The 60,948-nt window shown below is 32.2% G+C and overlaps 2 protein-coding genes across 2 annotated transcripts; one reads left to right on the top strand and one right to left on the bottom strand.

Moving 5' to 3' along the window:
* Positions 1-997: 997 nt before the first annotated feature.
* LOC139494431 (uncharacterized) lies at positions 998-26,090 on the bottom strand. Its single transcript, XM_071282594.1, has 11 exons — positions 25,997-26,090; positions 21,394-21,510; positions 18,373-18,486; positions 14,395-14,508; positions 13,056-13,189; positions 12,103-12,247; positions 10,717-10,850; positions 8,283-8,415; positions 2,259-2,377; positions 1,744-1,906; positions 998-1,064 (listed from the first exon to the last, which is right to left on the bottom strand). The coding sequence occupies exons 1-11, from the start codon at positions 26,088-26,090 to the stop codon at positions 1,048-1,050; spliced, it is 1,284 nt and encodes a 427-aa protein (XP_071138695.1). The 3' UTR covers positions 998-1,047.
* A 10,739-nt stretch (positions 26,091-36,829) lies between these two features.
* LOC139494911 (uncharacterized) lies at positions 36,830-40,961 on the top strand. The gene is made up of 4 exons (XM_071283046.1): positions 36,830-36,935; positions 37,816-38,013; positions 38,672-38,811; positions 40,377-40,961. Exons 1-4 carry the CDS (start codon positions 36,881-36,883, stop codon positions 40,953-40,955), a joined length of 972 nt encoding a protein of 323 aa, XP_071139147.1. The 5' UTR covers positions 36,830-36,880; the 3' UTR covers positions 40,956-40,961.
* The last annotated feature ends 19,987 nt before the right edge of the window (positions 40,962-60,948 follow it).

The raw sequence follows: 60,948 nt of genomic DNA, 5'->3' as shown, positions 1-60,948 counted from the left end.
CATTACTTAAATAAGGCTATTAAAATATAAGCCTGGTACCTTTGATAACTATTAATAAAAAACACTTTTAAAGGCTCATAAATTAATATATTTAATGTCATCTGAGGGTAGTTTTATAATTAAAAAAAAATAAGTTTATTATTGTGTACTTTATATAAAGAGAGAACATTTAAATCTCTGTAAAATATAGATATAGTGTAATCACCGGTAGTTTGTCTGTCTGTATAATATTGTAAAACTATATATAAATATTATTTCTGTAGAAATTGTTCTGCTCAGAAAGACTTGATTTTGTTTAATTGTTGATAAATTAATGTGTCAATAAATCAATATGTGATCACTTGTTTGAAATTTAACTTAATTGCAATGCTTAAATTATTGGGCGTCATAATTGACAATAAAATGTATTTATATTGTAATTATATTTGTATTTGTCCATGCTCACCATCCGTCTAGAGAATTTGCACATCGTCATATTGTAAGTTATTCAACATTAACTTTATTTTTTACACAGATACAACAGCAATAAAGTCATTGAACACCGATTATTTTTGTTATACGTTAATACAGCTTGTTTTTTTAAACTTTAGAAGGCATAATTGCAAAGAGTAAAATAGTAAATTACCAAACTGAAAGGACAGTTCAAAAGCTCACACAAATCAAACGGATGGCAAACAATTGTCATATGCCTGATTTGTAACAGGTATTTCTTTATGTAGAAAATGGTTGATAAAACTTTGAGTAATAGCTGCACTTGTATGACAGTCGCATAAAATGCCATTATATTGAAAACAAACACAAATAAAAGGTACAAATGTCCAAAAAAGGGCTGCACCAGTCAACATTGCGTTATACTCGTTATCACTATAAAACAAGACAAATATGTCAGAAAAGAAGGCAAAAGGCATATACACGAAGCACATCAGCTTAAACGAAAGACGAGAATACAGTATTTAACTGATATGATAAAAAAACTCTTATTGTAGATACATTTATTGCGAATTTGTTTTTTCCATGGTGTATGTAATCAGTGGAAGGTATCTCCTGTTAACCAACCGGATTAGCTGTAAAAAATACTTTAATATTAGATGATCATAATCGAGTTTATTTACTGATTATAACAACATACAAATCGTTCTTAAGGTGGTACCTAACACTTTAACTAAAATTAATTTGGCTCGTTTAATTTTCTTAAAATTTTGACAAAGTATTTACTTTGACCCTTTTACAAAAATATAAAAATTTCAAAAAATTTGAACCAACCGTTTTATCAGAAAAATTACACTGGTTATATAGCAGTTTGACAAACTCTTATTTTGATCATTGAGAAGCTTAATATACCCTTAACAACACAACGTAAATAAAACGTTTAGCTGATTTTACAGAGTTATCTCCCTGTAGTGTTAGGTACCACCTTAAACCTTAAGAATATTTTTTTCTTAAATGTTTAGTTTCTTAAAAATCGCACTAATGTTTGATACAGTTTTGACATTGCGGCATTTTACAACTTGATTTATTATGCTCTAATTTGGGATTTGAATTATGTAAATAATTCGTTGTACTTATTTGACTTATTTTGTAATATAAAGATAGAGAAAGTAAGCGTTATTTTCTGCTTCGATGTGTCCTTTCAAAGTTAACGTTTTGTGTTCATGTATTTTACTGCTGAGTTTAGGATAAAAACACTTATTATAATCAAATGTAAACTAAGTTTTAATCGTTCAAAAATATAAAAACACTTACGGGTTCTAACAATAACAGAAACAAAAACGTGGTCTTCTCCGAATTCATTGTGTGCTGTGCATGTCAGCTGACCAGATTCTTGTGTATTGATAGAGTACAACATAAGTACTGAACCATTATCATAAAGTTGATGTGAAGGCATGTCTTTTGTGTGCTTGATATACTATAAAGAGAAATAGTAAACAATTATGTTCCTAACACATTTACTTATTCCAGGAATACAAGACATTGTCAAATTGTTTTAATTATTTGAAAGTTCTGATAAAAAGATAATAAGCTTTTTAAAGGTCTAGAATCAACACAAAACATAGCCGACATCTGGATTGTCAATTGATGGATAGTTTAGATGGCTTAATGTAAAATATTCAAACGGAAATGAATTTAAAAAAAAGAAAACGTGGTATGATTGCAAGGCACCAAATGACACAACAGTTAACAACTATAGGTCACCGTTATCATCCAGAATACAATTAAAATTAGAAAATTAAATATAAACAAACAAAACACCTACATACCATCTTGTATGTCCATTTGATACTTGGTTTTGGATATCCTGTGGCTATACAGGTAAAGTTATGTGAATGGCCAGCCATTAAAACAGATGTAACCGGAGGGGTGATTATTTTAGGAACATCTAAAATAAAATAGCTATAACTTCTGCATGAAAAGAGGGAATATATAATGAACAAATATACCATTATCAGTTATAGAAACTCTAAAATTAAAATTAATATCCAAAATTTAAAATGGTTAAGACACTGACATTTTTTACTTTTTCATTAAAATGAAAGAAAATAGTTCCAATTTTCCTCGTGTTGCACACATCCGATTAGTCTCAGGACAATAACTGAATCAAACATTTTTTTGTTGTTGTGTACAACCTTGTTAATATAAATATTTACGAGAGATAAAAGTTTGAAAGCTCATCAAAGACATCTGATATGAACCCTTTGATAAATCTGGCAAAAACTGAACACACAAGACCACTTTAAATGCAATTTTAGCACAAAATTGAAATCTCATTGATTTTTTACCTTGTGGGAGACATTAAAGATATAATCCTATATTATAGGTTTAAGTACAAAACATTGTTCACATGAACGCGGTTTCGATGCATTTCAATTTTTAAATTTTTGACAAGGGGCATAACACTTTTGAAATCAAAAAAAGTATTTTATGCTTCGAATCTATAATACTAAAATAACGAGGTCCAATTTGTCAGCCGTCATGGGGTAAAAACGACAAACCAAGAATTCAACTTTATTTATAGCTAAAATAGGACAATGGTGTTGATTAAAAATTACACCACTCTAGACCCTTTTGTTTTCCCCATAATTAATATTGCCAAGTTCCGGGTCGAATCCGATACTGATACCAAAAGTATATTCACATGTTACCAAAACCTTATCTGTACGTTCTGCATCTGACAGGAGCACCACCAAACTGTGTATTTAGGATTTGTTATATACACGGGTCATTATCACAGGGATGACATTACTAAAACCTATCATTGTCACATTTCTCATTGTAGTATTTTATTCAGTATGACTTTAAAAGATGACAATACGAATTCTAAAAATTTAGACTTGAACTAAGGCGTATTGATATATCTCTACTCAAATTCCATACTCTAAATAATGAAACTTATATGTGAAGGCATTCCAGATTCCTATTGTTTTTCAAATAATTAATATTACCAATAATTTCAAAAAGTTCAATATCGACGGTTTCAAACAGAAAGATTTCGAAAGTAGAGAAAACTGTGCATCTTTGATCAGCATGACTTTATCAGATGAGAATATCAATACTAAATAGCCAGGCTTAAATAAGGCTCACACATAGTTATAAACTTAAATTCAGTCACGGAACAGCGATTTCACGGGTGTGTTCTAGTAACATAGAAAAAAAAAGAGCAATTGTTTTTGTATCATTAATGTATACGATATAATTTTGTATTATTTTTAAATTTATAACCCATTTTTGAGAGTAACAAAATAAAGAAAGTACCATATGTCGAAAACATATATTTTATTTTTGATTGGTTCCATACAAAAAAATCCAGCATGCATACACAAAAAATTGTTTCTCTAGATAAATATGGGAACATGAAATTTGTGTACTATGTTATATTTCGTATAAAATCAGATATCAATTGAACTGAATAGAAACAAGAGGCTCTCAAGAGCCTGAATCGCTCACCTGAATTTTTTTGGTTTAATCTCATATCAATGATTATTTTGGCTTTTCAATTTATTTAAATGTTCTTTGAATTGTCCTATTTTCTTCAAAAGCAAAAAAAAATCATTTTCTCCTATGTTCTATTTTAGCCATTGGAGCTATGTTTCTTGACATACAAGGAAAGGAAATATAAAATTTATACTAGATACTCTGAAACTTTAAAACTCATTGAGCCTAAGTTTGGCTGAAATTGATACAGCAGTTTCAAAGGAGAAGATTTTTTAAAGTAAGTCAACATGATGAACAAATTGTGAAAAAAGTCTTTAAAGGGCAATAACTCCTTAAGAGGTCAATTGACAATTTTGGTCAAATTGACTTATTTGTAGATCTTACTTTGCTGATCATTTTTGCTATTAACAGTTTATCTGTATCTATAATAATATTCAAGATAATGACCAAAAACTGCAAAATTTCCTTAAAATTACCAATTAAGTGGCAGCAACCCAACAATGGTTTGTTTGATTCATCTGAAAATTTCAGGACTGATAGATCTTGACCTAATGAACATTTTTACGCCGTGTCAGATTTGCTCTAAATGCTTTCGTTTTTGAGATATAAACCAAAAACTGCATTTGACCCCTATGTTCTATTTTAAGTAACGGCGGCCATGTTTTTTGACGGATCAAAAATCAAAGCACACACTTTGTGCAGGATAATCTAAGGAACAATCATGCTAAGTTTCATCCAAATCCATTCAGCAGTTTCAGAGGAGAAGATTTTTTAAAGTTAGCAAATATGATGAACAAATTGTGAAAAATTGTCATTAATGGACCATAACCCCTTAAGGGGTCAATTGACAATTTTGGTCTTTTTAACTTATTTGTAGATCTTACTTTGCTGATCATTTTTGCTATTTACAGTTTATCTTTATCTATAATAATATTCAAGATAATGACCAAAAACTGCAAAATTTCCTTAAAATTACCAATTAAGTGGCAGCAACCCAACAATGGTTTGTTTGATTCATCTGAAAATTTCAGGGCTGATAGATCTTGACCTAATGAACATTTTACCCCATGTCAGATTTGCTCTAAATGCTTTCGTTTTTGAGATATAAGCCAAAAACTGCATTTGACCCCTATGTTCTATTTTAAGTAACGGCGGCCATGTTTTTTGACGGATCAAAAATCGAAGCACAGACTTTGTGCAGGATACTCTAAGAAACAATCATGCTAAGTTTCATCCAAATCCATTCAGTAGTTTCAGAGGAGAAGATGTTTGAAAAATTGTTAACGACGACAGACGACGACGTCGACGACGACGACGACGACGACAACGACGACGACGACGGACGCCAAGTGATGAGAAAAGCTCACATGGCCTTTTAGGCCAGGTGAGCTAAAAAGGATATGCTGTATCCATCTTGAAACCAAATAATAAAATACAAAAAAAAACCTAACATGACCACGGATCAGCGCCTTTATTGCTAAACTTCATCACAAAGTAACAATGGTGTCTTAACTCCGGAGCAGAACTGTTTCTTCACTGCGAGTTGTAAACGTTCCCAAGCAGTTTTAATTTCCGCCATTTGAGTAAAGTGTAACCCAACTGCTAGAATGAAATACTGGACGTTGGCGCTTAATCAGGGAAGTGCATGCTGTTTAACATACTTAAATGCCTTGAAATAAAACAATATTTATCAAGGATAACAGGCTTATAAATTTGTTCGCCAGATGATTCTATCGTTTACAAAAGATTCATCGGCGACGTTCGAAATAATAAAGCCAACAGACGGTTCGTATATGTTGTGTAGAAGTTATGATCACTTTAATTTGTACCGATAGTTTGTGCAAATCATAATATGAATGTTAAACTTGTACAAATTATAATTTGAATATCAGATTGAGATGGGATAATGTAAAGAATACATATATGCCTTTATATTCTGATAGTTAAATAGAAAATGACTGAAATTGAAAAGATGATACTGGGATTGTTTGAAGGGCAGGGGTCAATATATAATCAAATACTGTCTTGTTGTAATTCGCAATGGTATTTTATGTTAAGATTATATTGAATACAAACAATTTTGCGGTACCTTCAACATCAATCAAAAACACTAGTATGCATGTATTGCTGTATGTGGTTGCATATGTTCTCAATTTGGATAGCCGCGACTATTTAAACGTGTAGTAGACACATTTTAAAAACAAAATCTGACAAGTCAAGGTTATATTCAAAGCTGAAATGTAAATTGATTGTTGAAATCTATTGAACGTGTTGAAACTTAATCAAATATCGCTTTAAATTATGCAACCAGTTGCATGCCAAATTTTGTTTATATTCCCTCAACATCACAAAATTACAAAATCAAGAACCCTTTAACAATAACTGAATTTTAACGATTTGACTTACAGACACAAGTATGATAAAAAGTAAACCTTTTATAGTGTCTAATTCCAGAATATGCAATGTAAATAGGAGATCAAAATATATCGTTAAAATAATACACATAGTTAAAAATGTATAAGAACATCAGCTTTATTCATTAAGGAATTATTACCCTTGAGAAGAATTGACATATTTACATCTACAAAACATAAGGTATATTTTCTTCTTATAGACTGTCAATTCCCCTGATTTTTACGCCAAAAAAAGGTACTCTCATTTGAACAGATACTATGTCAATATTCTAGTACGATATGTCTGCTTAATTTTTTATGACGAAAATCTGTTAGCTTTAGCTTGTTATAAGTTGTTTGTTCAGATGATATCTTGTACAATACTGTCGTATTTATTTTGAGACAAAAGACATACAATAAAATAAAGGCAACAGTAATATACCGCTGTTCGAAATTCATAAATCGATTGAGGAAAAAACCAAATCTGGGTTACAAACTAAAACTGAGGAAAACGCATCAAATATAAGAGGGAAACTACAACGAACTATAAGATAACAATGGCTATTTTCCTGACTTGGTACAGGACATTTAAAGAAAAAAATGGTGGGTTGAACCTGGTTTTGTGGCATGCCAAATCACCCGCTTTAATGGCAATGTTAAATATAATATTAAAATCATAACATTACATGACAGGATAACAATACAAATAAATGGGAGAACATATAGGACAGAAAAACAAATAAATGGGAGAAAATATATGACAGAGAAACACACGAATAATATCTTTCGAAAGGTATCAGGTTTAAAATTCAATACGCCAAACGTGTGTATCATGCACACAAGACTAACCAGTGACGCCCAGATGAAAATAAAATCCAAATCCAAAACAAATACAAAGTTGAAGTTAAATAAAGCCTATCGATGGTTATTACCGAAACAGTATACATTCGTCACTCTATGGACAGTTACAAAATTAACTTTTTCTAAACCATGTTTTTAATATTATAACTTTTTAAGGCATTCGTTTATTTCTGAAGGATATTTATCCACCTTATCAGGATTTGATTTGTGTACATTTGAAAACTAATGTGTAGTGCCTGAATGGATACTTCTTAGAGATAAACAAGTGATAATAACTTGTATTTAATATATCAAGTTTTTTAAAGGCACTCGCATTTTTTTCTCCTATACCATAGGTCTACTTGTGAAGCGTATACTAATAAAAAGGTTAAACAATAGTATAGAATTTTAATTATTTAACTGCAACAGAGAAACCATTATTTACAGAAATAAAGAAAACAACAGAAATGTTATACTCAATTTAACAACACAATCTTTATTGAGCTGCCCCCCCCCCAACAAATCTAATACCACCAAAAAATTCTTGATCAGTCGACACATCTGTTTATTCCTGAGAAAAGAGCATATATCTGATTCCCTTAAAATTCGCATAACGTGAAAAAGCCTTGTGCATGTTGTGATGACTCTTTAACAAACTGGTAAAAAGGTTAACTCCTTAACAACATAAAGTAACAAAATAAAATAACCATAAAATTTCAGACTCCGCAATAAACTTAAAACCTTTGAATTTGAACGAGGCCACTAAAACTCAGTAAGACATGTCATTTGAATCTTTGCGCTCTGTGTCAATACTTCAGAACACTGTCGTGATAAAAAAGACAACCGCGAAATAAGAGCCAATTATTCCCTAATTGAAATCAAAATGCGAGTGAATTCAATTTTGTAATCCTTGACGTTCCCAATTCTACTGATTCAATATTAAATCTTGATCACGCTAAATAGAGAAAATGATAATTAAAACGATAGGTTTCATTAATTAAGGATTGTCTTTGACATATTTGCTCGTGTTTTGCTTTTGCTTGTACACCAAACCTTATTTTCGAATACACTATTGTATAGGTGAAAAGTTGTGTTTTTAATTTTAGTCCATGCACATACCATACGATACTTTCAGTTGGATGTTTGCTTGACTGGTACCTGCACTATTTGTTGCAATATATGAATAAGAACCAGTTGTTGCATTTGTCACACTGCGTACCACTAAGGTGTTTCCAGAAGTCTGAACAATTTTCTAAAAAAAATTTTTTTTATTAACTAACATAAATTACAGAAAATTTTACAAAACAACTTCCATTTTCGAAATTTTCACTGCTGTTGCTTTTTATAAAGTAACGATTTCGCTATAAAACCTGTTTATTTCTACCATACAACTCACAGTGAAATGCACTTGATGACAAAAGTTCAGGGAAATATTGAACATAATATACATTCAGCAAACAAGCCGCTGATCGAAGAGTAATGTATGACGACACAATATATTTATTCGTAATATATATATATATATATATATATATATATATATATTCATAAGTACGTCTGAGTCAGTGGGTTGATGTTTAGACGAGTTATATATATATATATATATATATATATATTAAAAATTAAATACACAAAAAGAGTTTTAAAAGCAGCATTGTCTAGCGCTTTCATCCATCTTGGGACTTTTCAAGACTATGAGCGTCGTTATGGGGAACACATTAGTATTATGACGTAACGTCATTGTTCGTAACATATTAGTAGTATGACGCGACGTTATTGTTCATGTAACTACTAAGCATTAAGCTTGGCGTCAAACACTTTTATGAATTTTCTCTCTAGTTCTTTACGGTATTCTTCTGTTGGTTCCGTACATTTGAAGAACGGGAAAATTTTGAATTTTCCTCCCGCACAAATGTCTAAATGTTCGCTCAACGGAATTTGTCTGTACTCGGGTTGCCGTATTTGCTGTTTATGGATCCTGACCCGTTCACACACACTATTTCCTGTTTGACCTATGTAATTTTCTTTACAGTTGACACATGTTATACAATAGAGTAAATTTTCTGATGTACGGAACCAACAGAAGAATACAGTAAAGAATAAAAGTGTTTGACGCCAAGCTTAATGCTTAGTAGTTACATGAACAATAACGTCGCGTCATACTACTAATATGTTACGAACAATGACGTTACGTCATAATACTAATGTGTTCCCCATAACGACGCTCATAGTCTTGAAAAGTCCCAAGATGGATGAAAGCGCTAGACAATGCTGCTTTTAAAACTCTTTTTGTGTATTTAATTTTTAATATATAATTCTGTACACTGCTTGAAAAGAAACTTTGTTTGTATATATATATATATATATATATATATATATATATATATATATATATATATATATAACTCGTCTAAACATCAACCCAACAATGTTAGATCTGTAAATTTGCTTTCGCAAATTTTTGGTTCTTCCCTCGCCGGGATTCGAACCCATGCTACTGTGATATCGTGACACCAAATCGCCTGCACTGCAGCCGTCCCGCTAGACCACACGACCACATGGGCTCTCAAAAAAAAGAGCTTTCGGTGGACATGTGTTACCTTTCCACGTCAGTTTTAATCTAGCGGCGTACTACAGTACATGATATATAAGGCATGAAGATGTTATTGTTACAGATCAGCTAAACTATCTATAGTAAAGGATCCTACAAATTAATGTAAGATACAGTCACAGAAAATAATTATATTCATAAGTACGTCTGAGTCAGTGACAACCCTACAACAGATGTATCCATCGGATCGCCATCAATGATGGTGATACATGGCTGTGTACATATATGGCTGTGTTTATATATATATAAACGCATCCTGATAAGTTTGTAAACAAAGACGAAAAAAATGTCACAGGCGTTTTTTTCTATAACCTATCAGACATTTTATTCAGTAAAATCTGATTCTCTAGTGAAACACCCGAACAGCCGAAGAATGGATCCAAATGAAATAATTTTTGACGAAAAAGGATTCACTAGTACAGTTCACAAGTTATAAAAGAGATTGTCTGGAAATCAGAAATAAATTAGGTCCGAGACCACAATTGTCGTCCCTTGATTTTCGTTGTCCACGAACATAGTCCCTAGTGTTGACCGCGGGTTACTTGCCATGTTTTTTTTTATACCCTTCCAAATTTATTTTTCCATGTTTAATGCCTCAAATTGGGATGAAATTACACTGTAAAAAAAATTGGGTCCAGAATTTTAAAGGAAAGTAGTGATTTGGTCCAGCTGAAAAAGGTTAAAATTTAGCACTTCGGAAGCTGTAAAAGATTTCAAGACGCTCTAAACATAAAATTGTCCATATTTTGAGTTAGAGCCGATATATTTTTTTATAATTTTGATAGAATTTGTCCCAAAAGTAGTACAACACACTGTAAAAATTTCACTGAGAAAGCGCAGGTTGCATTTTTTAAATTTCTATTTATGTTCTAAAGGAAATGCACTGCGAAATAATTGTGGTCTCGGACCAAAAGTCATCTAATAATTGTAATTTATTCTTACATTGTTGTGTTTCCATGTAACCGTTGGTGTAGGAAAACCAGTAACGTTACATGTCAGTCTGCCTTCTAAATAGTACTTAACTTCAACAGATGACGAAGCATGTATTACTGGTGCAATTAACTTGCTATCTTTAGCTATAAATATAATTCTGAATGTTATTTACATATATTTAACCTTATAAACTGAACATCGGGAGGATCAATTGTTGATACAAACGATACAACATAATTTCCTCATCACCTCTGATTCATATATGTTTTTTCATTGGTAATCTCTGTATCACTGATACTAAAACAAGAAATTTTGTTTGTTTTAGTTTTTTCTTAAAGCTCTGAAACGTTACTTGGAGTTGGAACAGGCATTCCAAACAAGGAAAATACAAAAAAAACCTTTTTAGTTTTGGGTCAACAATCGCAAGGTAAAGAAAGATGATACAAAAACATATTCAGAAAGAGTTAACGGATAAAATCAACATTCTGAACATTTCATTCTAGATGTTAACATATTGATTTAGATCTAAAGACATTTGACATTGAGGAATATTTACCAGAAATAATCCTAAAATGTTTTCTTGCTGAAAATCAAAGTATCTTCTGATAGTAAAACCCACATGTTTATAAAACAACGACATTAAGGTTTTAAAGTCAACACCTGCACAAATTGTGTAATTTGAAGTTATAATATTCAGGAGTTTTACGTTAAAATAGAACAAAAAATGTCTCCTGCTATTTTAAGTTGATTAAAAAAGGCAATAGCTGTCAAAGTTATATTCTTTGATTCGACTCAAACTTATTTGAAACATACTTAAAAATATATCCAAATTATGAAAAATTACACAGAAAAAAATGCAATTCATGGTCTCGTTATAATGTATCATTATTTTTTGTTATCCTTTTAGACACTCTCCGAAATTCCCGTAGGTCATATGACCTGATCTAAACATCAGTATATTATAAATATACAGGTCCAAAAAAAAAATAAGCACGTTTTGGTAATTGGTGAAACTGAAGTTCGCATGAATACGAATTCGAATGAATTGAACTATTGACTTGCATCGTACTGTACGACATCGATACTTTTGTTGTTTTTTTGACGAAACTGAATATATTTTTTATAAATATATGTGTAAACTTCGAAGCTAATGACCGTTTGGCAATCATACCACATCTTCTTTATTATGTTAAAAATGTATTAGACTGGAAAATAATCATCAACAGTAAAGTTGATATCTCAGATACATTGCCAGGTTAATTTCAATCCTTTGCATTGATTATTTTAAATGAAAGGTTTAGTGTTCAGCGTAAACTACAAGCTAGACTAGAGGGTTAGGTGAAGTAAGGTATAAACTAAGAAAACACCATGTAAATTGCACTACACTATACATACCTCTAACAATAACCTCCACAACCTTTATATCTGTACCAACTTTATTCTTGGCTGTACACATATAATGTCCACCGTCAATTATAGAGACGTTCAGAATGACAAGAAAATGTGCCAGTTGTAGTGTATTGTTCGGAAGTGATGGTTTCTATAAAACAAAATAAAATGCACGCATTTGATAATTTCGTTTAAACGATATATAAAAGGCATTTAAAGATTTTCATAATAAATAAACTCATCACAGATACCAAGTTTAAAATAATGTATTGTCGCCAGACGCGCGTTTTGTCTACAAAAGACACATTAGTCATGTGAGTGACGCTCGAATCAAAAATTTAAAAGACCAAATAAGTACGAAACTGAAGAGCATTGAGGACCAAAAATTTCAAAACATTTTGCCAAATACAGCTAAGGTAATTTATTCCTGAGGTAGAAAAGCCTTAGTATTTCAAAAATGTAAAAACATAATTGTAAAAAGATAATTCATGTCAACACAGAAGTGCTAACTACTGGGCTTGTAATACCTTTGTTGAATAAATTTCCACCAGCAGTCGCATCGACCTAATGGTTGTAAATAAATTCATCACAGATACCAAGATTCAAATTTAGTATTTTCGCCAGACACAAACGACTCATTAGTGATACCCGAATCAAACAAATTTGAAAGTCCAAATAAAAACGAAATTTAAGAGTATTGAGAACCAAACTTTTCTAAAAGTGTTTTTACGTGTTATGTTTCTACTTCCTTTTTGCGCCATTACACCACCAAGCACACTGAATGTAGTTGGTTAACCTCGTGAAATGGTTTTATCATTTCTTTGTTTAACCAAATTGATTTTCACTTGCTTGCCTTATTATACTTGAAGTTGAAACACAAATATTGCATACTAAAGCGCAGTAAATCATTAAACGAAAGCAGTTATTTTCATATATGTGTTATTGTAATCCGTACTCACATCAAGAGATTCCCATGTAATAGATGGCACTGGAATTCCCTCTGCATAACATGGTATGGTTAACATATTGTATCCCGCAGACACAACTTTTACTTCGGAAAGACTTATGTTAGGTTTTATCAAAACGAGCGGATCTGTTCGAAAAAAAAGAAGAATATTGAATGAATGAATATGATACCATCAAATCGAAGTATTGGAACAATATGCCAATAGTGATTTAACTACCCCTCAGTCATATTATGATGAACATTGATAGTCAATTAATTAATAAAATCTGACAATGGGTTAAAAGGCGAGAGGCTTACCGTCAATTGTGTTTACTATGGAACCAACAAAATGTGGTTTGCTTAATTACCTCGATAGAACTTTTTGAAATTGAGATCTTTAATAAGAACTGTTAGAAAAACTGATATTGCTAATTGGGCTTTTTAATTAAAGTATAAATTAATACTTAAAAATGAAAAACGAAATAAAGAAAGATCAATGAAAAGAAAAACATCGATTGCTTTTGAAACATAAATTGAACTTGTATCTCTAGTTTTCAGTATAAGAACAGTTGATTGATTGATTGATTGATTGTTGGTTGCTAAAAGCCAGTGACAAATATTACATGCATGTTCAGGACAAAAACAATTAAATAATAAATACAATAGGTAGTTACAATAGGTAGGTATTGTAATAGAGGCCATCCTGGATGATGGTCGGGGGTATTTGGACTGCCACTGGAAAATGAGGGTATATTGGATTGGGACAAAAATTTGACGAATTATTACAAACAATAAAAAAGTGCTCTAGAAGCACGATATTATTAAAGAATAATTTTCAATAAGTGTTAAACTAACATGTTTGTTGTAAAATTTACAGATTGTTTCGTCATATTCAATAATCAATAGAACCAAACAGGTGCAAGGTAATGACTACATAATACATTTTTTGGCAAATTCTAATAACAAGGCTTGCAATAGTTTAAAGCATGTATTTTTAAATATTTCAAAAAAGAAAATCATATAATCAGATCGTTAGCCAAATGATATCGCGAATTCATCATTTACAGCCTAAACATCCTATGGAATTTCGCTATTTTCAGATTCTATCGATTTAGTTAAATAAGGGAAGAACCAAGTTTTACATTTTCGTAAAGATTTATATATGCGTTATTTGTCTAATCGCAAAATTCGAAAAAATAACTTGTAAGTTATTAAGTTGAGTATCCTTACAGAAGGTAGAATATACAGCTGTATACTTAATCTAATATCATAAATGGTAACAATTCAATTCTACACATGATGTTTCATATTTTACAGGTTTATTTGTCAATTAAAAATATAGATCAACTAACCTTTTTCACAGTTATATCCTGTAAATCCAAGGGGACAGTGGCACGTATGACCAGATTTCTGGTTATCAGTACATAAACCTCCATTTAAACATGGGCTACTGCGACATTCTAAATCTTGAAAAAAATCATAACTATTTATTTTCTTACATAATTATACGCCAGGCTAATGAACGACTATTGAAGGTCATTACAAACAATTTATTCCCCATGTCGTAATTTATTGAACTTAGGATGTCGCGAAGTCACCTCCATTATCCTTGACTCACGATCAATCAATCATAGACAAATACATCATCGTCATTTGTTCCATACTCTAGTCCGCAATGCAGCTGATAAAGCGTGTTGTGTCGTTATTCACTACACGTGTATTGTATAATTATACATGTCATTAGAATGTAATGTTAAAGTTTCGTTAGTATGATTCCAGTTTGACTAATATTTGCAAAGGTTGTTGTCCCAGAACAGATGTTAATAGTTATTTAGTTATATACCGTTCCGATTTTCTTCAATTTCGTACTTCATTTGGCCTGTTCACTCTTTTCAATCGGTCGTCACTGATACGTCTTTTGTCAAATGCACATCTGGTGCAGAAAAAATGGTACCGTTTATGTTATTGTAGACGAATTATTATATAAAATGAAAGTAACATTATTGGATTATTGAGAACTTTCTCATGTAATCTTGCAAGCATTCTCAGACATAACTAAAAAAGACATTCCGAGTCATCATAAATTATGTGTTAAGTGTTGAAATACCCTAGCAAATACCAGGGCAGATGTGGAATACCATGTCTAAAAATAACTCAATGAATTATTTCTATTCTGATATGACAAATTCATGGTCATTCTAAATATATGGTTCCAGATGAAATATTAAGGATAAAAAGCATCATTATTGAATTTGGACCGAAAGACGTAAAAATTCCGGGAATGACGTCATAAATAAAACTCAACGGAAACTAATTGTCAACCGGTCACATAAAACTGGAATCCACTTGCATTACGCTTCACTGAAACTGATGAACAAATTGTAGTAGTCAACCAAGAACCAGCTTATTATCATAAAAAGGGAGGTATATACAGTCAGTGACTGTACATAAAAAAAAATGATAAGAAAAGATTATACGGTCAATGCAATTTGACTGCGCAAATAGCACAGCTGCTGTGTATAAAAAAATTATACATTCAAGTCGAAATTTCATATAATACCTGGTTATAAAAAACTTTCTGAGGTGGAACATTCTTTGGAATTAAACAATTATACCATGCGTACAAGGGGTATTTGTCAAAAATACCGGTTTCGAGGTTATTAAATGTCCCTCGCCTAACGGCTCTGGAAATTTTGTACCTCTCAACCGGTATTTTTGACAAATACCCCTTGTAAGCATGATATATTTGTATAAAATTCCATTCTATTTTCAAAATTAATCTCATCCTATTGTATCCTACAGTTACACCAAAACCATTGCACCCAAAGCAAAGTATTTTATCATAAACAAGCATTGACCGACCTAGATTCCGAACAAACCATCAAAACCCTCTTACATGTGACGGTTTCTACTCGCCTTATATTTACAGACCCCTCTGAGTTTTATTACTAGGAATTTAAACATACTAAACGAGAAGAAGTTGAAATATAAAACAACACGTTTAATAATTTATTGCGTCCGAAGCGCTTTTCTGGATTTACCTTCATCAAGAACGCTCAAAGCCAAACATTTGAAATCCGAAGATGCATAAGTACCGAAAATCGTTGAAGAGCTATATGTTAAAAATACCCAAAATAAATAGCCAAATTCATCTAAAGCCAACTTTGCCTGAGGGAGTTGAAACCTTAGTCTCATAATAATTTCAAAATTTATAAACGGACAATTTTAGTAAAGTTTGTTTAATCATGTCAGTACCGAAGCACTGACTACTGAGCTGATGATACCCTCTGGGACTGATAGTCCACCAGCAGAGGTATGGACCCAGTGATGTTAAAATATAAAACAACACGTTTAATAATTTATTGCGTCCGAAGCGCTTTTCTGGATTTACCTTCATCAGGAACGCTCAAAGCCAAACATTTGAAATCCGAAGATGCATAAGTACCGAAAATCGTTGAAGAGCTATATGTTAAAAATACCCAAAATAAATAGCCAAATTCTTCTAAAGTCAACTTTGCCTGAGGGAGTTGAAACCTTAGTTTCATAATAATTTCAAAATTTATAAACGGACAATTTTACTAAAGTTTGTTCTGGACACTCTGTCAGGTCTCGGATAAAAATGTCGCATTCACAAGTTGAAAACTGATCGACCAAAGCCCATTTCGAGAGACAAATAGTCTGTGAAATGTTTATAATCTGTCTACGATAAGTATGTTGTTATTCCTGGGGACAAGGCTTCAAATAATACTGTCTTTGTGCGTATAAAAATCAGGACTAAAGAGTACTCCGGTACTCTCATATACAAAAACAGATCATTTGAATAGGATGAAAATATAAGTCCGTCATGGCTTTTATTAACATAACATTGTACAATAAATTGGAGGACTTTGGACTTATACTTCGTTTGTAAGGATACCTAAGCCTCTTTTAATTCCGTACTAACAGGGTACATTGCCAGCCTATCTGCATGTTCGACTAGACTATTTTCCATTAGATTGAACAAAAATCTGTCCGCAGTAAACGAGGATCTTCAGAAATACTGTAAAACTGTTCATTCGCGTCATGGTATTAACCATATGTGGATTCTATAAAACTCTGACGAACTTCTGGACATTTTAAGTATCGATCTTTTTCTGAAATAAGTTCTATTAAAACTGTCGATCCCCATTCGAAATTAAAAAAAAATCATCTAAAAGAAATAATCCACAATGCTTTTCACAATAAAAATAATAGCATACGCTATCAATTTATTACTTGTAGATACCACACGGCATATTTTGGTAATAGTGAACAATAACGTAAAACATGCTACACAGCGGAATAAGTGATCTTTATTCTGGAGTTTTGTTTATTGACAACATATTTGTTGAATTTGGAGGTAGAATTTTTTCAACAAATTAGCGGCATTTCTTTGGAAAAGAACTGTGCGCCTCACCTTGTCGACTTCTTATTTTCATAGGGTCGGAGTTCATTCATTTTGTGGACTAAATACCTCGAATTTGATAATCTCGGTACAATAACCTACATTTATTTGTATCTTTGAATATTACTTTAAATCTACTGTTTAGTGTTTTTTGTGATATTCATTTGACGTTGTTCGGTACTTGTACCTTCCGACAATGTGTTATTGTGCTATGGTAAATGTTTGTATTCTTGTCTTTCATTTAAGCCTGTGGAATTTGTGTTTCCTTTTAATATATTTGTTTGTTTGTATATTGATAAAAAATATAACACAATGTTGACTGTCGTATCCCTATTTAGACATTTTTACCTCTTATGTCTGTTTGTTTTGGTCAGACATCGCTGTCAATATAATCGATTTTATGCGACTTTCATACAAGTGAGAGGTTTCAATAGCTACAAAACAAGGTTTTAACCACCATTTTCTACATTTGAAAATGCCTGTACCAAGTGCGTAATATGACATTTGTTATCCATTCGTTTGAAGTATTTGAGCTTTTGATTTTGATGTTTGATTAGGGACTTTCCGTTGTGAATTTTATTCGGAAAAAAATAACTATAAAGAGCTTTATCGACCTTCGCCTTCTTCGTTAATGATCACAGTGTTTGTTGGTAATACGTAGATGATTGATTCATGTTTATGTCAGAGCAGTTAGTTTTTTTTTAATTTAGAACGTAAGCAAGAACAGATGGAAAGAAACACACGAATGTAATAGTATGGTCTAAATAGTACCTGGTATAGTAAACAAACTTGAATCTTACGTCACAATTCAGGTTTTTGGTTAAGGATATTAGTTTCATATCTGAAAACAAAATTTAAATAATCCACTCTATTGATAACATAACTGTTTGTCAAATCCCATACTTACTTATTTCACAAGTTTTTCCCGTATATTCTGCAGAACATGTGCACGTGTAACCCAACATATGATCTTTGCAACTTCCTTGGTTCTGACACGGATTGCTTTCACATTCATTGATTTCTTAAAAATTAATATACTGAAAATACTATCCGTATTTTAAAAGTACTCTGCACTGAATACAAAAAAGAGAGGCAAACTCAAATAACAAACTGACAATGCAACAGGAATAAAGTAAACCCCAATCACAAGACATATAACAGTATACAAAACACAGCATTCAAAATTAAAGACTTAGCAACACGAACCCCATAAAAAACGGAGTGACATACAAGACGACATATAGTTATTGAAAATAAAAGTTTGGATCTCTCTACAACTTATTAAAAATTTTACAATTTGATAGTTGAAAGATCACTTTCACTCAGTTGTGCAACAGTTCCATATATAGACGTAAGTTTGTTGTAATCTATTCATCAAATCTTGTTAAATTATGTTTGGAAATTTTTTTATTAACAAGTAAACGTTTGTTTTCTAGCTCGCTTATTCCAGTAGGCGGTTGCTTGTCAGTGGCTTGTCTTGAGTATAACAGAAATATTTAAGAGTAGTAAGAGAATCTAAATATATCATTTATATCATATATATGAGTATAAATTATGTTAATACCGAAGTTCCGACAACTGAGCTGATGATACACGCGGGACTGGTATAAAAATACGGAGAAATGGTATAATTGACAATGAGGCAACTATCCACCAGTCTGAGAGTTAAATAAGTCGAGTTAAGCAATTATGGGTCACCGTACTTGCCTCAAACTATTTGAAACACCAAAGCCGTTTTGCTGACTATGAAAAGTCATGACATGACAAAAAGTGAAACATTCCAAACGAGATAACTCCCTGTCTGATTAATACATAACAATTTACGAATAACAAATATGTTACATGAACAGGCCGATATGAGGTGTAATAACCTCGGGGGGGGGGGGGGGGGGGGGGGGGGGGCACTTCAAACTTTTTTTGGTAGGGGTGAGCAGCTGAGACATCAAGTACCCCACCCTTTTCATATATTTTGTTAATCAAAAATATATACCTTGTCATATATTAATTAACAAAAAACAGACCTATAGATATATTTCAATAGTTTCACCGCTTTTCATCACGTTCTTGTTAAGAAGCAAAATAGTCGCAATATAATCACCTTCTTTTCATATAAATTCGTCATATCTTAAACACTTTTTTCTTATTGCCCATTTTACATCTTTCATTATGAAGATATTTCAATTCCAAAATACAATACATATAAAAAAACGTTAGGTCAGATCATAGATAGTATTACATCAGTATTACATCAGATGGTCAGATAAATGTAATATCACCCCAGAGTGTAACACCTTCACTGATTTTAACATGTTTAAATATTAATTAAAAACTGATAAAAAGTTTCATTGCCGTTCCCTCGTAAAGGACGCTGTCACAATGGAATTTCTTTAAATAATTGTTATCATGTTTTATGTATACAAACCCTTGAATGATAATTAGGTGCAAATGTCAAAATAGTTGGATTTATTGCATCTATCACTGGCAATGACTGGCATCAGTGGAAATACCACAGCAGAATAAATAGAGTTTAATTGGTTTGACAAAGAACTGATGCATTTACGACTGTGGTTTAACCGCATCAAGAATAAATACGGACATCTGATTAGTTTCAGACACTTATGATATAATCAAGCAAGTGATAATATCAACCTATTGATATATGTCATCTGAATTTCTCACCCTTTTCATATATCATAGAGCATGAAAAAGTGACCTATTCCAGCGGCTCATCCCTACCACTAATTATATAGCAAGTGCCCCCCCCCCCCCCCCCGAGGTAATAACCACCAATATTTTCCTCGATTAGTCTTTGTTAAATTTGGACTTTAAATAAAAAATGTGCACAATTTTAGAGAAATTTGTTATAAATAATGTCAGTACCGAAGAACTGAGAACTGAGCTGTTGATACCATTGGGGACTTATAATTCACCAGCAGAGGTATCGAGATAGTTTAAAAAACTGAAAATAACACGTTATAAATTACATGCGTCCAACGTTAGATATTTGAAGGTCAAGGATGTATAAGAATAAAAAAAAATTAAAGAGCGATACGACCAAGCAGGACATAAGAAATATTTGATGTATTTACATTTCAAGGCAAAATTTCATTCAATATGTTTAATAGACTCAACCCACTCAAAGTATTTAATTTTTGTTATATTTCACTCAAATAGAATGCAATTTTAACAAACAACTTCAAAGGTGTATGTACAGCTCTCCATAATACATGTAAAAGGTGTAATAGCACCTTTGTTTACCACTATAATTCTTTGCTAAATTTGCTCTTTTCAAAAAATTGGGCAGAATTTATCCTTTTTTAAAATAAAGAAATACTTGCAATGAGTAAAGTGATATCCTCAGACCCAATTTTCATATAACATGTCCTAACATATAAGATGATAACAATCACTGTAAGTGAACGGATAAAATGTTCACCACTTATTTTGGCGACCAGGTAACTCCAATGAAGTGTAAGATTAATTTCATACAACTGTCCAATTCCAGGTAAAAAAAAAATTAACCGTTTTTCCTATGCAACCGGATGTGACGTATCGAAATTTGGTGGTATCAATCCATAAACCAACGGCAACCAACGAAATACATACTCCTGATTTGAGGACAGGCCAATATATAATGTGGCAGGGTTAAGTTTGTAAACCCTCAATTGTTACCACACCCTAGTCCACCAGCACCGGTATCAAATCAGAACAAACATATTCAAAAGAAAATATTAAGCGAATAAATTAAAAGATAACATTATTGTATACATGATCAAAGTAACGGTGGTAATATGGATGAAGAAAATATTTATTTAGAGAAATAAGCAGATATACACTAATATTTCTTACCAGTTATCCAATTTATTATTATTTCTTATATTGAAATTGTCAATAAAGGATAAATAAGGGTTGGTACTTAGATATATACCTGTTTCACAAATGTGTCCAGTAAATCCAGGGGAACAGAAGCAAGTGTGGTCAGAATCCAAATAATTAATTCTACACGTACCTCCATTCAAACATGGGTTACTGTGACATGTTCCATCTAAAAAAGAAATTCAGTTTGAAATTATTATCACATAGTTAACAAAAGTATGTGTGTTACTTTTCGACTGACCACATAACAAATCTATAATTGCTTGTAATCAATTTTGTAAAATTTTGTATAATATTGATGTATTGTCTATCATAAAATAAGTTTTCTTGCCTTCAAAACGTTTGGTATTGTTAGTATAACAACTACAAGCACTGACCAGATATCATTTATGTTGGTGAGCCTGAACCTCGCTTAAACTATTGAAATCATATCCGATTATTATTGTCAAATTTTATTTTTGTTTCTTATGGTAGGGGGTTATCTCCCGGCATTTTGGTTTTCTTCACCTTTCAAAACTGAACCCCATGTAGGCATTAGCGGCGGGTTCTGAAAATTGGTTTGAACCAAATAATCAACCATTCTCTTTTTACTACAACACGCATTAAACAAAATGTACATACATTTCTCATTTTTATATCAAAGAGAAGTTAAAAACTTCATATTGTATCATTTCATAAATCGTATACTTCAATGAAGTTTGGCATGACTATATTAGCCAGTCAGTCGAGCAAGAGTAATAGTATAATCGAGCAGTAATTCTGATTGATGTTCATGAATTTTACACCAGAAAGAAAACACTGTGAAAATTAAATACATATACAAGGCCAATTAACCGAATTTATACTGCAACTAGCTGTGTTTATTTCCTTAATATAGTAAAATAGCTATATTCTTTATAATGTCAATTTCATTATGGAACACTTTCTTCACAATCAGGGGCCCTTTAAAAAAATAAGTTTGACATTTGTGTTACTATTAAAAACCATATCAATGTATTAATTTGAGTTGCAGTATAAAAACAATCTAAGGTCAATGTCATAAAAATATACACAGAATAAAGTTGAACCATGATCGAAGTCGTAAGCTCATTCCCTCGTTTATCTCCAAGGAAGACGAATGTCAAAAACAAAACGGCATGAATTTTACAATCAATTACGTTCACTATGAGTTCATTTTTTTGAGTAAATAACTTCTTATTGCATCCAACATTTCCAAGTTCGATACTTGTTAGCATTTCCACTAAAAGATAGTTTGATTATTGACTGGATATATTAAAGCAACCAAAAACACTTAACTCAAAGAATTTCTAAAAGAGTAAATAATGGTATTTCGCTGAGTGTTTTTCCTGATCCTATGATTGCTTTTCAGAGGGCGAATCTAATAAGTCATGCCCGATTAATTTTTAGTAAATTGAACCTCAACTTTAGGACCTACACCGGGTTAATAAGTTCGAGGAACGAAATAATAAAATCCTTTATAAAATGAAATCGTCCCAGGTATCTGAGCTTATTTGTTTTGCGTTGATTAAAAATTAAAAATACACGAACAGATTTCAAAAGTATGTATATAACATCATCGTGATATTTTTAAAGAAAATCCAAGACAGTCATGTACTGGATGTTGCCTGAATGATACACGAAACAGTACATAATTATCATTTTGAACCTGATTGTATAAAAGAATAGCGCAAGAAACTAGAAGGATTTTTAAACTCATAGATCGACAACAAACTGACAACGCCATGACTAACAAAAGACACAAAAATCTACACAGAACACAACAAAGAAATCTAAGGACTAAGTATTTAAGTCACCGGCAAATCTTTTTACCTGACATTATATCATTTAAATATTTTAAGAAATATATACGTTTCAAATAAAACCAATCCAAAAAACGCAGCTTCTGATTCACAAAATCAATAAAAGATTAATATCATTAAGTTAACTGTTATGGCGTGTAATTCGTGTACTTCGTGCATTTAGTTTAATATTTGATATTCAAATATATGATCCCTCCAAAAACTTTTAGAAAAATTACCAAAATATCTTTCTCAATCAAAAATAGATTGAAAACAGTGTCGTCAGGTCACAAAAGACGCTCTTTCATCGTATTGTAAAAAAATATATCAACGGGAAAAATATGTAAATAAAGGCAACAGTAGTATACCGCTGTTCAAACTCATAAATCCATGGACAAAAAACAAAATCGGGGTAACAAACTAAAACTGAGGGAAACGCATAAATATAAGAGGAGAACAACGACACAACACTACAATGTAACACACACAGAAACGGACCAAGCATCAGACAAAATCCCACGAGAATAACAAATAGAACATCGAAACCCAATACATGAATTTGGGATAGACAAGTACCGTGACACGTCTTTTCGTAATGTCAACTTACACTAAAAAATAAGAGAAAACAAACGACGCAACGTTAAATTGTAACACACACAGAAAAGAACTATAATATAACAATGGCCATATTCCTGACTTGGTACAGGGCATTTTTAAAGGAAAAAATGGTGGGTTGAACCTGGTTTTGTGGCATGCCAAACCTCGCACTTTAATGGCAATGTTAAATATAACATTGAAATGACAACATAATATTACAGGACTACAATACAAATAAATAGGAGAACGTATTGGACAAAGAAACACATGATTAATGAATAACAAAAAGCATCAGGTTTAAAATTTAATACGCTAAAAACGCGCCTCGTCCACACAAGACTCACCAGTGACGCCCAGATATAAAAGATCGAAAGCGAAAAAAGTACAAATTTGTACAGCACTGAAGATCAAAAGTTGAAAAAGGTTGTGTCAAATACGGCTAAGTTTTTATGCTTGGGATAAGAACATCCTTATTATTTAGAACAATTAATGCTATTGCAAACAGTAAATTTTATCAAATGAATATAACAGATATACATAATGAAACTGAAGTATGAACTCATTACATAAAACAAACACGAATACATAATGAAAGACCAACACAGAATAGACACACCCGACTCAGTCCAGGCCTCAGCGCAGTAAATTATGAAAATGACGTCACATACGATGGTGAAAAGACATTAAAAATTACGTCACATACGATGGTGAAAAGGCATTAAAAATTACGTCACATATGAATATATGAATTTCTGAAACAGCAGAAGAATGACGTAACATATGAAAAACTATATCTCAAAAGTAAGATAGAATTAGGATTGATTAAAGATTAAAATAGAACTAAATACTGATATTACATTTAAACAATATACTTAATAATAGCAATTAGCTATAATATATATATATGTGCAGTTTGTTATGAATCCAACTTCAAACGTAAATTAACCCCAAGGGTGACTGGGGTCTAGAAATATGGTCACTTGGTCTTCTCCCGACCGGCAGTAAAACGCTTGCCGAAGTGGGGCGTCCGTTTGGCTGTGCGGGATGTATCAAGTTCGCAGTCACGTCCGGTCAAAAGGGGGACGTTAAATCCGATGCCTCGTGTACAGAGAGTGCCACGCTCTTTGCACGTTAAGAACCCTTGCAACAACTTTTTGAGGGGTCCGTAGGTGGCCTGTTGCAAGTCAAAATTTCTGTCCCTTTCCAATATACCCTCATTTTCCAGTGGCAGTCCAAATTTACCTGACCATCATCCCAGGTGGCCTCTATTGTATCAACCTACCTATAGTATTTATTGTTAACTTGTTCTCGTCCTGAATATGCATGAAATATTTGCCACTGGACGTTAAGCAACCAACAATCAATCAATCAAACGTAAATTATCGTACAGATTACGTTGACCAAAATTAAATCTAAAACACATAGAGAGTCATATAGTAAAATATTTGTATTGATTCTTAATTGAATATTTGATACGAATGCTGTGGATATTCAAATATTGCAATTTGAAAATAATTCAGAAATGAATAAAAGAATACAAAATACGCCTTTATCTAGAATAAGAAATAAAACCTCAAATACTTTAAAAGCGGTTTGTGTGTGTAACGGCCGATAAAGCAGCTAACAATGTGGTGGTGGTAAGCCGTAAATACTGCACTGAAGTTCTTAAGGATTAGATTTTAAATTCTTCCATAGAGAGTCATATAGTAAATAAACATAGAATAACGACGACCCTGCTTAATGCCTCTTTTTGGCATTTGAAGATCCCTTCTATGTGTTCGATACCTTAACTACACAAAAAGACGGTAAAATATTGTTTCATCTGGGCCTCAAGTAAATGTTCTACAGCAAATCTTTCAGGGCTGTTTCAAATAGATATGTGTTTTAGATTATGTGCATACCAACTTATTGCGTGAGGCTAACCGTAAAAAACAAAGGCAGCAGTGTACAATCCAGTTAAAAGAAATATTTTTTTTTATAAAGTAAACCATAATAGTTCAAAGTACGTTCTTCAACACTGGGCCTTTGCTGACACCGAACAGCTGGCTATAAAGGGCCCCACAAATTATTTTTTATTCCGTTCAAACGGGAAAACTAAGGGTTTTATCTATATAAAAACGAGAAAAACTTATGAGCCACATAATCAAATGACCATCCCTAAGTTATGATTGGTCCTAAGATTTAAGAAAACATGCTTTTTGGATATATCATGTATGTGTATTGCCAAATAGTTTGACCGAGGACAAATTCGATACTTACTTTTATCACAATTTTTCCCAATAAATCCTCCAATACAACCACATTCGTAAAGACCATAATTTTCTTCACAGTAAGCTCCGTTCCGACATGGCATACTTTTGCATGCGTTTATATCTTAAAAACAATTATTAGATACATGTAGTACATTTTACCCGTTGTTAACTGATCCTCAATCGTGGTCATTTAATGGTACTGTAAAACAAAACCACTTTGACGTCTTTAAATGATATTTAGATGCTAAGAATAATATAATGCGACACTTTGTGTTAATAATATTGTTACTTAAAGGAATTTCAAGTATATTTTGTTTTAAATAGATAAAATATGCATCTGTTCCGTTTAACTTTGTAATTACAATAGCAACTTATCTCTCTGATACTATTATATATAAGGTTTGACTTTATATATAAGGTTTGACTATTTATTCAATATAACACTTAAATATATATTCACTTAACTTACTAAGGAGTAATGCATTGTGTAGTGCATATATATAAAACAACAACAGAATGAACTTTAATGTAAATTCTAAAACGAAAAGTCCATAAAACCGACTAAACAAACATCATTACCCAAGGATAGTTGAAAACAACTGTCATATTCTTTACTTATAAAGATGGCTTAAACCTAGCTTTAAGCTTCACAAACTACAAAGTGACAACAAGCTAAGTTTATATAACCTCACACAAAAGCTACATTTTGTGTTTGCTAATTTGGCTCCACAAAAAACTGTGACGACTGAGAATAATTTTTTTTAATGTATTGCAGTTTTAAATCAACCATCATAGAAAGTTTTTTTTTTGTAAATGATATTGAAAAAGAAGGAACAAGAAGACTAGTATGGTGAAAAAGTGAAATCGCGAAAACGCGAAATCGGAAAGAAAAAATATTTCGCCTTTTCGCGTTTTCGACTTCGCGTCTTCGCGTTTTCGCGTCTTCGCGTTTGCGCCCTATAGAATATGAAGGGCGGAAACGTGAAATGGCCTTAAGCGGCCACCATACACTAGTCTAAAAATTTAAAATGTTGTGTATCTTTTAAAACATTTTCTTTTAATTCACTCAACGTATCTTACATGTATAGAAATTTTAATATCTGCAAGCGAAACCATAGTGTATGCCAAAATTTGTTAGTAACCTTTTGCAAATCTTGGTTACAACTGAGGAGCATTCCAACAAGAAACAATACCTTTATATGTAAGTAGTTGAACATTTTCTGTTGTCTTCAGTAAATTAAAAAAATTGACAGGCTAGTGGTATCAATCTCTTGATGATATCTAAACAGGGATATGAGAGGTTACTCGATCATAGATTATTCGAAATAGGTTACAAACGGATCTTTTGATATATTTCAAAGTAATCCTGATGTCCCCTTACACGCGACATATATTTTTACGTTCGATTGCGATGCAATGTTATTTTCTACGTGTATGCCTTGCGAAACGAAATGTTTTATTCTCAGAGATATTGGATTGGAACAGGAAAACAAACTTCTATGTGTACCATTTCACTTTGTAGTAATATCATAATTAATAAAAGAATAAATTGCAAATCCTCGAGGCAATGGTTTGTGTATATTATTTATTAATTCTCATTCTAACTATAATACCTACAGATTTCACACCATTGTCCTGTATAACCTGGTCTACATTGACATTTACAATCGAAGTATACAAAACCATGCATGCATGAGGATCTTTGCTGATAGTCTATACAATCTGAATAAGGATCAAATAAATACTGAATTTAGCTATTATACTCAAACAAGATGAAAACACACCAAAGGTGAAAAGACAAATGGCATAAATATGTCTATGTGCAAGTCCTAAATAGAAATTCAGCTTAATCAGTGTTTAAAGATTCCTTTTGTTTATTTTGCAGACGCTGTTATCCGTCAAGAAAAATTAGTTTTGAGTGTATAGTAATGAACATCAGAATATCTAATGGTTAAATCCCAATGACGGTTTAGTGCATAACATTTTGCTCTGGACACTTTTCTTTAGTTACAAGCCATATATTAACACCTAGTTGTTCTTTGTTAGTTTGGATCGATGTTTTTTTCTGATGACACATATTCTAACACTTTTTTTAAACAGATATTTTTTTAAATATTTGTACAAAATGCAGTAAACATATGGAACGTCTTTTCAATTATAACAGAACAACGAGTGTTTCAATTTATCGGTATCTTTTTATTGATATAATACTCAGATATGTACAACTTAAATGAGTACAAGTTCATAAATCATTAAATTTTATTTTTTATTTTCTTCTTGGTTCTTAAGTATGGCCAAGTATACCCCCGGTAAAAAAAATTTACGTGGGTGAATTTTTCATCGAGGAGTCGCACGTTAGACGCGGACGGTTATTGGACTAAATTTCATATATAACGCCAATAGTTTTTCCCTCTGTGCTTAGCGGTAGATATTCCTTTGTGGCAATGAATACACGCGAATACTATATCAATTAAGATGCATGTAAAATCTTTTAAATTGACATAAAAAAGATCTATATTAGTACATGTATGTCTCAATACAAACACTATAAATGAACTGTGAAACTGTTAACATACTAAACCAGTTAACGGTTAATTCAAACAAGTTAAACCCGCCACATTTTGTATGTGCATTTCCCAAGTCAGGACCCTGTAATTCAATGGTTTTTGTTTGTTGCTGAGTATCATATTTGTTTTCGTTCATTATTGTGTAGATAAATCAGGCCATTAGGTTTCTCGTTTCAAGTGTTTCACGTTGTAAATTCAGGACTAAAACTGACTATGCGGTATGTGTTTAACTCATTGTAGGATGCTTTAGGTTGACTTAAATGTTAATTTCTGTATTATTTTTACTTTTGTGTAGAGTTGTCTTATTGGTAATCATACCACACCGTCCTATTTTTATATAAACTAAGTATTTTGATGAGTTTCTTTCATGTAATGTAGTTATTCTCACCAATTTCATATTGTTCAAATTTACCCAATCTAAAAGAGACATTTACCAGCTCTTAAATGTCTAAATGCCGAAACATCTGACGGATCAATGACCATGCGACTCCTGAAACAGACAACTTGACATTAATTTTTTTTTTTTGAAAATTTCTTACCAACGCGTTGTTTATCTTTTAAATTACACACTAGATGAAAACTTTTCATAACAAATGTTTCATTTTTGGACTAACTACGATAATTACATAACGTATCTACATTAGATAAAATAAAAAAAACCAATGTGTGTCAGCTTGTTTGATATTCTAATTCATTATCCAAATGAATACTGTCGTTTTGTGTTTTTGGTGTTCATTCAATCTACCACTAATCGGTACATTCTTTCCAAGATGACCAAACGTATTTTTACTGTTGTGATTGATCTCCCGATTAAAAGACAACATTTACCAAAAATATCTCTAAAGACAAGAAAAAGGACGAAATAATTAATATGTCAAATACTCCACTTAACAACAGAAGTGTTAAAACCAAATGCGACGCTGTACAGTAAATTCCAAAACACGTACAATGCATATACTGCGTAACATGTCAAAATAACGGCGGGGATTTCTTTTCAATAATGCGAAATAAATTAGTCGTGATGTACGTAGTTCACAAACAACAGGTAAGGTACCTTACAGATGGTAATTTATCATGTTGTGAATTTTTCGCAGGAACGGGACATTTAGAATTTTTTACATTTTATAAATAATGAGTGAGGCTAATAACCTTCGTACAGTTAAGGAACATCCATTTTCTAAAGATTTTACAACACAAAATTGGAGAAGAAATAACTTCTTTATGTTACATTAACATGACTAAATATTAAAATTGTGATACTGTTTGTTACGTAAGTAACATCAAAAGTCGCCATTTACCTTTTTTGTCTTGAAAATATACCGGTTAGAATATTAACGGGATATGTGGTATGATTGCCAATGAGACCAACAAAAAAGAAAAAAAACCAATAACATATAAAAATTGCTCCGACATCGAAATGGAAATAATTCAAATGCCAACTAAACAGTAGTATACCGCTGTTCAAAAGTCATAAATCGATTGAGAGAAAACACCAACTACATATAGAAAAGGCTGCGACATCGAAATGGAAATAATTCGAATGCCAAATAAACAGTAGTATACCGCTGTTAGAAAGTCGTATATCGATTGAGAGAAAACAAATCGGAATTACAAACTAAAACCGAAATAAACACATCAATTGTAAGAGGAAAACAAAGACAGAACAGAAACATGTTATTAAGTGAACAAAAAACTAACGACACTGCAACACGCAGAGAAACGAACTATGAGATAACAACTGCCATTTGCCTGACTTGATACAGGACATTTTAAGAAAAAAATGGTAAATTGAACCTGGTTTGTTGGCTAGCCAAACCTCTCGCTTTTATGGCAATGTTAAATTTAACACTAAAATGACAACATCGCATGACATAAGTACAGTACAAATAAAAGCAAGACCATTTAGCAAAGAGAAATACACAGAATAAAAACAAACACGTACAACAACATAGGAGAGCACACAAAAATAACACAACAGAACCACAAAATGTCTTGCTCGCAACTGAATCAACGCCACAAAAGTTGTGTCACAGATAAGTTTCTAAAAATTTGATACTGGTTAAGATCAGGTTTGAAATTATGTCATTTGATGTATTTTATAACAATTAAAAAATAATACAAAACTGACACACTAAGGTAACAATAAAATTCAGGAAAAACAAAAATGTTCAAACGACAACCACAATAGACTGAATAACAGACTTCTGACATTGAACAGACATATAAAGAAAGTGGAAGGGTAAAGAAAGTTTGTGAGCCCAATATATTCCTTTACCTGTAGTAGTGGTGTTAAAGCTCAATATAAGAACAATCAAAATCAGGTGCAATTAGCGTATAACTGAACAAATCGATACGAGGCAATATTAAATACAAAAATAATAGACACAAAGTATTGAAATAAGACTACTCAAAGCTATTCATAATCTATTACAATATAAATAAATCATGTTTCACTAGGCTTAAATATCTGTCAATAGAGATTCAGTCTGAGAAACGCAGGCCATTCTATGATTTAACAGTGTCTAATGTATTCTACGATCGGGAAAAATAACATATTATACCTTTAAAGACCAAACTACATACGAAAGTAGAAGATGTACAAATGTTCAAATACAGATGAAAGTTATATAGTTATAGTGTGCACTGTAAATTAGTCATACTTTACCAGACTCAAATATCAATCAGTGCATATGTTATTGATTTAGCATAAAGGCGTCGGCAACTTTTTTATACTTGTCATTTGGTATTGATGTCTATTTCAGTTTTTAGATTTTGAAAATATACTGAAAATAAGGTTACAAAATACTTTAAAAAAAACTATATCCGAACTCTCTTTGTGAAGCTTTTTTTCAAATAATGATAGCTCTTACCGGTTTTCAACCAACACTAGACTCTGTAATAAGATACCTACAACAGTTTACAATTGTTTTTTTTTAAATACAAATAGTATGAATATACAACTGAATGTTAATCATCAGAATGAAGATAATTGTAAGCGATAAATTTACATAACGACTTTGAGGACAAACTACGATAAAACATGATAAAATGAACATATTTTAATCAAATACTGATAAGCTTTATAATTTTTGTCATTCTAACGAGCCAAACAAAATATACAAGTTTTATCAGCAGATGAAATTTTAAAGTAGTTTTTTTAATTACTTGGACGTTGCAAATCTTCGAACAGAAGTCACTTTCTAACATTTAACGTGAGAAAAAAATCCAGCTTTATTTGATATTTAATGATGAAACAAACCAATCAAAACTTGAATGTGAACCAGCCGACAAAGAAGCCAATAATGTAGTTGCGGCATGCCGTAAATATTTCATCGACGTTCTTTAGAATAAAATTTTCAGCTCATCTACATGCATCCTGTTGATAATTTGAAATACTAGGGCTTTTCTACTTTAGGAATAGATTACCTTAGCCTTAGTAAAACGTTTTAGGAATTTTGGTCCGAGCGTCATTTATGAGTCTTTTGTAGACGAAACGCGCGTCTGGCGTAAATACATAATTGAATCCTGGTTTATTTGTTGAGTTTATCCACATAGAGTTATGTAGTAAACAAACATATTATAACCATAACACAGCTTAATGCCTCTGCTGAACATTTGAAGGGCCCGTCTGTGTATGAACTACATAAACTACACAAAAGGCCAGAAAAATATCATTTCATATCGGCCTATAGTTTGTGTTCAACATCTAACATTTCAGTGCTTTGAGCTAGTTCCTTAACTACTATCAAGAAATGTATAATAAACTGTTTCCTTAACTACTATCAAGAAATGTATAATAAACTGTTTCCTTAACTACTATCAAGAAATGTATCATAAACTGTTCTTATAAAATATAAGAAAATAGTAGAATTTATTTAACTAGTAAACTATTTTTGAAATGCAAACAACTCTGGGTGTTTAAGATATATTATATACTTGTGATGGTTCTTTTGATTCAGTTGACAGTTTTGACTTTACAAATCTTTAAAATACAGTTCCACACAATCTTATCAGACAACAGTTTTTCCTATTCAAATAAATAGTCGTTTGGTAAATCTAAATGCAAATATATTTGCTGTAACTCTAATGAGAAAGGTTAATATGCTAGATATATTTACTGAAGCTGTGATGAAATGTTTGAAGGTTTTTATTTTCTCCTAGATAAAATGTATGAATGTTTCGGCAACAAAGTTTATCGACAAGTTGTAGGCATTCATATGGGCACTCGTTACGCTCCTTTCATAGCAGACTTGTTTTTGTAATGTTATGTATCAAACGTTATGACCATACTCAGTAAAGACCCGTCTAAATTGGTTGATAAATTCAACAACACTTACCATTATCTTGGTGATGTTTTTTCGTTAAATAATCAATAATTTTCTAAATATGCTGCCGACATTTACCCAAAAGAAAATTATTTTAAATAAATCAAATGTAAATTGTAGCAACTGTCCTTTCCTAGATGTAGATGTTTCAGTTTTAAACCGGAAAATCCACACAACATTTACGACAATAGGGACGGTTTTTCGTATATTTTCATATGTCATTTTTAATGTAATTTTGTCTCTGGTGAATCGTAAATCGTAAATCGGTGAAGAGTGGTCTAATTAATAATCATATCACAGCTTCTTAATGATAAACTTTAGACGAATATGAACTCTAAATTAAATGCTATCCATAATAATTAATAACAAGTGTACTTTTAAGTGGGTCCAGAAAGAGCGCACAGTATAGATACGGTTTCAATCAATACATATGAAAGCAACCTTTATACAAAAATGATAGGAGAATAAACCTTACCAGTAATTAAGTGTTCAAACAAAGACGTACACAAACAAGTAAAACCAATAAGGGAACAGTTCTTAATAATACTCATCAACATCAAACATTAGAGAAACCATGCAGTTATATTTATCAATACGTACTTAGAACTTTTAGATCCATTTTCGAAACGGGCTATCTTTATATGTTACGACATTGGAGTGTATAGATTAAAGGTCAAGAGACAAAAGTGAAAGTGTACATTTATATATGAACGTGTTGTGTCGGAATTGGATCTCCCTATTAGTTCTAGGTACATGAAATCAAATATACATTTACGAATTGGTTGCTTTTTTGTGTAACGACCACCAATTTAACAACCCTATAAGATAAATAAAAAAGGCATTCAAATCTTATACATCATGCCCTCGGATATTGTACGGACGGCATCATGAGTTTCTTGGCTGTTATGGAATATCTGTATTCCAAATAATGAGGCCTCATGGATATGTTCCAAACGTCATAACCCCAACCCGTCCTTTTTCCTCGAATGTGAACTAGACTTATCATCGGGTTTTTTCTTACATTAGAGACACGTGTGCTACATGTGTAGCAGGATCTGCGTACCCTTCCAGAGCACCTGAGATAACTCCAAGTTTTGTTTTCGAGGGTTTCGTTTTCGTCTTGCTTTATTTTTAAGTGTTGTTCTTTATACTGTTTATTTTCTTAATATATGCGATGTATATACATGTACCTTTAACATCCTTGTTTATCCTTTTTTATAAGCAAGTTATGTCAATTTCAAAATTTCATATTCTGTTTCGAGTGTCACATGTGGAGCAAGATCCGAAGCTTCCAATCACCCGTAATTTTTAAAGTGTTCGTGTAGCTACGTCTTTGATTTCCTGAATTATATTTTGTGTACTTTTATATGATGTCTTTTGATCGATTTTTATTGTTTTGTTTTTGGAATGGCATTGTCACTTTGTTTTCGACTTTTTGGTATCTGTCGCATTTCTTTGTTACTTATATTTATGTTTTATATCAATACAAATACGAAATATTTCATTCTTTTTTCCCTATACATTGTTGTAACGTTGTTTTGGAAAGGACGTGGTGTAGATATTTTCCTCATATATGCAGAAGGCTATCACAGAACCCCCCCCCCCAAAAAAAAAAAAACAAACAAAAAAAACCCGTTCACTTTACAAGTTTTATAGACCCCTCATTTAACAAGCTTTTTTTTTCTAACTCAGTTTCATATACTATCCGGTATGATTTAAAAGGAAATGTCGGATATGCGATAAAGAATAAAAATAACACTTAATAAATTTGGTGTATTCCGTTTGAAACGGAAAGCCAACGATGAAAGTAAAGTATTGTTTGTTGTCAGTTCATGTACAGTGCAGCTTACGTCGGTAAGATATAATCTCTGACGTAAGTTAATGAAATGACTCTTTTAAATAATAATGCGTTTGAAATGGCTGTTTCATCATTGTATTTGAAGTATTCATATAAAACAGAATGATCTGAGTTACTTAGAAACATATTTATTTAAGTTTTGAATACGAAAAAAACGAAGAGTTTTCACTATTTAGCATTCTACTCTCATTGATTAAACATGTCTAGTATTGATTTTTGCTTGATTCTAAATAAACTATGCAATTTTTTTGCGTTTTTGGGATGTAGAAGCAGGTGTTTCCACAAACATAGCTTGTCACACACTGTGGTCAAATTCTTTGTTATTTGTAACACAATTTACCTTTATTTCATAAATAGAAACCCAGAACTGGGGTGTGATGTAAAATATAAGACATGCATATTATCTCTAATGAGTTAGTTTGAGTTTGAACCATACAATCTATATAGTGTTGTTTCATTGATTGTCAATGTGTAAGTGTAAATGTATACATGTATGTTTGATATAAAGGTTTATGACATGTATGTATGTATAGCTATTCATATGACTTGTGTGCATTTGGGGAAAAATCTAGAATAACTACAAGTACTCTCTAGCCTCAACTATTTTTTAGTTAAGAAACTAATGAGATAAAAAAATTCATCATCACATATATAACAAGATGTGGTATCAGTGCCAATGGGACAACTATCCATCCAAGTCACAATGTGTAAAAAGTTAACAATTATAGTTCAAAGTACGGCCTTCAAGACGGCTAACACCAAAGAGCTAGGTATGAAGGGCCCTACAATGACTAGTGTGTAACAATTCAAACAAAACCAACGGTCTAATCTATATAAATATGAGAAACGAGAAACACTAACTCATATGAATCAAACGAACAAACGACAACCACTAAGAACCAGGCTCCTGACTTACAAATGTAACATATAAAATGCAGCGGGTTTAAACGTTTTAACAGGAGCCAACCTGTTCATAACAAATATACTAGTATTGTTCTACGTACATGCAAGTCTGCGTAGTATCACCTTTTAGTTGTTAATAAAAGCATATGTGTACCTCATAATTGACGATCGCCGCGATATAGCCTTTTTGTGCTGATGCGGCGTAAAGCAACCAACAATCAATCATAATTGACGATTGTAACTTGTTTGTATACAAACATTACCAGGCGAAGGGCATGGGACATCTAAATCGGGATAAATGTGCGTTAGAAATGACATTACCAACAACAAAAAAATGACTATGTTTATATTTTCTGAATGTCTGTGAGGATATTTTAAATGTTAAATCAGTATTAAAAAAATAATCAATCAAACCTTAAGTTCAAACATGTGTCAAATGATTTCAAACAAGACTTATCTGTTTGACCTCGACATGATTTGAAAGTCCTCAATAGTTCTGTAGCGTAAGACTATTGTGATAATTTTAGTAAAAGGTAAGCACGCTTTCGAGTGTTGTAGGTCTTTCAACTAAAATAAAAGTATCTTGTTTATTGGTAAACGTTAAAGTTTACTTTTAATGATAAAAATAACATTTTATAAATTTTGTGCATCTAAAAGACAATTCCCAGTGCTTGTAGTGTTTGTCCGTTTTTTTTGTTTTTTTTTTACAGCTATGAGTGTTTGCTTTTACATGCTTTGGATTTTTCATTTGAATTATTTAAAGTTTTGTCACGAACTACGTACATTATCTATATATTACATTTTGTAAACGCAGCTGATTCACTAACTATGCCTCTTCTGAGGAGATATTTGATATTCAAAGATATTTTGATTGTTTACCTACTGGTTCCAAGAAATGATCTCAATATTTCATCTCATAAGTGAAACAACTTGGGAACTTTACCTGTAAAAAAACTGTTGGATAGCGGATAAATTGATTCTTAGGAAGACTCAATGTAAAGGAAAGGACGGTACAGAATGTTGGCATAATTTTATATTCAAGGAATTTAAATGATGAAAACATACGGCACTTTCCATTCCAGAATATAAGATCTTACGTTGTATATCTATGGTATTTTAGTATAAATGGAAAGTTGTCTCATTTGCAATCATACCGCATCTTCCCGTTTATATTTATTTAGCATTACTTTTAAAGTTTGCAGGCAGTTTCCGGACTCTAGTGCTGTCATTTCTGGAAAATGGGCGGACTTGGTCACTTTTTTTTTGTCATAAGTTTCTATTGTATAGGACAAGGTAGGATTTTTTTTTAAATGTGCTTAATAACATTGCGATAGAACACGAACTTAAAAAGTATCTTTCTCGGAAAAAATATGAGCAATACAAAATCTTTCAGTCGAAGAAAAGCATACATCCATAGCCGAAGTAAAAGAAGAAAATACTTACATTAATGCTCAAAGCACAACATAGAAAAACAAAAATTGATCAATAAGGTCTGCATCAGGAAGGGTACGCAGTTCCTACTTCACTAGCTCCATCCGTCGTAATCGCTAATGGCACATAAACTTATATGATATACAATTATATTAAGGTACTAGACAGGTCTTCGCATGGTGCGCATAACATGCATATACCTACTAGAATGTAAAATGGTGTTCAGGCTAATGAAGTCTTGTCAGTGCATTGCATATAAATGTTCTGTCATTAAAAATGTTATGACTTTTTTAAAAAATACTCTTAAGTTGGAATTTGGTAAACATACACCATTTCGGGGAAAGCGTCACATTGCATGATTGTTAGTACAACTATTGTTAATAGTATGCATCCAATCTGTAAGTTATTCAAAAGTATATCAGCGTTAGTAGTCAAAGCTGTGTCTGTTCGATCCATCAATAATTATTTGTATATATATGAGTAGACGGGTCATAGAGCAATGTTTGTCGCATGCTAATCACCATACAAAAATGATATCTTGATAAATTGATAATTGTTAACATTTCTCATATTTACAAAAAAAATAATAATCATCATGATAGTAATAAAAAGAATAACAATAGTATGAAATAAGATAATCGGTAGGAAAAATGGAATTTTCATTAGTGTACTCTTTGCATGTGTAAAAATAAAGTCATTTTTTTGTTTAAACCATTCATTATAATCATGATTTATTTAACAGTTCACGGAGTGACAGAATTTTTCAGCTGGAATCATGCAGCACACTACGATTCTAACATTAAACAGTATGTATTGGATAACTTCAATACAGATTCGCATGCTGCTTTCGGATGGAAGTTACACAGCGATACGGATTCCCTGAAACTTGTAAAGGACCCACACGGCTCAGGTTATGTTCTTCAAGTATTTTATCAGTCAGGTGAGACACAAATCATTTTATAAAGTGCAAGAACCCAGGGAATAGAGATTTCTTAAAAAATCCAAGGTAACACAACGACATACAATCAAAAATTAAGACTGTTAAAAATCAACAGTCTTTTAAAATGATGCTGACGTTTGTTTACACAATTTGAAGACCTTAATCTGGCCAACAAACAAATAAGGAGATGTGGTATGATTGCCAATTAGCCACCTGTCAACCGAAGTTCAAATTAAGTGGATGGAAGTAGTTATAGACAACCATATTGCCTTCAGCAATGAGAAAAACCCTCGACGTATAAGTCGGCTTTAAAAGATACCATGATGAAAAATATATATTTCAATTGAGAAAACTAACGGACATATTTATAGCAAAACAATTTACGAAAAACAAATATGGCAGAATAGAACCAACGACAACCGCAAAACTACATGCTCCTGACTTGGGACAGGCAGATAGAAAATATATCAGGGTTAAACTTTTATGCACCAAACCCTCATTCTTTGAACCATTGATGAATTTGACCTAGACAAGAGTATTGAAAAAATCTAATTTCTTAGCTAGTTTTTATATCATTTCTAATTAATAGTTTAGAAGTGCATAAAATTAAATTCAAACACTGATTTTATAGAACAAAACTATTTGTCATTTGTTTAAGGAACTCGTACTAACTACGACACTCACGGTCATTCTTGTCCAAACAGCGGCACAGCGGCATGTCACAGGGGAGCGCAATTTTATGTGATGCCACCGAGTCTCTATCATAAAGGCAAAACTTTTGCTGCCCTTGAATACGAGGTTTGTTGGTCTCTTCATTTTAAGTATTCTAGATCACACCCGTAACATCGTGGATCCGTAACTAAATTAAAGTACCTACGCCTTATTTTCAGGCTAGATTTTGAATATTCGTATAGTCTTTGATAAAGTCGTGCTAATTATAAGGCGTACAGTTTTCTTAACTTTCAAAATCGTTCTACATGTACATGTGTTTGAATCCGGCCTGTTTTTCTTTTCTCTCACTACAACCAGAAACTACTTGTAGCTATATTTTTATGGTCAATGTTTGAATTTAGTAATGTCAATCCCTGTAGAATGATGATGTTCATGTGTGATTATGTAGATAGCAAATACTAAATACACTGTTTGGTGGTGCGCTTGACAGAGGCGGAACGTACAGATTAGGCACCATTGGCATCAGTATCAATATCAGATTGTACCCGTAACTTGTAAATTATTGGTATTCAATTATGTAGAAAACAAATAGGGCCTGAAATGGTGTTATTTTCATCAACCCCATTGTCCTATATTAGTTATATATAAAGTTGAATTCTTTGATTTGTAGTTTTTACGTTATATCAGATAACAAATTGGACCTCGTTATTTTAGTAGTATAGATGGTATGTAGTACATATATTTGGAAATCTTAATTACAAATGTGAGGATGTTTTAGTGTTAATTATTGGTTGCTTAACGTCCAATGGCAAACAAAACAAATCAAACGAAAGATTAATACTATTTACATAAAGAAAACTTCAAATAGTTCGCTTTTTTTTCAAATCAGTAGGCGAGATTTGGGATTTTTTTGTTAAATATTAAAAAGTTGCAAAAATATTCTCGAATATTTGTTAATCTGATTTTCAAAATTGGTGATTTGCAAGTTAAATATTTGAAGTTAAACCGTTCCTTGTTGACTTTTATGAAATTGATTTTTAAATTCCTCTGTGCTTTATCTTTTTTTTTTTTTTTTTTTTTTAAACCTCTTGATTACAGGAATCATTACTTTGAAATCTAAGAATGATTTCATTTGTATATATTTACAGATTATCGTTGGTTATCTCAATGAGATTGATTTTCTCGATTGAGCCGTACGGCGAAAGTGAGAAAAGCAATCGAGTTGATATGACCAATGATAATCTGTTTATCGGTATTTTACCTTGACCACGTTGTTAATTTCAGTGACAACGGCTTGTGCGCCCGTAGTCTCTAGCGATAATTTTTCATATCACTCGTTTGTGCTGAGACAGTATTTTATCAGTCAATAAGATTAAAGAAAAATTTCGTTAAATATCGATAAACTCAATTACACAAACAGTACACCACTTCTTCCCATACATAGGAGTTTTATCGTTACTTGTTTTTTTTCCAAACATTGTAAAACTATTTGAAACATTTTAAGCATAAACTTGATTAATCTAAGATTTAACAGAAAAAAATTGCGTTCTTTAGCAATGAGAAAAAACATTGTTTACAGATGAAAAGGTACACGAAACTTCAAGCTTTATAAAACTTGGAAAATTGGTCGTTTAAGGTGTTTTGTCGGTAATGACTTCCTGTGTGTTAAGATTATTTTAATATCATTCTAGGTGTATTTCAAGAGTGGATTTAATTTCGCCATTGGTGGTAAATTACCCGGCCTATGGGGTGGTTCTAGGGATTCATGTAAAGGCTGTTCTGGTGAGGCACACAACTGCTTCTCAACTAGACTGATGTGGCGAGCTGATGGACATTATGAAGTCTACGCTTACATACCCTACAACCAAGACGGCGGCTTTCAACACTGGTGCGATCGGTATGAACACGACCATAAAAAAGTAATTTGTCCGTCCAGTACCTGTGGGACCGAAATAGGTTTGACATCAACCGATTCATTCAAGTTCAAACCAGGCCAGTGGTATAGAATTCGACAAGAAGTAAACCTAGGACATCCTAATCAACATGGACGTGTCACACTCTGGGTTAATGATATAATGGTGGTCAATATGAACCTTGTTCTTCGTCAATCAAGCAGTGTTCATATTGATGGAATGTTTTTCTCTACCTTCTATGGAGGAAAGTCGACTGACTTTGGAAAACATGGAGACACATATTCCTATTTCAAAAATTTCCGAATCACAGACGAAAAGAAGCCAATTCATAGTGGCGAATACTTCGTAGGAAAATAAAAGCTATATATCTATGTCACTCAGTTCTAAATAAACTTGAGTTCATAATAAACTCATCATAGATACCAGCATTGAAATTTTGTATGTGCGCCAGACTCGCGTTTCGTTTATAAAAGACTCCTCAGTGACGTTTGAATAAAAGACATAAAAAGGCCAAACAACGTCTGTAGTTGAAGAATATTGAAGACCAAAAATGCCTAATAGTTTTGCTACATACAGCTAAGGTAATCTATTTCTGAGGTTAAAAAGCCTTAGTATTTTAGAATTTCAAAGTTTAGTCAACAGTTGAGTTTTAATAATGGCAAAATCAATGGTAAATCATGTCAACACAGAAGTGCTGACTACTTGGCTGGTGATACCCTCGGTGAATAAAGCCTCTCTAGAATAGCAATTTTCAAATTCATCCGTAATCCCACTTTATTCCTCAATTATGGTGTTTCAATTATTTCACTTCTCATGTACACACAAGGATTGTCCCTTGTGAAGCAGGCTTAGGAATTTCTTAAAAATACAGACAACCTATGCATATTTGAAAACTAGTCAAATAAAATCTAGGAAAAATAAAATGTAGAAGCATACTGTTTATCAAATTGAATACAGTTTTCTATAACTCATGCATAGAAAGGTTGTTAATATAAAAAAGGAGATTAGATATGATTACAAATGAGACAACTATCCACCAAAGTTCAAAATGGAATGTAATCGATTATAGACAACCGTACGACCTTCAACAATGATAAAAAAAAACATACCGTATAGTCGGCTATAAAAGTCCCCGACATCAAAAATATGAAACAATACAATTTCAGAAAACTAACGGCCCAGTTTATAATAGAACAGTTTACGAAAAACAAATATGACAGTCAGGAACCAACGACAACCACTGAACCACAACCTCCTGACTTTTGACTTTACAGCACAACATATAAACAAACTATATGAAAGACAACAAACTAAATGTTTAAATAAAAACGAAGCTTAGAACTGTACAGACTGTTAAGTGCGGTTCAGCCTATAGTCGTGTACAAGTAGAATCTTTAAACTTTCACGATTAATCTATACACAACCAGAATAAATGTGCAACATTTTGTTGTCCTCGCTTTGCCCCAAAAAGTTGATTTTAGTTTAGAAATAGAGAGCAGTAACCCATTTGGCTACTTGTCTGTCTTAAGCTGTATCACAAAAATCTCTGTAAATATTTTAAAGTATAAGTGGTATGGTGCTCGCCCCGAATGATCAATGTCATGGGTGAGACCACAGACAGAGTAAAAACCTAATTTTGAAAATAATTTTTTCCTGCATTTCCACACAGCACGCAGTGTTTATGAGTAAGATCAGAGGAGTGTGGACTCGGAGTTACTAGCAAATTATTATGGTTGGAACTATATGTATATCTGCTTCATAAGTGGTCGTGTTGTTCAAGGGAAGAAGTTCAAATCTAACGATACGAAGATATCGTAGGTGCTAAAATTAAGAAAAAAATAATGGAATTATAACTAGCTAGGATACACATATAATTTGTGACTACCACGAAATGTCTATGATCTGAACTTATATATACTAGTCAACAACAGTAAACGATACATAAGTTTGAACTAAAATTTATTATAAAATATAATACATAGGAAAAACTGTTAAATTATATAAAAAAACATTCATTTGCAAGGCAAATGCATATGATTACAAGACTCTGACCAAACTGTAAAGTTCGAAATACCGAGCATAGGAGGTCAAATTTATTTTGCGGGGAATGATGACAAATGTCGGCACTTTATTTTGAAGATGAGAATAATGTATTCAAATGTCTGCAAAGGCATTCAATATGTTAGGCAGACCATGTTTAAGTTGAAAAGTTGTAAGTTCGTATGTCGATTTTTAAATTTTTGGGTGAAAATACGATTTTTGATAAAACAACAAAAATTCCATAATTTTTTTTTCGCGTTGTTAAATCAATGGTTTTGATGAGACTATTTTATTATATATGGACACAACATAGCCTTGTATCGTTTCTTTTCTTGACAAGTATACATGTATAAAACAGAGTCACTGTAACCTATATTGTATGTTTGCTTTTTATGTTGCATATGCGACACGTCTATTTTCTCTTAGATGTACCCTTCAATAAATTGAATTATCTCAAATCTCTGTACATGTATTATTGACTAACCAGAGAACTTTTTGTCAGAAAACACTGTCAAACTTTCAAACATACATGTACTATCCACACTGATCTGTGTCCACACTTGTATTGACTTATAATACGTCAGTGAACATTCCAATAACGGTAACAATTTATCTTGTGTTCAAATAATTCTGCTTACCTCCCCTCGATGCATGTATATGCCACATTTTTATCGTCCTTCCCTTCGTATATTACGTTAATCAGTTATTTATTTCTCCGTAATTTTCATATCCCAATTTCAGCTGAAAAGCTTTAGTCTAGGTTTATAGTTTTAACAAGAAGAAAATGATAAAACTGTTACTGATTACCTGGTTTTCTATGCAAAGGTATCGTATCAGTCGCTCACTCAACAAAAAGAGTAACATTGTGATGGGCGGTTGGTATTTTTACAATTTCATAGTGTAGAAAACCCAATAATCTATACATATTAATGTAAGTCACATAATAGCTAGGCTATTAATTCGGATGTTGAAATTCAGATTAGTCAGGGAATGGATAATTATGGAATTTATTAATTTTAGTTGGATACAGCAAATCATCATAGGTGTACCACATACAAAAAGTGATATATTTTGTTGGTCACATGTCTGAGATATGGACTTGGGCGTTAATCTCAATGTTAGTCAACGAAGCGTCAAATGAAGGTCATTTATAAAAGAGGGACGAAAGATACCAAAGGGACAGTCAAACTCATAAATCTAAAACAAACTGACAACGCTATGGCTAAAAATGAAAAAGACAAACAGAAAGTGACATACGTTTTGCATTTCAACGAATGCTGATTAACTCCAAAGATGCAACTTTTTTTCAAAGATTTATATGATCAGAGGTCTCTCTGAGTTAAAGATGTGAACTCGGAGGTAAAATTCAATTAGTATGAAATTTTGATTTGATCAGGAGTAGCACAATTACTGTCACCAAATAGCAGAATCTAAATTACGTTTCCAGATAGAGTACATGGGTACAATTCTAGTATTTTTGTGCTCAATGTTTAGTTTTTTATACATGTTATGGGATGTTAGAGCAACAATACACATATCTTTACATATATGTTCTTGGGGGTACTATGTATCGTCTTAATGTACATGTATAAACTAAAGACCATTTATTAGTGTTAGCAGAAATCTAATGAAACTGATGTAAGGTCAATCGTTCTGTCTGCTTGTCTGCTTGTTTATAAATGTTGAGCCAGTCTAACTTTATATGTAATGTTAAGTTTTTACTTCTCACAGAATCTCCGTAAATGATTGACAGTTGATTAAGCAATGTGAAAGTAATCCACGTAATAAAACATGTATCCTCATATTTCCCTCCGTTTTACTAAGTATTTGCCCGCATAAAACTAATGGTGAAAGGAATACACAATATCAGATAAAATTATAATAAATACATTATGAATGTATATTGTCAATTCAAAGCAAAGCACTGCAAAATAAGAGATATATATGCGAGACAGCAACCCAGTGACAAACATACCCAAATAGATTCATGGAAAAAAGTTTCAACAATAAAAAAGTGTGAAGATCAATATTCTAAACATTAGACCGCCAGGGAAACACACTTTTTTTTATAGTTTTAACCTCTGTCCTGCTTTTTCTTTTTCACTGCTCTATTTGGTCCTATCTTTTTTTATCAGTTTATCCTCACTTGTTAACATAACATGTCATCCTGCCTTTTTATGCAACATTACTCATCCGGCCTTTTTTTTTTTACTCAAAACTCATGTTCTGCCTTTTTCAAATTTCATCCTAGCCACCATTCCCAACCCCCACCCAATAAAAAATCAAAGAGTAGCTCCCTAATAAAACATTTATATACAAGAGGAAAAACGAAAACTCAGCAACTCGAACCTCCAAGAGTAGAGTCGAACGCATTCTTCAGAAAGTACTATGACATCAGTCTCCAAGGATGCGTTCGACTCCAATGTTCATTAACTCTGAATTCTGGAGAGGGTCGGTAGTTCGTTAGTCTTCCTCAACTAATATAATTAAGCTGGCCGCTACGAAATAACCAATAGTGCTGAAAGTGGTGATAAAGCAACGCATATTGTCGTCCTTTACTCTAAAATCGATCAGTGTGCTTCGGATTACCTTTAACACAATACCTCTATAAACATTTGAATCAAGCGAAGTTCAAAAATTATTTAGCGAAGACGTGTCAACAATACGAAATTTAAAAAATGAATAAAAACATCAATACATATGTGATGCACTGAACACCTTCTTCCTATATCAATCAAATAACAAAAGGTACACTTAACGAACAATTTAACATTGTTAAAATAAATATTGAACTGTTATTAATAGAATAATAGACAATGAAATCACAAATAAACAATATGCAAGAAAACCAATAACAAATAGTTATGCTGAACTACTTAAATCGGGGACTGTGATTTCACATAACAACTTGACTATGTTTCACACAACAACGTCATAAATCATGCAGGAACATGATCTTTTGTCATGCCTAGAATAAATTTAGTACATACGGATAAAATTAACTCCGGGTTCAATATCCCAGTAGCCAGTACTTCGGTACTGGCATGGAAATTATAATTTTTAAAATTTGCTGTTACAAAAGTTTTGAAATCATTTAGATTAAGGAATGTATCTCCCTCATGCAAAAGCTTTGATTCTTTGCCTGGCTTTGGCTATATATATGTTTTTATCCTTTTTGGTCTATACCTCTCCATCCTTTTAATAAGGTTTGGATTTTCAAATATGTTGGCCTCCATCATCACTGATAACACATTGATTGCCAAAATGCACATCTGATGCAGAAAACTTTTATGTTTTTAATGATTTAATTGTGCTTATTATAAACATTTTTCTTCTTCAGTCTAGTAGCGTTCATGTCGACAGGATGATTTTCTCTTCGGCGAAAATGCAAAAGATTATTGTCAATTATGTCAATTTAAGAAATGTCTGAATCACAGACGAGAAGAAGCCAATACATCAAGGTGAATTTTTCGTAGGAAAATGAATACCTTTTCCTATAAAATAAAGAAACTCAGTATGTTAATGAATCCATTCAAAAGCTCGTCTAAAAACTGTTCATTCCCGTACTTCTTACCTCACTCACTTCTTATTGTCGTTTTTACATTTATTGAAAATGTGTTATGTTAAAGTGAATTGTTGTAATATGTTTAAACAGCGATATACACTCATTGCGCATGTCTCGTACACTTTATTGAATGGCCTTTTGCAACTACAGTCGAGATCACTTCGAACCTCTCATTAGAACTGTCAGAATAATCTGTCATAAAACTGTTCTGAACTGTCCTAGAACAGTTCTACAAAGAACACTTCTACCCTAAAACTGTTCTAAGTAGAACTGCCAGAACCAGTTCTAAGTATAACTGACAAAATCAGTTCTATGTAGAACTGTCAGGATCAGTTCTAGGGTAAAACTGTCTAAAACTGTTCTAGGTAGAACTGCCCAAATCAGATCTAGTCGTAGAACTGTCAGCAGAATCGACCAAATCAGATCTAATCAACAGTAGTACTGTCAGCAGAACTGTATAAAACCGTAGAACTGACCAAACCTGTCAGGATTGTAAAACAGTTCTTTATGACTGTTATGGAAATTTTCCGTAACGAGAAATGTTTAAACAGTGCCGTGACGAGAATTTTTAATATATATTATATTCTTTCGACTTATTTATATTTAAGACAAACAGTTCTAAAACTTTTCTATGGATATAACTGACTAAATCAATTCTAGTCGTATAACTGACGAAATCAGTTCTAATCGAAGCACTGTTCTAGTCGTAAAACTGTTCTAGCCGTAGAACTGTTCTAAGGTATACGTAGAACTGTCGGCATCATTTCTAGGTAGAACTGAACAAATCAGTTCTAGGTTAGAACTGTTCTAGCTAGAACTGTATAAAAGGTGTCAGGATGACAGTTCTACATACTGTCCTAGAACAGTTCTCCTGACAGATTCTGACAGATTTGATGAGAGGTTAAAAGTGATCTCCACTGTAGTTGTGCGGTATTATTGTGTTTTTGCAGCAGTACGGTGACGTCTGCGTCATTTGGTCTCTGATTGAAAGTTATCTTATTGGCAATCATACCATATCTTCCAATTTTATTTAACAGTAAGTAAATACAGATCGAACAACTTTCATAAGGATGAAAGATCCCAAACACATACAATTGAGAATGGAAATGGAGAATGTGTCAAAGAGACAACAACCCGACTAAAGGGCGGAAAACAGTCAAAGGCCATCAATGGGTCTTAAATACAGCGAACAAATCAAGCACCCGGAGGCGTTCTTCAGTTGGCCCATACACATTAATGTGTACTAGTTCAATAATAATAGACGTCATACTGAACTCTTTTTTTTACATTTGTACTACACAAAACAATTTAAAAGTATACACAATCACTTATATTATTAAAAAATCACATTTTATACAACTTCCAATGTACGCTTAGTAATCTGGATGCTTTGTGTGAGTCATAGTGAATTCTGTGAATTTTGTGTTTTGTCTCATTTCGATTTTTTTGTTTATGAACATGTCTGGATTGTACCCGAGAAAACGATGAGAACTCTTTTTAGAAGTGCAAATAATTACTTTCATACTGCTGTCACTAGTATGTAATGGCATTACATAAAACGAATCTGCAAATATTTTTAATGCATCGCATCGCGGTATATTTTCTTCTAACCAAATATAGCCTGCATAATGATCAAAGATTCTCTTTGAGTTTTCTGATATAAGTAGACTTCCGTCTTTATCAAATGTATCCGACTTCTCAAATATCCACTCCTCATCTTCGTTATTTGCACTCCTTATTCGTAATCTTAGTTCATGTCGCTTCGCCATCCCCTCAAATGATACTGGAGGCCCGTAAATAACCTTATAATACGAACACGGTTTCAAAACAAAGAAATTGTTTACATCTGGATCTGCCAAATATTTCGTTGAGTTTGGCATGGTGTTTTCTAATAATATAATTTGACATTCCAAATTCTTCGTCATCAAGGAGAGTTGATCCCTGCAGAAATTAGAGCTGCTACTTACCCCCAAGAAAATGGTAATCCCCACAAACTGCAGAAATGCGTAACTATGTAAAAAATTCATTACTAGATTTTGATATGTCTTAGCGGACATTGGGTTTTGAATCATAGTGTTATACACTGTTTTTGACCACATTTCAAGTAATCCATCTGCTTGAGGATTTGTTATTGTCTTTCCAACTAATGCGTGATGAATCACTGCTAAATTACTAAGAACACCATTATTCGTATCTAATATTCCTTTTTTCAATCTTTTCACTTCAATATTTCTTTCTTCGATATTCTCAATTGAGATGATCGATTTCAGGAGCTGAAGCTTATGGCATATGTGCACTTCTGCCTGAAATATTCTGTAATTCAAGTGCTCCCATTTCACTGTTAATGTGATTTCCTTCAATGTAGCTTTCATTTTTTCAAGACCCTGTTCTATGCTGTCTAATCTGTCTATAATATCTTTTGAATTACTTCCATCTCCAAAGTTTTCGTTTAGGAGTCTACTTACAAACCATCCAATTGAGGTCTTTACCAACGTTGACCCTATCAATTCTACTATTGATTTGGCAGTCAAGTCTTTCAAAAGTTCGAGTATAGCTGCCATTGTAACCTACAACATTTGAGACAATATGATGATGAGTAAAACTAAATCATAAAATGATGGTTTAATCTATTCGGTATACCATTAATGTTTCGCTTTCCCTTATAACTTGTACAATGTATCGAAACTAATGATGTTTCAGGGGCATTACTTAAACAAGTAACAATTAAAATTACCTATACAAGTAATGTTGAAAACGAGGCTTATTTAAATATAACTTATATAAGTTATTTTTCTGAATATTATTTTTATAGGTGTCCAAGAATACAGATTTTACTAGCTTTAAATAATTTTCACAGTTATCTGGTTATTTTTTCCTTGATATATAAAAAACTAATTCTTTAGAAACACTAATTAACTTTCCGACGCACTTATCTTTCATACCGACGCTTCTGGGTCAAAGATTGGTCTCTTGGGACTATTAAATTATCATTTTCCTCTAAAATCTTGCAGGTAGACTGATATAAATAGATAGATACTTGTGAATTAATTAAGACCTGAAGTTATTTATAATTTGTAACCTAAATCAATTACATATGTGCCTTAGATAAGTGTAATTGCTATTTTTTTCAAAAATGTTAAAAATAACTTATTCAAGTAATATTTTTGTTATTTTTTTCAAAGTAACCCTTCATCTCTATACTCCTCTCAAATTTGATAAATTCTTTATTTTATGATATAAAATGTAGTTTAAAATCATGAAAACTACATTTAGTCTATGTTTCTATTGAAAATTAAAATAACTCTATTAAGTAATTTTATTGTATTTAAAATAAAAAATTACTTACATAAGTAATTAAAAAAAAAAACTTGTTTAAGTAACGCCCCTGACTGTTTACACTGTCTTTATTTATTTTTTAAAAAATGTGGTTAAATTGGGGTGACTTGAACACCACACCTTTTGTTTGAGTCAACCTTTGCTACACCTATAACTTTAGTAAATATCCCGTAACTGTAGACCTCAACTATCTGATTTTTGTAACGCAAAACGTGATAAGCTATCTCCTATCGCTTACATACATAAAATAAGCGTGTATGGGAGCAATATAACTGCAATAATTGAAAGATATAAGACGGAAAATCGATCACTTATTATCTTTTTGGGACTCTAATTTAATTTTTAAAAAAATATTTGTTTAAGTTGACCACGTACTTCTATTGAGGAAAATAATAAACATATAAATTTTTGAGCACACAGAGTAACTCAAAAAGAAGGAGGTCTATAAAACTTGAAATATTCCACTATAAGAACGGCATAGGGTTTAATCTTGTTTTATAGCTAGACAAAACTACCACTTGTATGGCAGTATTTATAGTTCAGTTATTATAGAAAACCCGAGTGAAATAACCTCACAGAGACAATTGGTTAACGTAACATAAATCTATTGGACGTCATTTAATCATTTTCAGCAGAACAATAACCTCAATGTAAATTTGCATGCGTGTAAATTAAACAGCTCTGTAGTCAGTACTTCGGTACTGACATGATTTAACAAACTTTACTAAAATTGTCCGTTTATAAATTTTGAAATTATTAAGAAACTAAGGTTTCAACTCCCTCAGGCAAAGTTGGCTTTAGATGAATTTGGCTATTTATTTTAGGTATTTTTGACATATAGCTCTTCAACTAGCTTCATAAAAGATACGTATATTGCTCAATTAACAATATAGAAAGGCGAAAGATACCAGATGGACAGTCAAAAATAATATTCAAATGCAAACCAAAAGATTGGGTATGACTGTTAACAAATCTACTATCCACCAGATATTAAATGACGAAAATATAAGCAATTATATGTGACCAAACAGCCTTTCACAATAAACAAACCAGTAACGTATTGAAAAATATGACAAAATGAAAACTTTTGAAACCAGAAGGCCTTTTTCATGCACAAAACAAAAGGCACATATAATAGAGGGTAACCCAACGGCAACCCCAACTTATAATATGCTCTTGATTTAGAATAGACACGTCCGAAATATTGGGGGGGGGGGGTCAAATATATTGCGAGCACTGATTTCAACCCTGGTATAACGGTTGAAATGCGAAACTGTAAACATAAGTTGAAAACAAATGGTTCATTGAATCGACAAGAAAATTAAACACAAATAACGTATGTAGACGAAACAGTACCCAAACACGAAAATACCGATTTTAAAATTTAAGACAGTTACTAAAAGAGGGGCTAAAGATACCAGTGGGACAGGAATGCCATAGATCAAAAATAAACTGACAACGTCATGGCTAAAAAATAAAAAGACAACAGACAAACAATAGCACACAAGACACAACAAGAAAACTAAAAACTAAGCAACACGAACCCCACCAAAAACTGGGGGTGATCTCAGGTGCTTTCAAAAGTTATTCCAAAGCCTATACAAACTAATAGAGAAATCATATTCCTTGACAAAACATTTCATATCTTATCACATGTACAGCATGTGCTTGGTCATTGTTGAAAATGTTCGGTATATCAGCAGTATTTTCTCATTGGTTGATACTTTTCCTATTGCCAATCATTCCGCATGATCTTATTTTGTGTTCTAAAAAAAGTAAAATTACAAAAATATCGAGAGTAAAATTTAAAACGGGAGGGCCATAATAAAATGGCAAAATAAAAAGCTCAACCACATCAAACAAATGGTTAACAACTGTCATATTTCTGACTTATTATAGCTATTTGCTTATGTTAGAAATGGTGGATTAATACTTTTCTCGATGTAAGTTAATAACAGTGTACGCAAATAATCAATTAAAACAAACTTCTAATTTATGTTGGCTGTATAACAAAATCCTTGATAGTAATGAACTAACGCGCCTCAAATGTATTTCAATCGTCCGTACACACGTTCCCTATGATATGATCTTTCTAATCTAAACGCCAACTCTATGGTCCACTGAATATAGATAATAATAATACGAGTATGGCATCCGTGTTCTATGGACACATTATTGTTCTTTAATATTCTATATAACTGATGCTTGTTTTCACATACAATGTAGAGAACAAATATACTTTATCTGTGTTCAGCAATTGACAACTTGAGAGGGGAGAAAAGTAATGTTCTAATCGCGAATGGACTATTGAAGTGTTGATATGATAACATATTATACCTGCTTATAATATGTTAATGCCAGACATGCGGATCGTCTACAAGAGAATCATCAGTGACACTTCATTCAGGAATATGACAGTTGTTATCCATTCGTTTGGTGTGTTTGAGTTTTTGAATTTGCCATTTGATTAGGGACTTTCCGGTTTGAATTTTCCTCGGACTTCAGTATTTTTGTGATTTAACTTTTTTTCGAATAACAAAAATTTGGAAAAGGCCAAATAAAGTAAAATGGAACAAACATATCGTACTAATAATGTATTTGCGAGCGAAAAACGGCTGTTTTTCAAATTGTTCTGTATTGTATATGTTGTATGTTATATGAAATATAATTTCTCTCATGTTTAAATATTAGTGCCATATGCGATCAATTATACTGACTGATTTTTTTAAACGCAACATTCATTTTGTTGATTTTTTTTTACCAAATCATGTTTGATTCTCATACAACTACTATTCATGCTTACCATACTTATTTCTCTTTAGAAAAAAATTAACATCTGATTTATCTGTGTTTATTGAACATACAGGATTTTTGAAGCCGCACGAATTACTTAAAGCGAAATTTGCAACCCATAATTTTTTTTCAGTTTTATTTTGCTTAGTGAAACAGTTCTTTCAATCCTTGGCCACACTTAAATCAGTTTAAAACATATTGCCAAGACTGAGGAATACAAAACTGAATCAGCCCATAAGAATACTGTAGACAGGGAAACGTGAACGTCCGGCAAACATACAGATTGACTTCAGCAAGTCGTCTTACTGTCCTTCCCACAACGGTACAGGTAGACGGGATTTGTTGCTGACCATAAATGAACAGATCAACAGGTAGTGACAATGCAACGTCAATAGAATTTGATAATGCAACGTCATTTGCGAGACATGTTAACGACCGCAACGCCAACTGCCAATCAAATTGCCAAATGTCATTGCGCACAGATTCATGCCATAAATGTTTACCATAAACTGAACTGCCGCTGACGAAAAACATTTAAAGCCCTCAAGTTACAACCGCATAATTGCCAAAACCCATTGTAATGGGTGGAACAAAGGCAGAATCAGAAGGTGTAAAACAGAACCCAAAAAACATGTCGAACAGAATTGGTTGACCTTTCTGACAATCATTTTGTCTTTTGTTACAGGCAGTCATTGATTTTGACGGTGACAAAAAAGTAAAATCACCAACTCCAAGGAAAATTCAAAACGAAAAGTCCCTAACCAAATGGCAAAATAAAAAGCTCAAACACATCAAACGAATGAATAACAACTGTCATATTCCTGACTTGGTACAGGCATTTTCTTATGTAGAAAATAGTGGATTGAAATTTTCTCTCCTCTATTTTTTTTTTTAGATTTTCCATAACACACGTGCCAGTAACCAAAAGCAGTCAGAAATCTTTGGCCATTTTTTATAATTGACCTGATTTAATATCTAAATCAACTTCAGACGATTATTATTAAATCGACAGCTTGGCTGTTCGTGATATTCTGAGGTTAACCGAACATATTTATTTATCGTTATTTCAAATGAAGAAACACACCATCAATTATATTTTTTGTATACTAAAATTTTCTACAAGTTCATTGTTTAAGGTGTTGTTTCCAAAACAAAACCAGATGTATCTTGAACAATCTATTAATAAGTCTTTTTTTATCTAAATAAGTACATCATAATAAACTTAAACTGTCACTTTTCAATAAGGTGGTTTGGGAGTCAAAATCAAAAATGATAGAATTTGTTCATACTTTACCAAAATGTAGTATATATTGTGTTGTGATGAAAAATATAATAAGAACGATAGGTCACCGCGCATTTTCTTAAACTACAGGTTTTGACAAAATCGCATATTTTGTATGAAGTGTACAGGAAAAACAACATTGTGTGATTAGAAGCTAAACTAAATGACAGAATTGTAAAATTAAATACTAAGTAACTCTTTTGAGAATATCAAAAGGAAAGATCGGGTCACCGTGAGACTATATGCCGGCAAAAATATTACATAGCAAAATTTCTTGTAGATTGCTTCAGAAATGCACTATTTTGGAGTTATCTCCCCTCAAACTGTTAATTTAAAAAAAACATTAAAAAAACAAGCACAAATTATACGCTTGTAAAAATATTGATATTTTTATAAAGTAAAATCGAATCAATATACCAGTTTCACATTTGATTGCGCATGCGTAATCTAATTAGTTGACTACGAGATTTCACGATACTTGTCCGTTATTTCGTGTACTGGGGGCTACATGTTTGACCAAAAACCTGATGACGATCAGTCACGTGCATCACTGCTTATCTTTACCTGGACGCTTTTAATGATCAAAACAACTATATCATGTTATAACTCGGCAAATTTAAGATAGCTTAATACATAAATGAACATATTTTGACATGGGTGTTGTGTTGTCGGATACAGCAACAGACGGTCAGATTAACCTAAGGGCTACGCATTTCATCAATTTCAAAAGGCTCCGTTGTCTAGAAGAAACTCGTGGATTCATGCTATCGGCCGTGCCCTTACAGGAAAACATAAATTCATTGTTACAGATAATACTAAAATTTGTGTACATAACTTTGTTCTAGGTAGACAAAATGCAGATCCAATTAATAATAACTATGAATTTACCTTTGGTTAGTTCAGAAGCGGAAACGACAATAAAAAAACTACAGGCAAGCAAAATGGCTATTGATTTTGACAGGGCCGTTGACCATGGAACACAGAGTAAAAAGAAGAAACTGACAAAAACTGGTAAAATATCGTATCCTATTGATATTAATTACGTGCAACATGAAATGGAAGTAGAAAGCACTGACCCTTCTTTGTTTACAGCAACGTTAATGATTCCAGGGCAAAATGTGCACACATATACATCAGACCATGCCTACCATAAATTTTGGGTTCATCCGAATGCAACTAAAGTCGATGTGAAAATAAATTTCAACAAACAAACCATGTACAGCCAACTGTGGATGCCTTAAGAACAGTTCAGAAAGCTACTCAGGTGACAACAACTTCAAGCTTGCTGCAAATCAAATGAAGACAACAACAAAAATTGATAACTGAACTATCCTTAAAACTACAGACTGTTCACCAGGAGAAAGAAACACTCAAAAATGAACTGTCGATCTCAAAAAATGTGGTGCCACATTAAACATCCCCCTTTTCGTAGTAGAGAATTCCAGTTAAGTGCCAATCAGGTTGAGGAGACACGTCGGGTAGCTTAAGTTGGGATACATGCTGAAAGTCAAAGAGCGTCCTTCAAGACAAAGCCTTGACTCACATCGAACAGCAAAGGATAACGGATCCCCAAAATGACGAATGTCAAACCATTCAAATAGGAAAACCAACAATCTAATTTATATGAAAAAACGAGAAGAACATATGAATCACATCAACAAACGACAACCACTGAACATAAGGTTTCCGACTGATTCAAAGGTACTTGTTAATAAATACTTACTTGCTTAAATAAATCGTTACGATTGAGAGCAATGTGTTAATCCTTAAAGTCAAGTGACTATTCCGAATTTAAGAAAACATTGACTTAAACGTGTTTATATCAAATCGTATGTCGAAACATAATGCGCCTACTCATAGATAAAATTTACCTCATTTGCATAACTATCTTTGATGATCTGGTTACATTTTAGAATATAAATGTAATACAATGCAATACTTAAAGGTAACAAGAAAAGGTTAATGAGTATCTTTAGAGCATAATAGTTTTTTTAAGGAATACGCCTAAATCTGTAACAAGGTATTCAACAGTCTATTATTCATGAACGGATTAAACGGAATGTAATGTACATATAGATTTAACCTTTTATGGGCCTGAAATCATTTCTGTTTTTCTTTTCTCGTTTGTCGGTGTCAATGTTTGTTTTTCACAATAGCACGTTGCTCACTTTTGTGTCTTTGTCTTTTTGTCTTTAAATTATAAAAGGTATCAGAGGGTGAAACGGCTAGGTCACGACAGCAATAATCGGGCAAAAAATTACAAATAACATATTGAGGTTAATATGAACTTTTCTGTAGTTTTGTTCTTGTACTGTCCTACAGAGTTTTGATTCTACACTATGTCATTCTTTCCATTACATGCGTTATTTATTAACAGTATTTTTCTTTGTAATTATAATACCCCTCTACAGTTTTGAATCGTTTGTAGTTTTTTGCAAAACACTCTCTTTAGTAAGTCAAAAGTCATACCAAAACATGACAGCTGATAACTGACTCCCTACATCAGAGTAGGGAAGTAACAGGGACACACAGATTGTGACGGGATGTTGGTACATTTTGGTAAGCGGTCCTCTTAAGTATGTTTTTGAGCTATTATTTACATTTGTCACTGTGACCTTGTTTTATTTCTACTATCCAGTATACCGTATTTCGGTTAGTTAGTTTAAACATATTTATTTACAGTGGATTGGGAAACATGTTATTATAACTTATATCAAAAAGTAATATCACAAAAATACTGAACTTAGAGGAAGATCAATTCGGAAAGTCCATAATCACATGGCAAAATCAAATAACAAAACGTATCAAAAACGAATGGACAAGAACTCTCATATTCCTGACTTGGTACAGGCATTTTCAAATGTAGAAAATTGTGGATTAAACCTGGTTCTATAGCGCTAACCCTCTCACTTTAATGACAGTCTCATCAAATTCCGTTATATTTACATTGATGCGTTAAATAAACAGACACAATAAATAAAATAGTCAAAATATGGGTACATCAGTCATCATCGTATAACAATTTTAAAAGGAACAATTTAACAGAACACTTGCGGGTGCGAGTGCTGCCTTGTAGTGACATTAACCTGCTCTTTTCCGAAATCTACAAGGGTGTCTTTTACGTGTAAGAGATACAGGTCACCCATTTATCGTCCCCTTCTGACGGACTATCACCGTTTCTCAAGACCATTCTCGCAAATGGTGTCATGGGAAAGCCCAAAATTCAGTATTTCGGTATTGAGTAGTAGTAGTCTGTAGATGAATAATATGAATCAACAATATATGATACCCTTTGCTCACCTTGTTGAAATGTGAATGTAGATAAAAGACATGATTGTAGATAAAAGACATGAGTAATAACTTTGTTTACAATACCCTAGAAGGATACATAGTTTTTGTATATTATATAATAGATTTATTTGATATTTAACGAGCCATTTCTGTTAGTCTGAGTATTACATTGATTTTTTCGCATAACGAACAATGGCAAAGTTTTGTTGCATACGTAGGACTTTTAAATTATTAATGAAATAAAAGACACAATCACAAAACAATCTAGTGCAAGGAAATCAGACAACTTATTTCAGACAACAACTCTGCTTTTAACGAGACTTCATGCACCAACGTCAAAGATAATGCAGGAACATGATAATGTGTCATGCACAGATAAAGTTTGTATATTTATACATTATTTACCTATGGAAGACTACTTCAGAAAATTGATATTTTTAGCATGTATGTTATACGGATACTTATCTTTAATATTAATGCTATATGTGGATCGAAAGATAAAGGGGCTAATCAATAAATGAGGTCAAGATGACTACACTGAGTCTTGTTACGGACTAAAATTCGTACAACAACCTTGTGCAACGAGTGCTTACCATTCCTGCGTAATCTATGAAGATACTACAGTCACTTTCATGACCTAAATGTTGATATTTAAGAAAAATGGAGAAACCTGTACATATTATCTTTGTTATAATTGTCTGTAGGACAAGGTAACACAAAACTACAATTTGCACATGTTTATAATTTGTATGCCTTTATAATATACATATGTCACAGTGAATTTTTATAATCAGTCAGCATGTAGAAATTTTAGGGATTATGTAGAATCACTGGTTGAGGGATTATATATAGTCACTACAATTTTCAGTGATTATGTATAAGCACTAGAAAAAAATGTCGGGAATTTTACATAACAACTCAAATAAGGAATTAGTTAAAATTATTTAGAAAATGAATGAAAGTTAAATAATTCATTCTATAAAATCATATTTAAACATCTTTATAAACATTAATTGTAAAATGAGAAGAACAATATATCAAAATGATAACCTCATGCAGTATATTAAAGTGACTGGCACAACATAGTAAAATGTTATGAAAAGTATACTGAAATAGTAAGCACAATATAGTAAAATGCTTCAGCACAATATCTTCTTTTACAACAAACTTAATTTGGATGACGTCGACTACTGCTTATCTAAAGGTACACCTATTTGATAATGTTGATTCACAACATCCACATTTTAAAAAACCTTGTTCTGCAAATATCGAAACCGATTGAACCACATGTCTAACATAAATAAATTTTTCAGTACAAACATCTTAGGTACCAAAACTAGAGGCTCTCGAGAGCCTGTATCGCTCACCTAATTCTACTCTGGTTTTGATCATCCAGTTCTTTTATGAGATTTTAATTTGGGTCAACTAAATTTATACGATATATTTGGTTTATAGTTTGATTTTTAAAAATAGAAACACCGACTTAACTAGATAATACAATGTATTATATAATTACTACCACAATTTTATATTAATTATTATTGTTATTTTCATTGTTATAAATAAATGTTATATCAGTATTACAAACGTAATCTCGAATTCTATCCTAATTCTATCCTATTTTAGGGAAGTTTTAGAAATTGAAATGTGACGTCACTTTGTGCGTTGATCTCTTCGGCTAACTCGGCTATGACTTTTTATAGTCTGGTTTAGATAGTTTTATGTATTCGTATTTATTCTGTAGTTAGTCACTATATAGTCGGTTTTATAAATTTACTGTTTTCAGAGAACGAATTATTCTAAATAATAAGGATGTTCTTTTCCCGGCCAGAAAACCTTAGCCGTATAAGGCACAACTTTTTGGAATTTTTTGTCCTCAATGCTATTTAACTTTGTGCTTGTTTTTGCTTTCGTGTGTGTTTCTCTGTCCTATATGTTCTCCCATTTATTTGTATTGTGTCCTGGCATGTAATGTTGTCATTTTAATGTTATAGTTAACATTGCCATAAAAGTGGGAGGTTTGGCTAGCCACAAAACCAGGTTCATCCCACCATTTTCTTCTTAAAATGTCCTGTACCAAGTCAGGAAATTGGCCATTGTTATATAAAAGTTCGTTTATGTGTGTGTTACATTTTAGTGTTGTTTTTGTGTTGTGTCGTAGTTTTTCTGTTATATTTGATGTGTTTCCCTCAGTTTTAGTTTGTAACCCGGATTGTTTTTTCTCAATCGATTTATGACGATCTGTGACGAGTAACTGTACTTCCAAGGAATAAAACTTCAACAAACAAATACATGTTTATTTTACAACGTATTACTTTATTCTTTTCATAAACCTTTTTAATTTATTTCAAAATACATATCACATTTTTCCGGATCAAAATTTCTCTACAACGGGTTTCACTTTTTTCTTGAATCAAATTTTAATCATTCACCTTTTGAACCAAACATTTGTTTAATTTCCCCCCCATGATAAAATTTTCTTTAGTTTGACGACATGTGATCTAGATAGGCATATGGGGAGGTTTGTGCGAACGTATAATTGGTTTAACCAAACAACATTGTTGGCGTACACAGATCAGGTGAGCGTTCGTCCAAAAGTTATGTGATTTTATTAAGCCATTAGGGAGAATTTATAATTTATTCATCGAAAGGAACAATGATAATTTCTCAATCTTATTTCATGTATAAGTACACCTTGATGGGAAATACGAATATATTGATTAATTGTTGTTCTCCAACCAGATTTAATGCAAAAAAAGTGTTGTATATCCCCCATCAAACTTCTCATGGTACGATTGTGTATCAAAATCTTAACTTGGCAAAATTATACACAAGAGGGTTAATTGGTGCACGCACATAACATTTGGGCCGGAAATATGGATTTTTTTGGTGTAAAAAAATGCAAAGTATGGTATAAACAATCTGTATTTTGAGATGACTTTAATCTTCAATTGCCAGAACTGGTCCAATCCAATTAGTTATGATAATGCTATAAAATATAACTTAATTGTGCAGTTGATGAAATAGAATATGTTTTATGTGCAGTTAATGAATGAAATATCATCTAATTCATTTTCAAGATTTGACTTTGAAACTTGAAATTGCATCTACTGACAAAATATTTGTATTCCTCATCTCAGATATGGACTTAAATGCAGCCTTTCACCTCATTTACTCATCCATTAATTTTATGTCATGGTGACTTATTTGTTTAGGGCCCTCGAGTCTGACTATTACAAACGCATCTACTGACAAAATATTATTTCTCTACGAGTTGTATCTCAGATATGGACTCTAACGCAAACTTTAATCAGTCACTCATTAGTGAAATGTAGGTCAAAGTTATCTTATTTTTATCAGGACCCCTTGGTTATTCAAGATGCATTTATGAACACAATTTCAAGAACTATGACTTATACGTCCACAGATAGATAGACAATTGAAACACGTTACATGTATCCCTTCCAAAACTTCGTTTGACAAAAAAAGGAATGTAGCTTTGTATGATATTTAACAATAAATTCTGCTCAAACCGATGTGAAGGGTCAACTTGAATTTATTACCAGTTATGATACATAGCGATCATCGTTGAATGCCTCATGATGACTTGAAGATGAAGAACAACAATAAAAACATTCCATATTTGGGTTTTACCATGTATTGATATTAATTTTGTCGTATGTACATTTACTCCATATCCCTTCATATTTTCATTGGGTATACGACAGACTAAAAATATTCTACAAACTGCAACTACAAATCAGAAAGTTTCAGAGAGTAAAGCAAATTATTCTCTTAGTAACAATTGACAAATCCTTGACAATCTGTTTGTTTGCAGTAAAATTTCAAAGTAATAACAAACACCAAGTGGATATTTGAGAGGTTTGAAAATCACTTTCAGTTACTGAAACATGTATGTTACCAGAAGTCCATTACTAGTAATTGACTTCTGATGTTACCTTTAAAAACTCCCGTGATCGTTAACGTTGAAAGTAAATATATCTTTCTTATAATTATGCTTCCAAATGATGAAAACTGTATAT

This window comes from Mytilus edulis, chromosome 11 (assembly GCF_963676685.1).
Source record: "Mytilus edulis chromosome 11, xbMytEdul2.2, whole genome shotgun sequence".
Lineage (NCBI taxonomy): Eukaryota > Metazoa > Mollusca > Bivalvia > Mytilida > Mytilidae > Mytilus > Mytilus edulis.
The sequence above is the reverse complement of the archived record's forward strand: the minus strand, read 5'-3'. Positions and strand labels throughout refer to the sequence as shown.

Coding starts and splice junctions, on each gene's coding strand:
- LOC139494431 (XM_071282594.1), bottom strand. CDS start 26,090: ATGCCATGTCGGAACGGAGCTTACTGTGAAGAAAATTATGGTCTTTAC. Junction 21,511..25,996: donor TGGGAAAAATTGTGATAAAA/GTAAGTATCGAA, acceptor TTTCTTTTTTAG/ATGGAACATGTCACAGTAAC. Junction 12,248..13,055: donor TTACATGGGAATCTCTTGAT/GTGAGTACGGAT, acceptor TTTGTTTTATAG/AAACCATCACTTCCGAACAA.
- LOC139494911 (XM_071283046.1), top strand. CDS start 36,881: ATGGGCGGACTTGGTCACTTTTTTTTTGTCATAAGTTTCTATTGTATA. Junction 36,936..37,815: donor TTTCTATTGTATAGGACAAG/GTAGGATTTTTT, acceptor TTTATTTAACAG/TTCACGGAGTGACAGAATTT. Junction 38,812..40,376: donor TTGCTGCCCTTGAATACGAG/GTTTGTTGGTCT, acceptor ATATCATTCTAG/GTGTATTTCAAGAGTGGATT.